The sequence below is a fragment of the Ceratosolen solmsi genome, unplaced genomic scaffold (assembly GCF_000503995.2).
Source record: "Ceratosolen solmsi marchali unplaced genomic scaffold, CerSol_1.0 scaffold8, whole genome shotgun sequence".
NCBI lineage: Eukaryota > Metazoa > Arthropoda > Insecta > Hymenoptera > Agaonidae > Ceratosolen > Ceratosolen solmsi.
The window spans coordinates 476,410-548,498 of NW_011948439.1; the positions used below are offsets into that span (position 1 = coordinate 476,410).

Consider the following 72,089-nt stretch of genomic DNA (forward strand, 5'->3'; position numbering starts at 1 on the left):
CAACATTTATTATCGAACGAATGATAGTCTTTCTGAGATAACTGGAGGGGCAAGTTTGATACTTTTGCTCCATTGATAAATGTTTGCAGACAAATGTTTAATAATGGATTTTTAGGCATAGCATATAAAGTAAAATAAAATAAAATAAAGTAAAGTAAAATAAAACGTTATCGACTCTTTTTTTGTCGATGTTGACATTCTTAAATTGAGAAGAAATATTGGAGAAAATATTAACAATATGAATGTCTTAATTCAACTTGATTACGTATCTTAACGTAATCAATCAGTTTAACAATACATTATTTACAATGTACAAATCAATAAATGAATAACGCGTTGTTCTACATCGTACTTCACTCATAGTACGTTGCGTTTTAAATGGAAAGCTCAATTGTTCACGATTCAATTGTTCACGTCTCATCATTCAAAGATGAAAAGAACCCGCGGGAATAAATAGCGAGTTTCATTAGCATAAATATAATATATACCCCTCCCTCTCTCCCTCCTCGTAATTGCTATTAGAGGCAGTCAATGACTTAGAGAAAGTAGAAAAAAAAGCATACTCCTTTTAAGTCGTTGATAGACGAGCTCCTTACCTTCCTGTGTTTTTGTTCCATTGCCCAGACGGAGATGACGATACGACCGCCAATCCTCAGGACACGCGCCAGCTCCTTTAGGGCATGTATCCGACGCTCCGTTGTCGAGAGGTGGTGAACCACTGCAATCGAGAGAACCGCGTCGAAACTCTCGTCCCGGAAGGGCAGCCCCAGATTGTCGCATACAAGTACCTGCACGGGCGCAGTACTTTAATTATTGAATAATAATATTTTAATTAATAGTAATGGTTACGGCATTGCACTCTAATGCCTTCCTTTGATTATTACTATTGAATTTTAGAAAATCTTCCTGTTTTTTTATTTATTTATTAATTTTTTTATTTTATTCGGATATGGGAAAGACCAAGAAATAACGAGTCTGTTATATGCGAATTATACGCGAATGTATGAGTAGAGTAAAATTTTTCTATAAAGCGAATATTTCATGGTTATGTAAAAAGTTTAGCCATATTTTATCTCACAAACATCGTAATTTTGATTATTATCACTTGTCCACTTGTAAGTAGACAGACAGATTAAATGTAAATGTAAGTGCGTTCGAAGCAAAAATTTTAATAGTTTGATGTTTCAAGAAAATTTTCATGTTTTGACAGAGATCCTGGATAAGTGTATTTCATTCTATTGTCTGTCCTTTTGTTTTTTGATTATCAATAAATATAGTTTGTATTAGTACGAGATTTGGTAGGTAGTGTTGCTGCATATTTTGAGATAATAAATAATTTAATAAATTAAATATAAAATTGTTTATATAAGCGCGCGCGCGCGTGTGTGTGTGTTTAAAGTAAAATATAATAATAAAATTATACCTCATTTTTTTTTTCACGTGCAATACTTGTAAATTTCTGACATCGGTCCACTCCGATCTTGAAAATGCTATGGTTGACATCGAGATATTTTCCATTTCCGCAGCCTTCCAACAAGCAATAAATGTTTCCATATCGTTTTGCTTTTTATTGTTTTTTTTTCTTATTTATTTATTTGTTGCTTTATTTAGAAGAATAATTTTATAAGAATACTTATATTTGCAAGTAACCAGTCTGTTGAACAACCAACTTTAATAATAATAATTTATTCACAGTTCTTTGCATTTCTTTGGATAATTTATTTTTCACAATGTATTATTCATTCTATTTCGAATATCACCAATGCAACGTCTTTATCGCTAAATTTAATTGCCCGTGTCCCTAAGATTTTAATGAATTTAAATATTTTATCGAGGATATTTAATTTTTAAATACTTTTTCGAACAAGTCGAACTATCGCTGTTTAATTAAAATTATTAATTTAAAATGATAAGTGGAATTTTGCGAAATATATATAATTTTATCCGAGAGCCATAGATAGAGGTCGAAAAAGGTAAAAAAAGGAAAAATTTTAAATCGTCCTGTTAATAATTGAGTAATTTGCTTTCTGAATTTAATAGTCTTGTGCCCGATTTGACGGATGATTCGTCGTAAGATGCCCGGCAGGCTTGTCAAAACATCCCGATATTCACAGATTGCGGCAGTCCTCGAGGCACATATGTGTGCCTCTTTCTATCTTTCTCCATACATACCGATGTCGCAAACAAGGGCACCGGGCTCGAGCTCCTCAAGGAACTCTTGTATGCGGGGCCAGTGTCTGCCCTGGACCGTCCTGTCGGCACACTGCTCATATACATCGTGCACGTAGGCCTGTTCAAGGGCCAGGGACCTGGCCGTCTTCTCGCCGTCGCTTTCAGACATCCCGACCAGCGCCGCTCTTTCTTTTTACCGCTACTGTGCATATCATAATGGAAGCTCCGTGTTATTGGTAATCGGGGCTGATTGACTCGACGGCTGTTTGGGCGATAAATCGTTCGGACGTTGTCCAGGAGTTGTTAAGGAGTAGTTTGGGTATGGAGTGGCTAGCGCTGTCACTGTATTAGCAAGAAGACGAGGTTGACAAACGGGAACAGAAGCTTGCGTTTGAAACGTGGAGATCGAGGGCAGGTTGAAGCAACCAGTGGCAGCGATATCATCACTGGAAAGCTTCGTTAGATCAGGGGAGGGGGAATTGTCCGAGTAATCCTCTGTATATGAAAATATACGTGACAGGCGGCGTGTTAAAAATTCTTTTTAAATTAATATTTTTAATTTTTTCACTTAACGACATCGTCGTTTAAGGATAGAGGTAACGGAGATAAGGTAAGCGAAGTATAGCTTCCTTATCTTTTTCCTGTATTTCCTACCAGTCATTGTTAGCTTTGTCACGAGTATTGCTCCAAAGAACGTAATGTAGATGCGCAGGACTTGCTTATATCTTGGGAAATGAAGGAACGGATAGCTTTTTGTAAGTACGATTGCGTGGCACTGTTGGATTTTTTTTTATATGACACTTAGGCGACCTTCAACTCGAGCTTTCCTCCAGAAATTAGCTTGGAGCAACCCCGATTTTTACCTACCTTTTATAATCAACAGCCTAAAAGATGGGAGCCATTTTATTACTGAGTGACGTTCGTAGTAACCGATTTTCTTAACACGTGGGTGACAAAGTTCCAATGTCAAAAAATTCAGCGGTGCTCTAATTTGGAATGAAGTGATTCCAGCGATCTCAGCTCGTGTCGGCAAGCAATGCAATCATTTGAGATTCACTGCTGTCGGTCTCAAATGCTTTTATAAACCTACTGTTAACAACAAGAAAAAATAAGAGAGAGAGAGAGAGAGAGAGAGAGAGAGAGAGAGAGAGAGAGCTGTACAAGTTAGTTATGTAGTTTAGCCGGGACGTCATGAGTGGTTTAGTTTCATACGGGGATGTCGTCGATCTTGCTATAATACCGGGATTAATAATATTAGGATATAAAGCATTGGCGGGTGAGGCTGCGCGCCTCATTTTTAGCGCGGAATTGGATTAGTTGAAGTCGCGAGCTGGGAAGCAATGGCGGCAGACGGGACAAAGAGGAAAAACGAGAATGTGTGCACGAGGTATATCGGTCGAACCATCGCGTCATCCTTAAACAGAAGAGACGATGCGTGGCTAATTATCGTAATCTTCGATTCTTCTACTTTATAGGATGTGCGAATTGTAGGTGACACGGAAAGCAAAAGTAATCTATAAAGACCGTGATTTTATTTATGAAATTTAATTATCGAGAAAAAGTGGATTCACTTTGTTACAGTAAAGTATACTTGCTATTAAGACTAAATTCATGTCCTTTACACGTTCCCTTCCTTCGACATTCTTAAAAATCTTCATTAGTTAATAATTCATATTGAATAATTCAATACTAGTCTAGATTACTTAATTAATAGTAGACGTGTGGAAGTATATATTTGTCGCTATATTTTTTGGCCCCTAATATTTTAAATAAAATAATTGATTAAATTTTTAAATATTTTGCAAGTTCATCACCCGTTGATCGGTTTTACGAACGGTCAATACTTGGGATTTTCATAAGAGAGTGTGTCGCACTACCCATTCATCTAAGGAATATTGACGTTAATGTCGAACAATAATCGAAGTTTATAAAATAACTTCTAGAAATGCAATGAGAATAAATGAAAAAGTTTTGTCATTTGACACGTAAGAAATTAGGAGTATTACTTTGTACAATTTGCACTTTGCCGTAGTGTCATCCTAATTCTTTTTTTTTATTTTTTTATAAAAGCATATATAATATTATTAACAATATTTTGGAGGTTTATTGAAAGAGGCAAACTCCCAGGGTATCGTAAGATTTTTTTAACGCTTCGATCGTTTGGATTTTTATAAATCACGGAGTATTTCATGTCACGCTAGAACATAAATGCTTAAGCGAAAACTTTCAAATTCTGTTGTAGAAGGAGTAATATGCTGCGTAGAATTTAAGTTTTTCCGTTCTGTTTGTGCGAATGAGTGAGTGAAGGTGTGTGAGCGAGCGCGCGCGCGCGTAAGTGTGCGTGCATGCGTATGCATATGAATGAGAGTGAGCGAACGAGCGTGAGTAAGCGTGAGTGAGAGAGAGAGAGAGAGAGAGAGAGAGAGAGAGAGAGAGAGAGAATGAGCCCTGTACTTTACCTCATTTATGGTGATCTTTCTATAGGTTCCAAATATTTCATCCTTTCACTGGCGTTCGAGGACCGACTGCAATGCGAATATAAAGAATTTATGATATTTACGTTTGAGTTAGAAAAAATATTTTGTTAGAAAGCTATTAGTTAGAAATAATTTGCGATTATTTTACATTAATTAATTTTAAGTAACGCTACCACTCTGTCAATTTTGATTAGTAATATATTTTTGATAAATATTTCTAAGCAATGGTACCAGTTTGTATTTTTATTTTATCATCAAGTCGGCAATATCATGATAAACTAATTAAGGTATTCAATTTATGAGAAAGTTCTATGAAAATGCTTCAGTCTTGTTTAATAAATTATACTTATTGCTCAAATAAACGTAGTTTTCACAGATAGGAAAGAGAATTTTGATTTTTTCAAATCGATTTTTCATTGCGATTATTTTGTGTATTTTGTGTATCGAAAATTCATTTCACTGCGATTATATTCTCTGCCGAAAATGATCATTCTTCCGTACCCTTAACCATTAAGCGAACGAGCAATGTATTTTTTATTATTGATATATCTCTGTAACACTTTCTCGATAGTAATTGCCGATGGATTAAACTATTAGCATAAATTTTTGTATAACAAATATTGGCTATAATTACATTGAGTATCATTATAGTTTCGATCCATGTCCTTATACTACATGTTTTTAACATTTGCCATTTCATTGACGGTAATAAAAGATCTTGATTATAAAACTTTTTTAATTATTCAGTTTTTATAACTTTTTTCTTTAATTCTTTTGAAATTTATTTATTTATTCACTTAATAATAATAATAATATTATTCTCTTAATTCATATTAAATTAATTGCTGACATACGTTTAATATTAGAATTATTCCTTGCGAAATACGAAATTTTGAATTGCGAGTAATAGACGCAAGCCTTTGCAGTGTAGTCGATAATAAATTTGCATGAAAGAAATTGTAAATATACGTGTTGACAATAGCATAAGCACGAAGCTTTGTAGTGTGATCGACTTTCAAATTTCAAGATATTGACGTTATCAACGAGCTAAAGATTTATTTTATAATTATAACTTACTAAAGTATTAGATTACAATCAAAGCTTGCCTTTACATGATTCTTTGTTTTTTAATTTTTTGGATAATATGATTAATCCTTATTATTTGAAAATCCGATAATTGTAATCGTATTATATATTTTATATTCAAATCGAGTTTTCCAATGTCTAATTTATCTAACCCAAAGCATTTTTTACCGACTAGTAACGCATATATTATAGATACGAAGTATTTTAATACATACGATATATTCACATTAAATAAAGAATTAAATAATTGAATAATTATATATATTAGCATGCATTATAAATTCGCGTTCACCATATTGATTGAACGATAAGTTCAATTAATTTGGTTTTATTCATATATAATACATTTAAATAGAAATTTTAATTAAAAAGTTAAAATCTGCTAGAGGATTTTGCAATGTTTGTGTAAGCAAGATTGAAAAATATTTAAAAGGCTGCAAATTGACAAATTGTGCCTAGACGGAGAAAGTATTTCAAAATTTTATCCGTGCACTCACAGGCAACCTTAAGCGCTATTTGTTTTCCCGTTTATTTATCATTTACAATATGTAGAATGTTTAATGCACCTTTTTACTTATACATAATAATAAAGTATTTCGAGTTTATTTAATTATAAATTTTAATACAGAGACAAGAAGAAAATGAGAGAGAATGAAAGATAGAATGAAAGAGAGAGAGAGAGAGAGAGAGAGAGAGAGAGAGAGAGAGAGAACGGAGGGAGGAGTTCTGCAAATCGATCAACTTTAATATCTCAAAAATATTGTCTAATCGATGTTGTAACATGGTGGAAATAAAAATAGTGGAGGAAGTATAGTTTGTGTGAAGGCTCGCTCGACAAAATAACGAATAGCTTATTTAATATGGAACTAAATGGCGCCGAAAGAATTGGCACCTGGGAACAGAACGTTCAGAATTCCAGATGATTTGAAATAGGTGGGAATGTACACATTGGAGGTCTAAAGTTGTGAAATAATAAATGATAAAGGCTCGTTGTGCCCGCGGAAAGGGGGGGGGTCGCTTTGTGCGACCAAAAATCATCGTCGGTATTACCGGTCGCAGTATGCAACGAAACGCAATGAAACGTTCCTCGATCGATTCGCAGAGGTCGCCACTCTATATCTCATCCTAGGATGCGGCTCTTCTCTTCGTTCTGTCAGCACTCGTTCTTCTCGACGTGAGGATTGACGGGCGGGGAGGCGACGTCCGCAGCATTCGGAGATTCGTAAATCTTAAGTCACGGATGAGCCTTCTCCCGGAGCTTCTTCATGGTCTCCGAGTTCGGAGATGGTTCCGCTCTGCCGGATTGTCCAAATCTTCCATGCGAAGAGAATCTCACTACTAAATCTCTTATTACTGGCTTTCTATTCTCATTCGGTGGACTCAAAATAATGGCAAAATAACAGTAAAGTTAAATTTAATACAAGATTGCTCGATTAAAAAATAATTTTACGCCATTTAGATTTTTTCGTAATTATAACTCGATGTCAGATGCTTCGTGCGCACTCGATGTGTCTTTGATATTTCAAGAGGTAAAACGTTAGACGATAGGTACTAAAGTTAAAAAAAAAAAGTTTTCCCATACTTACGTCATTGCATGGGAAATGCGTAGAATAGTGGCGATTTACACATCGGTGAAAGAATTATTGCGAATAGGCTGATTTTTAATATGAATGCACGAAGAGTGCAGAGAACGACAGTGAATGCCGCTCGAGTCTCTGGCTCTCGAGTGAACTTTACCAATGTCATATAAAATTAAAATGTAACAAATTAAGGATTAGTTGCAATGTCTGTCTCGTTTATTCTATCAAAATATGGGTCATTTATAAGATAATTGATGGGACATATGCGTGTCGATGCTATCACATTACAACGTACAGTAATTGACGATGTAATACTATTAGCGATGAATAATCATTGAAAAGAAACGTAATTTTTTTTTTTTTTTTAATGATAATATAGCCTTTAATTTAACTGTAAATTGGTTATCATCTAGTTTGCTTCTTTTATTCTGTGTATTATTTGATGAATGGGCACGATCGATTAGAAGTAAATTTTAAACCGTTAATTAATGCCAGTCGCTCAGACATTTGAGCAAATGACAAAAGCATCGATTGACGAATGATTGTGAAAATGTTGATAAACTCTCATGATAAAGTCTGACCTGTATTGCGATTGGCTGGTTAACGGGACACGGGAGATGGAAACGAATTCACGACTGGAACACTTTGCGATCGTATCTTGCTAGATTTTAACATTTGAACTTTAATTCATTCGCTCTATAGCTTTATGCGCCATCATCGTCCGGGATGAACGCGAGGCATTGGCTTCCGGTGACACGATGCCATTTGCATTTCCGAAAACTAACGCGAGTGTATTTTCGATAGAATGCACTTTGTGCGAGGTATTGGCTGGATTGAATCCCTAAAAGAGTGACGATTTAAAAAAAAGCACGATGTTCGTAATGGGCATGTTATTAGAAATCAAGGAATCAAAGGTATGCGATGGACTATTATAGAGTTTATTTTGGAAATGTGAAATCGATTGTCATTGCTGTAAGATTGATGATTACAGTGCTTAATGTCATTAATTTTAATATGAATGAGCCGTAGCTATTGAATTGAAATGAATTGAAATGACAAAGGCTGTTGTAGCTCGCAATAAGATAACTGTAAATTGTTATATGCGTTATAAATTCTTTAGAGTGAGTGCGACGCACAATAACAAGAGTATGCAAATAAGTTTACTCTCTACATTGTTTAATGGATTTTCAAATCGCTCACCTTAAATTCTGTTAGCGGCGATGATAAGATTAATACAGAATGGATACATAGCGAGTTCTGAATAAGCATAAATGCGTTGGCTCTTCGATTTATAATATTACATCTTTTTACTATGAATTAGCAAAAATGCTGATTAGAGTAAGAAAAAGAATTCGCACTATTTCAATTAATTTGTTGAATTATCCTTGGTATATTGTAAAGAAGTATTTAAAATTGAAATATATCTTAAAAAAAAAAAAAACTTATCTTGAAACATTATTCCGGGTATGAATATTTATTATACACGTATTTAACATAAATATATTAATTTTTTATGCTTTAATCTATATTGGATATTCATTGTAAAGTATTTTCAATTAAGATTGAGGGGAGAACGAGCTTTCCAGTAAAATCACTATCATTCTACCATTGTAGACATTTTTAATGGAGTACATACGACCGTATTATTTAAAAAAATAAAAACAACTATTTATTATAAAAATATAAATTCTAATTTAATAGTGAACGATTGCGAGGATATTATAATATTGAGTTATATTAAAAATTAAAATGAAAGATAGTTAATTCTTTCATAACTCTTTGAATTTCGGTGTATTTGATTTAATTTCATTAATAATTTAGCTCGAATGAAGCAGCATATTTAAATAAAAACATGTCGATTTTTTATATTTTTAAATTTTCAATATTTTTAGCGCAATATTAATGCTATTATGAGTAGATGTAGAGTTTGAAATTTTGAAATTACACACTCTATAAGGTTTTAGTTTAAAATGAAAAGAAATAATTTCATTATATTAATTAATTTAATGCCACGAATTTATTATAAGACTTTTTTTCATACATTTATTAAATTGCTAATTATATTTAGATTATTACATTTAATTATAGATGTAACTTATAAACTTAATTATTTATTTCATCTATTATTATTCTAGTAATTTAATATAAATAACTTTATATTGACAATAAGTTTCGTAAAAAATGATTATACTACTTATATACATAACTTTATAAATTCAATCTTCCACTTAAAAAAAAAAAAATAATAAAAGTTAGAATTATTTGTCCTTTTTTGAGTACTTTAACTTTTATTTTTTTTTGTTTCGATTACGATTAATGAAATTACATCACTAAAATGTAATTGAAAATATAATTTTGATTTTACATAATATACTATAAACAAAAGCTTGAATTATTTATTTTACTTATCCATGCAGTTTTACAAAGTCGTAATTCCTACATCATCTGCATATTATCTCGATTCCCACGACAAAACTATGAAGTAATTGAAGTCATGAAATATCTGTGGCACGACATTCGTACGAACAATGATTGCATCACTAATCTGATTCAGCACTCTACAATTCTGTTTTTCTTTTTTATCGACGTCTTTAAACAAATCAATCATTATTAATTTATTATATATATATATATATATATATATATATACATATGTTGTTATGCTCATTTATAATTATTTTATTAGAATGCATTATGTAGCAGTTTCTAGAATACCTATTATATATACAAAATACCGAATCTTCTTTAAATTATATGGACAGTTTTTGAAAAAAATTGTACCCTTATTTTAACTATTGTGAAATTATTAAATCTATTAATGACAATTATGAAAAAAGAAAGTAAATTATGTTCTTGTGATAATAATAATGATTTTGCATACGCTTCTTACTGATTTTTTGTAAAAAAAAAAACAAAAAAAAAACGCTAAAAATCGTACTAAGAAGAGGATAAAGATTCAATATCTGAACGTACTACATTTAAAATAAGGTGTTATGGCTTGTAATTAGCAAAAATTTATCCTTTCATTCAATAATATATTTAATTTTCCATATTTATTAATCTAGTATATTAATCTTGATACAGCTGCATTATAACTTACGAAATTATTTATACTTTATTATAAGATGATAATTAATGCATCAATTATAGCAGTATTAGAGAAAATAATAATTGAATAAGATTTATCATTTATCATTTCACGATTATTAAATAAAACAAGATTATTATTGAATGACCGAAACGCTTAAACTCAGGTGTAAAATTATATAGCCACGATAGAACATTGGAGATAAAAGTAGTAGTGATAAAATTTCAATATCAGTGCTCTCATCGATAAAAAAGAAGAATGACATGAAATTTACAACATCGGAAGTTCACAACGAGCTATAAATGGGAATAGACAAGACGAGTGAGTATGTAAGCGCAAAAAGTTAAAAGGAAAGAGAAAGGAAGAAGCGGCCATTACGCGGATGTAACTTTGAGACAAAAACTTCTTCTCTATTATTTTATGACGACGTCGAAATAACTCGGAAACCACAAAACTCCCGTAAACCAACTTAAAAGTGATATCGAAAGGCATTTCTTTGAGCGTGCGAGCACTCGTACACTCTATAGTAAAAGGCCGTTACTTTGTTTTTCAATTAAGCAAGCTTCTAGTGCTCTTAAAATTAATGATTTGTCTCGATGCATTTTTACATACTTAAGCCCTCCACTATGGCCTCACACAATTCTAATACAAAATTAGAATGCAGAATTCGTGTAACAATGAGTGAAAAGAAGGGAATTATGAAATTTCTGTGGAATGATATTTCAAACAAACTATTCCAGGAGTTGTTTTTTGCGAGACAATAAACGTAAGACTGGGAGAGATGAAAGAGAGAGAGAGAGAGAGAGAGAGAGAGAGAGAATTTAAACTTTATTATATTAGTCGAAGCTCGCGAAACACAAGTTTATAATGACACAATTTAAGAATCAAAGGGATGAATTACAATAATTTTATATTATTTGTTTACCGTATTAGTTTAGGTACTTGTATGTATATATTTAAAATTCGGATTCTTTATTATTCTTTATTATTTTATGCAGTGTTTATAAATTTCGACTTAGTGGGAAATCATTGATTTTTATATTTTGTTTATCATTTGCATAGATGCTTTTTCTCTCTTCATCGTAAGCGCAATAATAACATTTTTTATATTAAAAATTTTTAATACGAACATTTTAATACGGATTTTAATACGAAATTACACGATTTAATTTAATTTTAAATATATTATTATAATATAGCCTTATTATTAGTTTAAATATAACTATTCTCTATTTAACTACATTTAATAAATGTGTAATGATGTCAATAATACCAATGGCAATACAACATTTGAATAGGAAAATTTTATTATGTTATACATGAAAATGAACATAATCTTTCGCTGAATATTAATTTCACGAATACTTGTGAAAACTGGGCAAATGTCCGATGAAAGTAATGGAAACGTGCAGTAGTATTAAAAGTGACCAACCAATGTCAGTGAAAAAGAAGATCCGGCCAACTTGATTTTAACGGAGGCGATAATAACGCATGACACCAATGCTGAATGTTAATTATCCATAATACAGAGGAAAAGTCTTCTTCTTTTATATATAATTGTTGCCCGCAGCCTAGAAACGTGGATTAGACGAGCGCAGTTATTATTAGGTATTATTCTAATTGCTGGTAGTACAGATTGAATTTTGTGGCGACGTTTTGAGAGACATAAGAGGGGGGGGGGAAGAGAAGAGAATGGCATTGAGATAAGAGCTCATAATGCTTAAATTCACAATGATAATAAGAAAATGAAAATCGATATGATGAGCGCGATATAACTCTAGTATTTTTTTTGTTTGTTTTTTATTATTTTTTGGAGTTTAAAAAAGGCATTTCAAAATCATTGAAAGTTGAAAGAATAAGGCGCTCTTTATGTTATTCGCAATCACTTGTAAATTAATGAAAAGTAAAGAATAACTTTCTTTTTATAGTTGTTCGAGTAATAATTCGGATTAATGTGGTTACCAATGGATTGTGTACTTGCAAATCAAGAAAATTGTTTTTTATAGATGAAATTAGTACGACCAACAATTAGATGATAGTTTTGATCGCTGATAATTTTATTTACTCATGCCGGAATATTAAAATATTTTTTGTAATCGTAATTATAATAAACGGAGAAAATATACGTAGTTAAGATTATTTCTTGATCTTCGTATTAAAATAATTTTCTTTATATTTATTTTCTTCGTATTTTCACGACTAATATTCGTATTTCCATAAGAAACATTGATTAACGGTTTAATGAATATGCATTAAAAATATTTTTATTACTTCTCATTTTCGTATTCACCAATCAAAGTATTATGATTTTGTTTTATAAAAGAATATAAATACTATTTTGTTAAAAAAAAAAAAAAAAAAATACGAATGCTAACTCTCGAATATTTAGAAAATACAGTAAAATATATTCAATCGTAATTAATTTTCTAGCTATTATTTCTAATTTTATGATTTCTCTCAAAACACTACGTGACAATTTTTCATAATTCATCTGCCGTGCGAATATAAGTTGAGGCAATCGAATGGAATATCAATGAAACTTTGTTCAATTTGTTATACATCGTTTTATATTAATTTAAATTACATACTTTAAGTTACTATTTATGTTACTTAAAAAGGGTTGACATCGGTCAGCAGGTATGAATATACTATGATATTCTGAAAGATGAAGGACCACACCACGTGCTTCGTTAAATTTGACATCCTCCTAGTATCTTGTTTTATTCAATAAATGATTTATAGTTAAATGTTTTATAATTAATAATTACTTTATTCCTATATACTGCGGGAATAGTAATAGCATTTGATAGAGAAGTGGTTATTTCTAAAAGTGTGCATTTATCACTAGGAAGATAAATATTTGAAATTCAAATAGGAATTTGGAAAGAATGGTTTTTGTCTAAAAATTATGACTTCAAGTAGCAAGTAAGTAAAAGTAAAAAGGCAGTGCGAAGAAAATATTCATATGCATTCGTAAATGCATACAATTTTTATTTTATTATACATTTTAGAGATATTTCTGCCTCCAAGCTATCGATCATATTCCGATATAATTTGACAAAAAATATGATTTTTATTTACTAAATTTTTCTAGTCTTATTTAAAATAAAAATCAATTTAAATTAGTAATATTATTATTATTTCGTTGAAGTAAGATTTTCAATAAATTTCTAAAAGCTTTTATGAAATTGCTGAACAGAATCTATAAACAAATTTTTAAGAGAAAATACAGATGTTTAGCGCTATCGATAATTTAAAAGTTACATCGACATTATCGTAGAATAAAAAGATCGTTTTATTTCAAGAATACTTAAAATCTTAATTTATCCCAATATTATATATTGCAATTTTTTACAAGTTGATATATAAATTTTATATTTACGTAATATGGCTACTATGTTATTAAGTGCATTTAAGTGATCCATAAAATTATAATGACTTTTTAAATTTAACTATAGATTGAAAAAGTTATGTTATGCGATATATGAAATATTAGGCTAGAAATAATTCACTATATTGCCACATAAGTATATTAATATGAAATATAAATTTAAGAATATTCGATCATCAATAAAACATTTATAAATATTATATAAAAGAAACATTGATCGGAATTATAATTTAAATTCTCTTGTCGCGTCAATTATCTTCGTAAATTGCACGATTCTCGGGCATTTTTTGTTTGTAATTGCTGTTGTTGATGTATAGATTGTATAAAAAGGTGCGCATTAAGTTGTAAAAACATTCTACAATGTCTGATTTTTTCTGTTTACTAGCACTTGAGCTCACAAGATTTTTTTAACATTGCCTGAATTTCCAATGATACGGCAATAGTTGGTCGTAATGTTTTTGTTCTTTTTAGAATTTTTCACATCGCGATGATTTCTCGTAAGACATTTTTTAAGGTGACGAACGATTAGCTTGGTTCTCGCACGAATAGCTCAAGGTCCAGTTGGTTGCAATTTAATAAAGCGGACTTCTCCACTCAAAGAAGTAAAGATATACTTGCAGGAGAGAGAGTGAGCGAGTGCGCACGCGCGTCTTTACGAGAGGAGGGGAGGAACGAATAGAGTTAATTGGATGATGCGCGTACCTGCAGTGCCATCGAGGGATTCCAGGTTTCTCTCTTTCTCCTGGGCGCGAGGCTAAATGAAACATGGCCGAGCGAATATTATTTGCAAGTGCATGAAAAAGCAGAGTGCCATGAGCAACCGTCGGTCTAATTAGCGGAAAATAACTCCAGTGGTTGTTGAGATGTGCTGAAGAGAAAGAGTCAAGAAGTCGAAGATTCGCTGCTAGGACACTTTTCGACCTCTCTAATCAAGGTAGAGAGAGAGCGAGAGAGAGAGAGAGAGAGAAAGAGAGAGAATGAGCGCAAATCGGTCTGATTCTTTTGCGATTTCACTGTCATCTTTCACTCCATTCAAGTCTCTTTCCTAAACTTATGTTTCCTTATCTTATATTTCCTTTCACTATTCAAATGTACTACTATGTTACATTATATGGCCATTCGGACGATTCGATAAAAATAATTAACTATCGATTTTCAATGCTTCGTTTACGTAAATCAATGCTATTGTGTCCGTAACATTTCAGCAATAATGAAATGAGCAATTAAATTATCTAGCACTTTTGGAACAATGTCGCATCTTTCAATTCAATAGATAATTCTTTATAAATAATTATCTATGTACTTTCATTTTCAACATATTTTCTTCATTGGAGATGAATTTTTATACAAATTTTATTAGCGATATGTGTAAGAATCGCAATTAGTTGAAATATTAAATTACATCATCTCGTATTAAAAAGTATTCAATGACATGCTGGATGCTGCAGTACGTATCACTCGTATTTTTAATAATGATAATTCTCATTCAGCATGCTAAAATTTATAATTTGTAATTCTCCTATTTATGGCATATTTTTCAATTTTAAGGATGACTTGCATTAAAAAAAAACACCACAAGATAAACTATTATAATGAAATTTTTTGATATCTTTAGTGATTTTTTTCCTGTCTAAAAGATAAATTTTTCTTTTTCTCCATTTGCTTGAAAATTAATATTAATTAAATATTCTTTTTTATATTCAATTAATTATATCGGCTTAATCGTGGATTTTACAATTATGATTAAATGTCAATATATTATTTATGAAATTACAAAATGAAAAGTTATTAAAGTAACTAAAAATATATATCAAATTTTTCGATTATCGATATATATATATATATATATATATATATATATATATATATATATATATATATAGATAAATACATAATTCTATTTTCATATCTTTTTAATTTGATATCCCATGTACATAGAGTAATAACAAATATATATTTGTTAGTATTTTTGTTAAATTTTACTTATATTTTATTCGTTAAATAAGTCTGCATAATATTTAAAATCTATTCAAATCATTTTACTCCAATAAATTGGGAAGCATCACTTTAAATAAAAGCAAAATTATTTTTATCTTAATTTATATGTAGATAATGTGTATTGGAATGAGTTAATATAGTAAAGTTGTATATAGTAAAGCAGAAAATGTAATGGTCCGTTGAAAAAATTGACATCGAAATTCGTCCTTCTAGTTAATATTAATTCAGGCAGACTAGAAAAAGAGGCGGATGACAGATCTAAAACGAATATTGCTTATATAACTCATGATATAACTCAGGCTTGGGATAGGGTGGAGGGGCAATACAAGGAGACCAAGCAAAAAGGGTGAATTTTCTTATCTCGATGTCCTTATAGATATCGCCAGGAGGGGGTGGGGGTGAGGGTGGGAGGGAGAGAGAGAGAGAGAGAGAGAGAGAGGAATCACACGTTTATTCGGATATTTTAAAAATAGAACGGCGAAAAGAACTTCGTCTACGCCACGTATAATTGAAATTCAGCTATTAATATTGCCATAAAACAGCCCTTATTATCATATTAATATGTTTACATTTCATTGAATATTTATGGTTAAAATAATGCTAAATAAATGTCAAACAATTTACTTTTAAATAAAATCGATATTGTATCCATTCTGTTTTTTTTTTTTTTTTTTTTAAATATTATTCGAAAAAATGGACATTCTTTTGAATACGATGTTGAATAATTAATTTATGTTAGTGAAGATGTAATTATGTTAATTTTCATATTTTGAAAAAAAAAAATTACAGTAGCACTGTTCGATTCAATTCAATTCTTTATTGAAGCATATAATTTTATATAATTTTAACAATTTCTAATAGATAGATATTTAAATTTCTTTCACTTAAAAGTAGTTTCTGCTCATTTAGTTTTACACATTAAGATATAATTTAAATAGGAAATAGATGACATTTATTTAACATTGTGTCGATAAAGTCTTAGATTTAATCAAAGATTATATATTTCTAACAATTGAAATGGTAGGCCTATTATTGATTGATCAAATATTGTAAAATTCAATCGATCAAATTTGTAAAGTTATTATATATTTTATTATATATTAATATATTGGATTTTCTCTATTAGTATGAATATGAACTATGTAATGAGTAGACTTTTTTCTTTATGTACTTGGTTAAGTGAATTGGTTTGTCAGATTGAAGAAATTTTTTACGATTTAAAATATTTACCTGTTGATTAAATATATCTTATATTATGGATATGCATATTTTTTATTTTGGTGGAGGAAGTGATTCTGCATGAAAATGGATAAAGATAGGCATTTACGTATTTACGGATAGAGACATTTAATGTAGGAAAATTGAAAGGGGCCTTCTTTTCGTTTAATAGATATAATAATTGTCAGTTTTATCTCTGTATTTATTTTTAAAATCTCTTACCGTTTTTACATTCTTAATATCATTCAGTTTGTTTCGATACTAAAAATATGTGATGCTTAATATAGAACTCTTGATAATAAAATAAATAAAATAAAATGTTTTTCTCTTAAGTATTCTCATAAAGTGTATGAAATACAAATGCATATTACTATTATCATGTAATTCGACGAAAAAATATTTTATGTCAAATTACATTTTGTATGATTAAAGAAACTGATTGTGTGACTGGTTTGAAAAGACCATTTACACTAACCCATTTACATTCCACTCGCACACACAAATACAGTAATATTGTGCTTATCGAATAAATTTGTTCAATTTGGTTAGTTATTTTGTAATGTAACTTATAGATTAAAAAAAAAAATAATTTATCCATTCAATCATCACGTGTGTATACATAGTAATAAAGATCATTGTTGAAATTAAAGTCACTGATACTTAACAAAATATAAAGTGTATTATTAATAAAATTAATTAATAATATTTTAATAGTTAGCTTCTACATTTTTCTCGTCATTCGTGTTTTTCTCTCTTTTTTTATTATTGGATTTTATTCCATCTACTTTATTCCAATGGCATTATTCGATTTTGTTAATATTTCCGGAGGAATAAGCTAAGAAAGTATACTAATTTGTCGGCGAATGTTAATTAGCTCTCTTATTTAAGGGCATTGAATAATGAAGTTTGATTTTTGGTAATTGGAGAAATCAAAGCGTGCGCCAATGGGAGAAAATGTAGAGTAAACGCTTGCACTACTGTGGTTAAACGAAGTCAAAATATTGAATTTCACATCTATTTTTGACTTCGCGTATACAAGCAGCGAGGGAGAGCGGGACGTGTAGTAGGTGCTTGCCAGTGGTCGTTGAGGTTAGGAAGCGAAGTGAAATAGAAAAATGTCGGTCGCCGGACGAGTGGATGAGGTCGACGTGACCCGAGCCGAGCCGAGGAGGACGCCGTAGGCGAGGTGGAGTTTTGGGGTGGAGGCAGTAGAGGAGGTCTGCGCGCCAGTAGACGCGTTTAAGGCCGCAGTTAACGATCGTCTCAGTAGTAACGGGGAGCATTGGTAGGACGAGTTACTATCGTGTCCCACAGCCCTTTCTACCTCGCCCCTCTTCTTACTTTATCATTGTCTTTAATCTACATTATCGTGAACACATTATCGCTGCAGCCTTTAGCCATTGGTCCAATGTACCTCTGCAACTACATAGAATTTTTTGGAGTTTCGAATATTTTCTCTTTCTATTTATTTATTATTGTGGACCAATTAAAAATGATCCATTTCTCTTAGATCTGGGTTTTTTTTTTTTTTTTTTTTTTTTTTTTTTTTTTTTTTTTTTTTTTTTTTTTTAAGTAAGAGCCTTTGCTCGCTAGGGCGGCTCTAATGAGTAGGATTAGAAGTCGAGGAGATGGTATTGCGCATTGCTTTAATAAAATGTTGTATTCTCATTCTGTAAGAATGCATAATTATTCGATTATATTCTTACTGTCACATGGCTTCCAATCATATTTATTTGTGATAAGAAGAATAAGATTAAATGAAAGTCTTTCAAGCTTTTGAACTTTTAATTATTCTACTTTTTTTTAAATTTTTTTCAATTATATTTTTAGAGAAATCGGCGATTTGTTAATTAGAGATATCTGATTTGTTAAGTAAAAAATTTTGCCAATCATTGTAGTAAGAAAACATATGCTTTTGTATCAAATGTATAATACTTTTAAAGTTTTTATTTTAAATAACATATCAATACTTTTATGCAGTGTTAAAATAATATTTTACTTTCATAATTAAACAAAGTTTTGATTTACTTTGTTTTATAATATTTATATTATGAACTATTTGGTAATGAATATGTACATTTTTAACTATTGAGAAACAAAATTATGCGTTCGTGTATTTTTTCAATGAATTTTCCATTATGTTTGTAAATGAAATATAATTTACTAATTTACTATAAGATTTTTAAATATTTCATTTTAATAAATTATTAATAAATACCTCGCTATTTATTTGATCTATTTGATAAAATTTTTTGTTTATAAATTGAACAAAGTGTTAATATGTTTGCTATTTTTTTTTATGAAAATCTCTTAAATTTATTGATGTAAGTTTTCAAAATACGCGAAACCGCTTATATTGTTCAAAAGTTATAAAATCAAATATTGGATTATCAGATTTCCATATGATTTATCTTCGCTTTAAAGAAATAATAATAATATTTTAAAAGTAAAAATGCAGTTTCCAAGCATATTCAAAGACTTAAAAGGAAAAACTTATTTTATTTATCAAACAAGCTGTATTATTTTCAAAGTATTTTATAAAAAGGATATTTAAAAATATTTCTACATGCTATTTTGTGAATTATTTTAAAAATCGATCGGTTATCATTAAATAAATTCAATAGTGATATTTTATAGAACATTAAAGTTTTAATTGGAATAAATTTAATATTTCCAGGCATTAATGCATCTATAAAGTATAGTAGATACATCGCTTAAACATATTATTAGTAATGTAATACAAAATTTACTTCAAACTGTTTTGAAGCATTAAAAATTAATTTGATATTAATTGATATATAAAACAATTTCATTAAGATGCTATTTGTAAATAATTATAATTGGATTAAATAAATCAATAAGAAATTTGCCAATAATTCCCAAATTATATGTATTCTCTACCAATTAAGAATTTTTCACATTTTTTTTCAATTTCATGAAGACAACAGATAAATATATTTAGTGACTAAATAATTTTCAATTTTTAGTTGCTAATTTTGTTTGTAATTTTAGCTGTTCTAACTTTAATGTACATTCGCATCATTAAATAAACAATGTAAAAGAAATACTTTTTTATTTATTATTACAAACATTTTTTGTAAATATTGACATTAATTTATAAGAAGTGTACGAATAAGAATATAATAAGATATAATAAGATAAGATAAGATAAAATTGTTAAACTAATTTAAGTTAATTGGCTGAGTGGTTTACATAAAATTTAAGCTAAGTACTAATTCATGTCTTAAAGAATTTGAAATTTATTCAGTTTCTTAGATTATACAATTATATAATTACCTCACTAGTTGTTACTTCAGCTATTGTTAAGTGCCAAATTTGTTAAAAAAATGAAATTATTTATTTTGTATGCGTTCGATTCGTTGTAATAATTTTGATTATTAATTTTATCAGTAACGTATAGATGATTGTTTAAGTGTACTTGAATATATATATATCGAATTTACGTTATCGGATTTTCATTGAAAAGGAATTCATAATTTTTTCAAATTACATATATGATCGATTAAATTAAGTAAATTCATAAATTACGAATTTTTCCATCTATAACAGTCATTACGTTCATTTAAATTGAATTTTAATTGAAAATTTCTCTCCTACACCCGATTACAACTTGTTTATCGTTCGTAAATAGTTTTTGTAATTTCATTGAAAACTTGGTTTAATGAAAAATGAGGTAAAGTTTACGAAGAAATATTCTACACTTTCTAATTGTTTGTAATTTTAATGAAGCACCAATGTGATTGTCGTTTTATGTAATTTTTCGAAATAAGTCGCTACCTCAAAAGCTTTTAAAACTCATTGTTTCGAGAAGAATATTTCGAAGGTTTTATGTTTTTGCCTTAGGGATAATATATTGAATCAGTACAAGAATGATTAGCCTCACAAAACGATCTAAATTTTCCAATAAAAGCAGTATCTCTGTTTGGTTGTCAATGGCCAGATCTATTGTCTCAATAATTAATATAGTATAGCCACGTATGTGGTAGTGGTCCCCTACATATCCTCCAATCTACTAAGAGAAAACGTAGCTTTGCCCTGATGGGGTCGATAAGGAAGCACATCTTCGAGTGCGAAGAAGTCGCCAAATATCCGAGACCCTCGTCCATTTGGATTTATCATTAGTTTTGTTTTGTTTTTTTTTTTTTTACCTCTGGCCTATAACGTCTGCTATGCGGATACATCGACTTTTTGACATCGAACAACCACGTACTGCAACACGCGCCGCCACTCGTGTCTCCGTTGAAAGCAAGCGAGTGGCAAATGCCCCTAGTATGTCCCACTTGGCGCAAAGTGGACTTTTTTGTCTGGACTATTTATCAAGCGTTGCCGATTCTCTACTATATTACCATGTTATTTAAAAAGAAAAGGATGAGTAAATACAAAAAGTATTCAGCGCCCGTTTTCGTTTGAGGAGGCGAGATTTTTGAATTTTAGACTAATTTATTTTCATTTCTAGTATGAAGTTTTAATATATATATATATATATATATTTTTTTTTTTTTATCATCGCAGATAAAGTCAGTTGAAACGTTCATCTTTTTCACTTTACGTCTTTGTTTGGGATTCCCACGAGGAGGATCGTTTATCAACGTAAGCTTATCTACTTTTATAAACAGGATCTTAGCATTTTTCCACGAGATTCCGTCTGGTTCTGGAGGCGGGAAAAATTAACTTCTAAGTAACGAGCTCGAGATTTTCTGGAGGCGAAATGAAAGACAATTTTAATAGAAAGTAATTCAATTTGATATCAATTAATTGGGAGTCGTTGTTAATCCGATATCAGAATGATCATTATCAATAAAACTATTACCCTTATTACCCTTATCTTCTCTGGCATTGATTGGAGGGCATAAACAATGCGTTTGATTAAGGGGTGTAACGTGGAGATCGAATTTTTCGATTTTGAATAGAAAATCAAATATTCCTATACAGAGTATCGGAAATGCCTGCCAAGAAACTAGCGCAATAAAGCAATTTTCAATTTGTTTGCCGACTTATACATTACCGTAAGCAATATTCGGCAATAAGTGCACGTTAAGCATTTCTTTTACAAAATTTTGCGTTCCGCTTGTTCCAGATACCCAGCTTAATAAATCATGCCACTAAAATGTTTACGATTAAGGGAGCGTCATTTCACCAAAGTTAAATGCTCGTCGCAAGCTCGAAGTATGATTTAAAATTCATTCGATTCAATCGTTAATTATTTAAGAGAAAGAGCAAAATTCTGAAATATTTGAAATTTATTTTCTCAATTATATGGTCGTAATAACTCTATAGACAAATTGCTCCTTCGCATCCTTAAATAAATCCTCGTTCCATATGTTCTCTCTTTTTTTTCTTTTTTTTTTTAAACTCTCATATTGTCCGTAACTACGGCACCGTCTATCTCAACAAAAATGCTCATGGAAATGGCTCGCTTCCAAAATACATTCTCGGTGGCTCAGCCAACAGGCGGCTGAACACGGACGCTGAAGATACATCAGCATTCTCTAAGCTAATGGAGCTTCTCTTGGTTTTTAATTTTTCCTATATATTGGCCCCCCCCCTCTCTCTCTCTCTCTTACGCACCAACGCGCGCGCGCGCACGCACACGCACAAATCTCATCTCATCTCATCTCATCTCTTCTCGTTTCATTATTAATCACCACGTAGGTCACAGCGATCCTTCGTCTTCGAGAAATTGACGAAACTTCATTTTCGGACTCTTTATGTAATGTGAGCGAGTAAGAGCAAAACAGATCGTGAAATTGCGATTGTTCTTAACGCCTTGACCGGAGATCTCGTTTAACCGATGCTTCGAGACATTTGGTTTTGATATATTATTAAAAGGATATTCTTCACTAGCTAGACTCATTCCTTCTACTTGGACACACTTTACGCAGCTTTACCAATCGTTATGGAGAAACAAAAACAGCACGTTATTTCTTTTTTAATGGAATTTTCTCCTGAATCTAAAAGCTCAAGTTTTCTTACGAAGGACTTAATTTAGTTAATTTATCATTCTCATATAGATGTATTGATTTGTCCCTTTTTTCTTCCCTTTTTTCATCTTCTTAATTTTAAAAGAATTTTAATGTAAGCAGAGTGTTGATATTTAAAGCATCGATTGGATTATATAAAGCTGTCGGGAAATGGATGCAATTGTCGTCTGTCTCGTGTGGATTTCTCTTTTCACCTTTCGGTTAAAACTGTTTACTTATTATCAAAGTTGTTTTCTCCATAGTCTACTTTAGCCAACAGCTTAGTTAAATAGTTTTTAACTTTTCAGTCATCAATATTTCTTAAGATATTTTACTTATTTGACTTATAATATTCGGACTTTTACAAGTACGCGCGGCAAGTTAATTTTTGTCGATTGTATTTTGTTTAGGTAGACTGTATATAATATATATATATATATATATATATATATGTATATAAATTCCCATCTTCCATTCGTTTAAATCCATTTGTCTTATCTTAATTTTATTAATTATCTCAGCTTCTTGATCATAATTAAGTATGGAATTATGGCATTTATGGCTTTAAATTAAATAGAAATGTATATTTGGCTTTAAGGTTTATCGAGACTAATCCTATACAACATACCATCTACATAGGAATATAAAAACAAAGGCTTATTAACGAAAATTATATAAATATTAGAAAGATACGTATTGATTGATTGGGATAAGTTTTACATGTAATAATTCTAAATGCACATGTAATAATTGTAAAATTTAATCGAGTTACCGTGCATTCGTTATTCAATCATCAAATTTCTATAAGTGCCGTGTATTTCCTGTTTAATGCAAAATCGAGTTACGGTTCTTGTCACTCAACAGGCTACAACATAACCACCATATACAGAGTTCCGATTACTTTTTTTCTACTTTTTTTCTATTTTTTTTCTATGAAACTAATTAACAATTTCGCTATACAAATTCATGAAGTTGTTTTAAACAAATGAATATTTATACGAATTGGTCAAATATTTGTATTTGATTTTAATGTGATAAATGATCTAATGTTATGTCATTAATTATATGAAATCTTATAATTAATTTTCAATGATTACGCAGATACTAATATTAAGATGTTAATTTTTTTTAATTTTTAATTTTATTGCATTTGTATTAAACTTAGCAGACAATTACAATAATAATATAGTTATATGAAATCATAAATGACCAATTTTATCTATATTGCTGATTGAAAAAGACTTGATTTTAAAATTTAATTAAAAATAAATGTCAAATTTATGCTCTCATTTATTATGAAATTAGATTTAAGATTGTATTTTTAATTTATTACACGTCTGTATTGAAAAAATTACATAATTATTTAAGACAACGGTTAAAACAATTTTCTTATCTAAGTTTTTAGATATTAAATGCAATATGATATTGAAAAATATTAAAATTAATTACTGCAGCTTATTAAGGAAATACGATTAAGAATAATAATAACGGAATCGTTTAATTTGTCATAATAATTATTAAAAATTTTATATGTAAATATTAGTCGATTTTAGTTATTTCGATTTAAGAACGTAAATACGGGATTAATTTTAGAAAAAAATCAAAGATGCTCGATTTAATAGATTACGCTTAATGAAATTTTAATTAATTAATTAAATAAATACTTTTGACACGTTACTTATTAATATTCGTTTTAGATAATCTTATAGCAAATGCAAATAATCAATGGTAAATTACAATATTAATTTGAGATATTAACTAATTGTAGAAAGATGTTTTACTTTTTTCTTACTCATAATTCTTCTTTATAAACACGCGTAAGTATAAATTTAATAAATAAGTTATTGCAGAATTATATACGTTTCAATGCTATTATATTAATTTATATTATTTTATAAATTTAATTGAGCTAAAACTTTTGCTAGTGGAGGTGTTTTCGTCATTTGTAAATGTAACGAATCACTTATAAATGTTTCTTTCTACTTTAATGATAAATTATCCATTGTCTAAAAAATAATAATAGTTTAGTTCATAAAGCATCAATTGTTATTTCATATGTGTAAATTACTTTCTAATTGATTTAATGTTATTATCAGAATAGGGAACATTAAAAGAAACGGTTTATTTGTTTCAGTTACTTATAATGAGCTTCGAGAACTTTTGAAAATTGCATTTCATGCGTCAGAAGAAAAGTAAAACATAAAATTTAATAATTTGTTATTCGAGTTATTGGTGAAGAGCTCATAACTTGTTTAAATTTCCATTATGAGCAAGAACTTTTGTAAAGTTTCGCTTAGATCGCGTAAGCATTTACATTTTTTCTATGGTAAATTAATAGTCATTAGAGAAAGTATATATAATTAAATATACTCAGATAAATTAATTACAATGTTTTGCAAAAATTTATTACCTACTAGAATTAATTGTTAATTTTAAACTGTTTTACTAAAGTTGCTACGGCATAATAATCGACGTTTGTTTAATAAGAGTATGATTTAATAAATTGCTAAATACGTATTCACAAAATATATCTATATATATATATATATATATATATATATATATATTATTTAATATCATTGGTGATGATCGGCCAATAAAAGTTCGCACAAACGCAGAACTATTGATTATAAATAATTGAGGGCCAGGCAGAGAGGAAATATCAGGCAGCGGAAAATAAAGTACGATTAGTCTACAACAATACGTAGAGAAGTGTTGGCAAGTAAGGTAGTTGATAATTCGGGTCGCGTTGAAGCAACGTACATTTTATGAATTTTCAGTAGAAAAGTAAGAAAGTGGCGAGAGAGCGGCACTCACTCATCCATAGAATCTCCGAGGGTGAAATTGAAAATTCATTTTATGAATGCGCGAGCGAAGGATCGCAAAGATCTCAAAGAAATATTAGAGATAGACATCCGGTCTAAAGTAGCATAAAAAATCTAACGCCTAATATCCGCTCGGCCGGTCATATCTCCCCTCTCACTCATCGCTCGTGCTATCTCTTACTCGCTTACTCCCTCACTCGCTGCTTGCTATTGTTGCGGTTTCGGTTAAATCGATCTCGTACACTGGATCGACTGGTAGGAGCAATTGCCTGCCGAGGACGCTGACGTCCGCTGACGGCGCTGACGGACGTCAAGGGAGTCGGAGGTGTCCGGTTGAGTCGACGGCGCAGGCGCCGAGCTTCGGCTCGCCGGCAGCGTGCCAGCGCCGAGCGGATTGAACTCTCTCCCTCGGGTAGCTCCAGAACATGAATGAAAGCCGCCGCCTATCGATTTATCCGCGTCGCCCTACTTTGCGCGAGTGCTCGGTCGTACTCCGCCGCCGTACTCCAACCCGATCAATGGCGGATCGCGCCAGGGTATTAGGGTACCCGCTGTTCGGAGGATGGACTCTCGGGGCACGCCTCACGTGTGCCATTGCCCTTCGAACTTACTCGCAGCCGCTGCTTGCTGGTAACTGCCCGGACGAGGATATCGTCGTCGTCGTGTCGCGAGGGGCCACAGGAGCCACCGCCACCGCCGCTGCCACCGACATCGACGCTCACAAGGACGTTGCCACCGTCGCTGTCGCTACCATCGCCGCGATCACTACAGCTGCCGCCTCCCGCCTGCATCCCGTCCGGGGCTAACCGCCGCCCGCTACTACACTCACTCGCGCGTCCAGGTCGAGCGCGAGAACGCGACTCGTCGAGGAACGCGGGCTCGCGCATACCCCCTCCCCCCCTCACAACCCGCCGCGCAATTCCACCCCCCCATTGCCGTTTAGCCGTCGAAACGGGGCCTGCGCGATCGGTGCACCGAGCCCCTGCGCCATTGGGCGAGGCTCCGGAGACCGCGATGCGCGGGCGCAGCCCGGATCCTCTCGAAGACGACGTCCGCGCGCGCGGCTCCTTCCTCTAGATCGTCACTACTTTTATTAATACGACATTGCTCATCGGTAGCTCAACGTACCTTACCTTCTTCTGTCCTCGTGTCCTTTGCCGCGGCTGATAAGGAAGCTGACGCTCAACAACCATTCATTCATTGGTATAATAGTTTCCCGGCGTCCTCGGCTTCTCTCCGTTGGCCTATTATTCTGTTCTCACGCTCGGACACTTTTCCAATATGATATCCCGAAATGACAACAGAATGACAGACTAACAGTACTGCTTTTCCGATTATTTTATTGCATAATTATGCTACACGAATACACTATATATTTTTCCTGTATTTTGCTGGATTTTGATGGATTTTGCTGTGTCTTAAGGGAAACTATGTTATTTATCCAAGAGCAAATTTGTTTAAGTTTGAAGTTAAAATATCCTCATGCATTTAGTGACTTTATAAATTTTAAAAAAGAAATTGAAGATGAAACGTTATGCCTAAGCATCGTCCTAGTCCTTATAGTAATACAATTTGATCATTATTATAAAAAATTATTACAATTTTTTTTTTGTTTTTGTTTTTTTTCTTCATCGCACTTGTACCCGCGACTTTTTATAAATATCACGTGAATCAAACACAAACAAGGATTGGATAAATTGTTTTTAAATTTCCCCTTCTAAATTCAGAATATCAATTTTCATTTTTAAATTCTTCTGTATTCATTATTAGGCAGACATTTAATCTAAAAATAGTATGTAGATTGAAAATTGTTCTTACTTTTCTTGTTTTTTCTTTTCCTTAAACTAATTACTTACATTACTTGAAACATAATTCAAGATTTACATATTTTATCATTTTTTTCAGAATACTAACTGCACTGTTCGTACTAAATCTTATATATATATATATATATATATATATATATATAAATTTGTGTATTTACTTTTTAATAGCAATAAACGTAACTTTGTATTGTTAATAATTCACAGTGGTTCGAGAAAAATCTATATTAATCTTGACAATAACACTATATCAAAATGTTATAAATTTTTATGGATTTTATATATTTTACGTGTATGCATATATACGAGCTTTTTTAATATTGTTCACGTTGTATTAGATTTAGAGTGAGAGCGAAAATAATTAATTTCTTTATTGTTAAAGTAGCTATTTAAGCACTAGAGATTTAAGAATCGCACGATAGTCAGTAACGACTTTACGAATCACAAATCTGGAAACGATTGCAATCCTCATACTAGTTAAGCTAAAAACTTTTTTATTACTGCTATTTTTGTTTTAACGACGACCTAGATTTTTGATTATGATTTGCATAAATATTTTGTGAATTATTTCATAAAAACTCAGCGCTATATACATTGAAAATAAGTATGAAAACTCGATATCTTGATTTTATTCTTTAATTAAACAAATACTTCTAAATATATTCAATAAACTTCCATGCTGTAAATTTTTTTCTAGATTTTAAAATATTATTAACTAATTACAATTACGTATTAAAAGCGATATTTTTTTTAATTTGAGGTTAGGAATTTTTTTAATTCGAGTAGCTATTATGCTCTTTTTTATAAATATATTTTTACAAAATAAATTTTATCTGAAAAGTTCTTTATGAAAATATAAATTACACTGCTACGATACTTTAATAGTAACATGTAAATTCCAAATAAGGATATATATTGTAGATTCACTTCATAAATTTATTAGTTTTGCTAATATGTTTGTATGAAACATATAATAAATTCACTGAAATAGTTGCGAAATATATAATAAAAAATCATTTAATAAGAATCTGCATAATTACTTCTACATCAAGCTTTTATTTACAGTATAAATAAAATAATAAACATTTCAAATCATGTGAAATTTTAACATATTAATTACATTACTTTAATATTGAAAATATATGCTTATATGAATAATTTATTAATTAATAAATACAAATAAAGTCATTGATGGCATTGCTTTTAGCAAGTAGTATTGCTTATAACATATAAATATATAATATATATAAATAAATATAATATAGTTGAAATTTGATATTTTGTAAATTATCTTATTGAAATAAATTTTAGAAACAGTCAATGTAAGTATACACCCAATCTAATTTTAGTTCGATTAATTAAATGCTGACTAGGTAGTTGTTAAATATATTCAAATTTTTGATAATATTCACGAGCATTTTATACAAATTTGTCAGCTTCAATAATACAAAAAATACATTGGTTTTTATCTAGTTTTAAGTTTATAATTATTTGATACTACATTATAAACTAATGCCTTGAATTGAATAAAATTTTTCTGTTTGGTGTAAATATATTTGCAATGAGAAATAATTATACTTTATAATAATCTTTTTACTACTTTATAATAAGTTTTGTATCTTTAATAAACTCTTTATAAAAAGGAATTTTACCATTCTAATGCGTGTATCATTAATATAAAGAATAAATGTTTTAAAGCTTATGTAATTATGACGATATAATGATTTGAAAGGCAAATTAATAATAAAATAATTTAAGAAAGAACATCTTATTTTCATTAAGTATATATGTTTGTTTCGTATTAGACTCAGAGGCATTTTATTTTATCATCGCGTAATTCTCTTAACTTAATTTTTACAACTTTATGGACTTTATGCTTATATTTAAATAGCATATTCTTGAGTGGAGGGGGTGGGGTGGGAAGAAAACTATAATTACTAATATTTTTACATGCATTTTCTCATTACATTTTAATAAAACTTTATTAAGATTTATTATCGTCCACTATAACGATCTTTAGTAAATTTATCAGTTGCTTTTTTTTTTTTTTTTTTTAATTCAAGATATCTTCATTTGTTTTATTCCTTTTACAATAAATTTCAGTACATTATAGACGATATTATTTATATAATAATGACAAATCTTTATGGGTTATCAGTTGTGACCGCATTTTATATCCTTACCTTAGTTAATAAATTCTTAACCTTATGATTTTTATATTAGCGTATTTTAATTGCAACTATTGACTTCATTAGTTTAACTATTTAAAATTCTATTTGCCATTGTTTCATGTAAATCTACAAGTTTATCGCTTATTTGTATTACTTTCAAGTATATTGTAGCTATAGATAATAGAATACATTAAAACATTAAATAAGTATTTTTTTAATTTTACCTTCCGCACAATGAAACTTTGATTGACTTTGAAGTGGAATTTCCTTGATAAATTTTACTATATTAAATTCACTGTATGCATTAACGTTGCAAGTTACAGGGATTTCTTGTTTGCAAGATTATATCCAATTAGACAGTAGGTGCCATCATATTTCTGATTGCGCGAATAGGCAAACTATTCTCATATTGTAAATGAGAAAGTTTTTTCACTGTTAGAGCTGATTACCGAATACTATTTATTCATCAGAAAGGCAAATGGACAACGAGACAGTTGATATATCTTAAGTTTCCTATTGGAATACAAAAAAATTACGTGATAATATATAGGTTTTTGGTTTTTCGAGAACGAAAGGATTGTCTGGTGTAGCTGGTCGACGCCGACATGAAATTTCACAAAAGATAGTATTTATTGACAATATTAGCTCGAGTACATTAGTTCATCACAATCTCTCCTGATTAAAAAATTTTGTTACTAACTTTGTTACGTGGAAAACATTCTCTGGTACATTTTTTTTTCTTTTTAATGATTCATTTCGCCTCTAATTTGCGAGATGGCTATTGCTTTCGCCGTAGATAATGAAAAAATTGCCTAGGAAAAATGTGTTTACCACAGAAATGTTTGTTTTTCGGTATCGCGGCTAAATATTTTGACGAACGAATTGCGTAATTTTATGTTTACTTTTTGGTAAAACGATTTGATGCCTTATTATGAGCTTTCAAATACGGTAATTTATAATAATATAATGAGATATCGAGCTATAATAAGATAGGTGGAAAAGGATAATTAATTATATGAATTTTATGATTTTAAATAAAATATTTATTACTTATACTAATTATCGTATGAAAAATTTATAATTTCGATAAACATAATGTCTCTATGAACGAATGGCTTTTATATTCACTTAATGTATTGAAAAGTATGTTTTCTTTTTTAAAAAAATTGTTCTCTGTGTACTTATAAAACTATTTAATCAATCAATGTCAGTAATCAATAATTTGCGATTCTTTCCGGGTGTACATAATACAAGTATTGTGAATTTATTGTCATTTCATTTTGATCAGAAATGTTCATTATTACAATTTTTTTCTTTGAAATTGATCTCGCGCTCAATATATCATTATATTATGCTTAGCGATATTATGAAACTAAAAGATATATTGCTCAATTAAACACATTGAGTTCCACCGCTGTTTTATATAGTTTAAACAATTCACTTTGAATAATCGCATGACTAAATTGAAAACGATGAAAATATAAACCAAGTTATATAAATAGAAAAATATAAAAGTTTAAAACAGTTATCGATAACAGTTTTACTATGACAATCGGTTAAACGGAAAAAAATCCATATCAAATGAATTATCAAATGAATTTATTTAATACATGTTAATTTATCTGTTTAATTTGTGTTTCGGAAAACAAATTTTTTTCTATACTTATTTTGCAAATTCGTCAATAGTAGTTTGAAAGAAAATTAAAAAATGAAAGTTCAATATAAAACACTTATTATTTTTATATTAATGTAAAATTATACTGTGCCACTCATCATTTAAACATTTATATTTTGCGTTAAAATATTCGCAAAAATATTGAATAATAAGAGACTAACAATCATCTCTAATTTATAAATACCATTATTATTATTAATTTATTAATTTATTTTTTCATTAAACATCGTAATCGCCTATTTTGTATTTAATTTTGTTGATTTTTTTAAAGTTTCCTGCACTGTAAATAAAGATTATAAACGTGATTTTATGTAATAAAACGGTGACACTGATACATCAATCGATCGATCGGAAAATTTTTCAAGCGCTTCAAATAATATGTATGTATATATTGATATATATATATATATAAAAAAAAAAATTTTATATATCAAAAACAATATTTTTGAAATAAATCAAAGCGCCTGAGTTGGCATTTTTTGCGAGCAACTAAATTCTTAGTTAATTAATCTCTCGAAGCTCTATTAAAATACATAGTATAAAACATATAATGTATGTCGTTTCGTAGCATCGAAACATCAAAGAAATGCGAGGCAGCTCAGAGATGAGAAAAACTATGTTTACCTCGATTAGCGGAAGTAAGTTAGGAAGGTATGCGAGTATGCAAAATACTGGTTTGAGGCGAGGCCAGACCTTTGTAAAATGTGCAAAACTCTTGATCTGCGGTTTTACAAATATTTGTAATAAACTTTTAAATGCATTTTCTCATTTGTATACATACTTTTATAAATTAGGCAACATAAAGTTAGAGATAATAAGGAAATTTAGGGGGACGTAGTTTGACGTATTTTATGTATATAAGTTTGACGTAGGCGTATTTTGACTGACAATTATAATTGTATGTGTAATAAGGCCTTTGGTAGCCTAAGATTAAGCATAAAACTTAAAAACCCGTTGGGTTTATGATTACAAGTGCTCACCAACATGTCACGACTCAGCAGACGTACAACAGCCATTTTGTATTTATTCGCAAATACTAAAAGTAGTCTAAGAATTAATCAAATAATGACAATTGTACGTCATTTTAGTATAATGCTTTTAACAAGACAAATGATACAAATGATCATTGATATTGCAAATACGAAGACTTAACTCAGGTCCTAAATTGTAGTTGCTATGGAGTTGTATTTCGATATTCTTACTCTTATTCTTCAGCTACAAGACTCACAAATCATACGAAATATAATTATAGACGTATATAATTGTCTATATAAAATAATTGATTGTAGGGATGAATCAAGTCGATTATATCGTTATATGTTTCGAACGATACAAGGGATGGATATTATCCAACATTATAAATAAAAAACAACATAAATAAATAAAGGATGGAGGCACAAAGTCGATGGTTTTTACACATTAATGTAATTTTTCAAATAATCGAAGCGAAAGTATATTAGAATTTCAAGTTTCGGCTTTATTAAGTGTTGTATTAAGTTTTTAAGCTATGTGCCGTCAAGTACCATCGATCTTTGTTCCGATGTCAAAGCATAAGTACACGTTGTGGAATTAATCGATCTGTCTGTTATTTTTTCACTAATTAGATAATTTGTGAAGTCTTTTTCTGAAGTTCGACCTTAATTTCCAATGTTATTAAGCTAAAATATATTATTAAAGTGCTAAATGTTAGAGTTTAGTCATTATTTTGCTTCTTTCAAAGCTTTTTTATAATACTTAACCACTCTTAGCATTTCAAATCGAACTATCGTATTATCAAAGTAAGTTAACGTATACTTTTTAAAGTATTCGTTATTTCCTTGGAATCGAAAGTATTCACAATTCAATTAAAAAAAAAATTAAAAAAAAGAGAAAAAAAAAGTTGAATAATTTTTATAGTAAATTTAGTACGTTAGACAAGCAGTGCTTCAGAATTACAAACGTCACGTGATTTATTAGATAATGTCAAAAATTTATTTATTTCAGTTAAGTAAGCTTAAAACGCGGCACCAATACTGAAATTAAAGCCATCGACATGAAGTAGCTGATAGGATGATAACGATAAGACTAGATTCAATCCCACACTGTTTGACAAGAAGAATTTGCAAATAAAAAGAAAAAGAAACGAAAAAAAACTTTTGTCGTTATCGTATGGTTGTAATAATCGTCCCTTCTACACAGTTTATCGGGGCGATAGCGATATTTTGCTCATACACGAGGAGACTCGATCGCATTACCGATATCTCAATTTTTCTTGCGACGATCGACATTCGATTATATACCGCGTGTCGGACTACAAAGAATCAATTGGACGTCAGACCTCGTATTTTCGACGACGTTTAACGCCTAGCAGCTGCGTTGACACGTATCATTACGAATTAAGGTAAAGATCGTGAGTATAGACCCTCGGGGATCGTTGGGGATCGTTATTCGGTCAGTCGACTGGAGAGTCGTACGGAATCATTTAGGGAAATCGTAATTTTGTTACAACAAGTCGGTCTTGCGCACCTCTAATCGAATAAGTTACGCGAAATAGTAATCCACCGCTTTTTAAAAGTCTCGCGTCCGTCTACTTCATAATCCCACGGACGGATGACGGTCCGTCAAATTACCATTAAAATTGTACTAAAATTGTCGTAATTGTTGACTTTGCATAATCACACTGGCCGTAAAATAATTATATAATTTCTTTAATTCTTAATAACTCAATACTTGAACGAACACTTACTCGGTCTTAATTTATTTTTTAATAACCAATTAATTTTTTTATAAAGCCTAACGAATTCAAGCCCAACACCCATCAACTTTTTTCTTCGATTGATTCACGCAGCTTGAAAAATCATTATTTCAAGCAATAATTAGAATTTTCATTCTCGATAATCATGAGTTTTCTTACATGAGTTTGCTCGACAATTAGACGATAGTCTCGTGTAAAAGATTAATTTATTATTATTATTATTATTATTATTATTATGTTTATTGTTGTTATCGTTATTATTATTGTTATTATTATGGACGGTCTTAGAGTTAAGAGGAAAAGGGACGTGCACAATCGCTTGTTAATCAATCAATTGTTTATAAATAGCCACTATATTGCAATATAATAAAAGTCTCGTAAAATAATAGAGAACTTTAATATCGAAGCAAGTATTATAGTGGAAAAGAAAGTTTGCCTTGAAAAGGAAATCAATGTAATTTTAAGCGGCGATCAAAGCACCGGGGAGATAAATTTATAGAATTTGAATTTTTATCCCCAAGGAAACGTAAAACGTGTTACTTTATCACGTACGACACCCGTTCACTTACTGTACATAAATTTCTTTCACGGTTGATGCAATCCAACCAACATTCGTTCAACAATCACGTCGGTCTATATAGTTGTAGTTTTCAAGTTTTCAGGTCAGCTTGGGAATCTTCCATTCGCCGTTTTCACGTAACGTGCTTGACATTTAAGAGGCTCGGGCTTTTGCCTCTTTAAAACGGCAGGGGCGACACATGAGGCGGTTTATACGAAATTCAACGTTGACATAATAACAAGAGAAGGCTCGATTAATTGAGACGATAAATGGAGAAGGCGGTCGAGGGGCCGAACCAACGAGCACGCTCGTTAAGAAGAACGATTGCGCGCGCCAGAGAGACACACTAGCCTTATAATCGAGGATGAGAGACAGAGAGATAGAGATAGAGAGAGAGAGAGAGAGAGAGAGAGAGGGAGAGAGAGAGAGAGAGAGAGAGAGAGAGAGAGAGAGAGAGAGAGAGAGAGAGAGAGAGAGAGATAGGTAGTCGCGGGCGAAGGCATGATCGACTGGGAACCTCGGCCGAGCATAAATATGCATTTGGCACGTCGAGCGAAGCGATTCCAAAATTTGTATTCCACGGGGTGCTCGGCTAGCTGCTCCTAATCTTCGCCGATAGACGAGGCAGGCGAGAGAGAAGAAATGGTGAACGAAGCACTCCTCCTCAACGGATAGAGGACGGGGAATGGCGCGCAACCTCGGTGATTTCCTTTCCCCTCGCTGCTCGTTGCAATTCGGTTGCGCTCCGGCTGCACTCTGGCGATGCTCGATATTTTCCCCTTCCCACCGGTGTTCGCCACCTGCTTCGGTGGCCGCTCGTGCGCGGGTGGGAACGGGGAGAGACGAGGGTAGAGAGCGAGAGAGAGAGAGAGAGAGAGAGAGAGAGAGAGAGGGCGTGAGTGAGATAGAGGGGGGGGGCATCCGAGGCTCGTAGCGCACAGCTCTCGCGAGACATGTCGAACTTTTTGTTTTCTCGTTGCCGTTTTCACTTTCTAAGCTTAGGCGCAAAATAATCTCGACTACCGACGCCGCATCGAGAGGCAGCACGAAGGCGCCGCGCCCGCCACTCGCAGATGCGCGCTTTCCTTTTGTGCATTATCGAGTACCGAAGCGTTCGATATCGGCGAGCGTCGTTGCGTTACGACACACTCTCTACAGAACGCTCGATCGTTCGAATTTTGAATTTGAAGTGCCACGGCTTTTGCGACTGAGTGCAAATTTAACAAATTTTACGCTGACCTCGGCTCCACTTTAACGCCATACTCGCCGTGTAAGAGCTTACCTTTGATCTTACAATTTTCATACCTTTGTGTCCCCTCGTCCCGCTCTATTCAGTATTGTATTGCGTTATTCTATCGTGGTTTGAAAAATGCCGACCTTGACAATCGTTCGTTATTTCGTACACGGGTATGTATAATCAAGCAAAACAATTAAAGAATAATGACGCGAGCGCATCTTTAAAAGTCTGCTCTAAAGGGATAAATGTTTGGTGTGTGTTTTTTCATTTTATTTTCGAATGTAATAGAGCTTGCGGAAGAAGACAAGTGTTATCGGTAGAGGTGCGAATTCGCGTGGGAGGAGGGGGATGTGGCAGCGATGGGAAATTATTATAAGGGTATCATCGGAGGATCGTGTGAAACCGAGAGGAAAAGCTTTATCGCGTGTTAATAGGCTTAATATGCGCGGCTGTTTTAATAGGCATAAAAGCGTGTAGAACGTCGATCTCACTCTCGTTTGAGAACAGGTTTCACGCGCATTTAAACTCTCTTCGCTCTCGGTTTCTTTTTTCCTTAGTAGCGGCGCAGACAGAGCATGTCGAGACGCGCAGGGACACGTGCTAAGTATCTTTGGGCGAGTCCGTCACGGTTTAGGGGCCCGCAGGCGTCTAAGAATGGGCCACGTAGCATTGAATTTCGCGAATTCAGGGAAGTTGGAGATCCTCGAGGGTTCGAGCTCGCGTTTCACTGCACCGCCCGGCGGTTAGTCAACGACTCCTCGCGACCAAACTTTCAATGGGATTTGGTTGTGTAGCCCCGCCCGCTACGCCATTTCCCTTCCCTTCCCACACGGAGTCGGCGTAAACAAAGAAATGCACATGAACTGGGTACCGTGGTTCGGCGGCCCGTTCGTCTTACGCTTAGCTGCTAATAAGACCTCGTAAGATCCGTGGGGGAGGTACGACGGTAATGGCTGTAGTGGCGGTGACGATGACTGGAGGGACGGGGGTGCGGGCGCACGAAGGGAGCGAGTCTGTGGGAAAAGAGGCCCACGCGCGCGGCCGTAGAGAAGGCGACTGGGCCAGAACAAAGCCGCGACATAAAGAGGCGCTGAGAGGAGAGGGACTCAGGGCCCACACCCATGTAGCCTCGCCGATCGCCTTCTCTTCCCGCAGTGGGCGGCGTAATTATCCTGCGCGCACGACTGGGAGTCGAAAGGAAGCCGAGCGATCGTACAATGGAAGGCCGAGAGCGCGCCCGCGCTTCTGTGTGTGCGTGCGCATGGTAAAAATGAAATGGGGCATTGGGTGAAAGTGCTTGTCGGGCGGCGGGTGCTGGGAGGCAAACGGAGGTATCGAGCGCCACAAGATCAGTCATCGGTCTGCGACAGACCGTAATCCTCGGGATCGCCGGGAGCTCGTTATAGTTAGATCGCGCGCGCACTCGCTCTCGCGATTATGGCCACGGCGCCGCGTTACGGCTCGATTCGACAAGCTCGATGACACCGCGCCTCTCCGTCGCTCGTTCGTCCTGAGAAGTCCATTATCGCGCACGACGTAGTTATGCCGCCGGCAAACAGTCCCTAAAGTTAACGACGTGCGCTTGCTCTGTGCATATTATTAGGCGACTTGCTTGGCTCCGGTCGTGCCTTACTCGCAACTGTGTCCAAAGGCGGAGAGGGAGCGCGCGCGCGCGCGTGATAAAGAGAGCGAGAGAGAGAGAGAGAGAGAGAGAGAGAGAACGAGATCGAGCGTGTGTTTGCGCGTGTGCGAGAGTGAGAGAGAGAGAGAGAGCGCGCGCAAAGGGTATTCCCGTCTAAGAGGCGTTTTGTTGCCGCAGACTAGGAGGTGGTAGCCGACGGCTAACAGTATGAGCACCACGACGAAGAATTGCTGGTGCAGCCTCCTGCTGTTTATCGGGGCGGCAACACTCGTTGTCGCCCTAGAAAACGGCCTAGCCAGGACCCCGCCGATGGGATGGCTCGCTTGGGAACGGTTCCGATGTAACACCGATTGCAAAAACGACCCGGAGAACTGTATCAGGTAAAGAGTTAATTTGCTTTATTCGAACCGTCGATGCTTAACTAAACGGGTTCAAGTTACTTTGCAATATTTTCATTACACTTGATCGCTCTGCTTTAAAAAAAAAAAAAAAAAAAAACCCACGTCGTTATGTATGCACTCTATTTTATTAGTATAAGTAAATTGCACTTTACTCATTTAGAATTAATTCAAATTTGAAATTGTTTAATGGCAATTCTTTTATTAACATTTTTAATCGTTTATAAAGTACCAAGAGTATTAGTAATTTTTTCATTTAGCATTTATGATAATTAATATATTTAAACCTGTATCTGATAAGAAGTATATTGGAAGTATAGTAATTACATTTTGTAAATATAAAAATGTCATTATTATATTATATAGAGCCTTGTATTTAGAATTCTCATCATATTTACTTCCTTGAGTTGATAACACTTGGTAATTAAACTATGCATAGTTCTTATGTAAATATTAAATATTATTGAATATACCATATTAAAAAATTCTATTATCATGTATATTTTGAAATGTCTAATTATTGAGATTTGTCATTCAACTTAACAACATTATCAAAACAAAGAAATTAACTTAAAATTGTATTTTGTAATCATAGCATTTCAAAACAAGGAAATTTTGTCTAACTGATAATCATTAGTTTTTAATGAATTTATAAGATTATAAAAATGCAACGAAGATAAGTTTTTTTAAGTTTTAAAAAAAATTCTACTTATTATAACCATTTCATTATGATTGATTAAAATTACTTACTTATTAGATGTAAATCATAAAATTTCACTGTAATTTATTATTCTTTAAAATGATTAAAATGCACTTATTTTCATTACTTTATAAAAGATTCTTAATTCAGTTATTTTTTAATTAAGAGTAGTCAATTAAAAATTTATTTCTGAAGATGGAAAAATTAATTTATAGATAAATTAATATTTTTATTTGTGATAATTAAATGCAAGATTTGTATTAAATGAAATGTGAAATATAATTTCTTACCTGTTTTCATCGATAGCTAATATTAATATAAATGTCATAACATAATTTTATAACTAGCATTGTGAAAATTGTGTATGCACTTCTATATATAATCTTTTTTTCAATATAAAGATACAATAAATTAATTTATTTCTATTTTTTCCATTTATTATAATTTCAATTTTTTCAAAATTAAATTGTATAAAAATTATTTTATGTAAATTTTATGTATTAATTAATATAAATGTCTATCGAGGGACTTTTCTTATGTATAAAACCTGTCTAACTGGTTATATGAGTATTGAATAAAATAAAGTAATCTTAAGAAATGTGAAAAAGTACTAAAATGACTCTTATTAAACTTTTATTAAATTATTTTTAAGATAGTTAATGATAAATTTAATTATTTTTTTGTATGTATTCATTAAGAATACATGTCCTTGAAATCTGTAAAGAGAAATAAAACTAAAAATTTCGTATGTATATATTTTTTATAATAATTATATAAATACAGTTTGTAGGCTGAAATAATAAATTAAAGTCTTACCCGTGCTAACTGCTTTTTTAATTATTGAATTAAAAATATTTTCTATTTCCCCGCATGTCATACATTAAAATTTACAATCAATCAATTATCCACAAAGCACTATATACCATTTTAAAGTAATATAAATATTAAAAATTTAACTAAAATGAGCTGTTTTTTAAACTTTTAGTGATCATCTCTTCAGAACAATGACGGATATTATAATCTCAGAAGGGTACGCAGATGTTGGATACGAATACATTAACATCGATGATTGCTGGCTGGAAAAAAAACGAAATTTTCATGGACAACTTGTACCTGATAAACAACGTTTTCCTTATGGAATGAAGAGCTTGGCTGATTATGTAAGATACACAAAAATCTCTTACTAGATTTCTAATGTGCAATGATTAGCGAAAGTAATAAGTTAGATGTTTGATCATACTAATATTTATGTTGTTTTAAAAAGAAATTGTTTCATCATCATCATCATTCGCTTTTGCAGATTCATTCCAAAGGATTAAAGTTTGGTATTTACGAGGACTATGGCAACTATACTTGCGCAGGATATCCTGGTATATTGGGATATATGGAAAATGATGCATCCCTGTTTGCTGCATGGGATGTAGACTATGTAAAACTTGATGGCTGTTATTCTAATCATAGAGAGATGGATGAAGGTGGTTATAGGATTTTTATAATTGATATTAGCCTGTTATTTATACGTACTAAGATAAATGAAATCTGGTTTTCAGGTTATCCTCAATTTGGTTTCCATTTGAATCAAACTGGAAGACCAATGATTTATTCCTGTAGTTGGCCAGTTTATCAAATTTATTCTGGCATAAAGGTAAATAACAATCTTATTCACAACCGATGATACTGTAAATATATCTCCAAAATATTGTTTACATATATTAAAAATGGAAAGTTAGAAAGTGCTAATAGTTAAACCTGATATTAAGTCAGAACCCATTATTATTTGCAGCATTACAGCTTCCTTTATAATAACCTGTAATTTAAGGACAAATAATATAAGAGTTGCACTATTATATAATTAGCAATAATTATTACTTTATTATAATGATTTTTTACCAAACTTTTAAATAAAAATATCCAATTATAATAAAGTATTGTATATACGAATCTGAAAATGTAATATTAACTATCTATCAATAGTTTATCTTACTTTTATTAAGTTCTAGTATTTATAATAATTTATTTCCAGCCAAATTATTCGTCAATTATTAATCACTGTAATTTATGGAGAAATTGGGATGATATTCAAGATTCTTGGAGTAGCGTTGAAAGTATTATAGAATATTATGGTAAAAATCAAGATTCAATTGTGCCAAATGCAGGACCTGGGCATTGGAACGATCCTGATATGTTAATCATTGGCAATTTTGGTTTAAGCTACGAGCAAAGTAAAACCCAAATGGCAATGTGGGCTGTATTTGCAGCCCCTCTTCTGATGTCTGTTGATTTAAGAAAAATAAGACCAGAGTACAAAGCTATTTTGCAAAATAAAAAGATTATCGACGTTAACCAAGATCCTCTTGGAATTCAAGGAAGAAGAATTTATAAAGTATGTTAAATTTTGTAATGTTTTTTCATATTATTTACTTTTAAATTTAGTAAAATCTTTATTACTCTTAATTTACAATAAATGGAAAACTTTCAGATTTTAAATACCAATATAATGATAATGTTATCAATGATGCTTGATTTTTTTTAATTAAATGTATGAAGTTCATCGTTATACAATATTTAAAAGTTTCCTAAATAATAAATTTAACTGTCAATTCGTTCTATGCAGGAATTGGGCATTGAAATATGGGCAAGACCTATTACACCTTTATATCAAAATTACTACTCGTATGCGATTGTATTTCTTAATAGGAGAACAGATGGTACACCCTCGGATATATCTGTTACATTAAAAGATATTGCTCTGAAATACCCTGGGGGTTACAGAGTAGAGGTACGGTATATCAATTTGTTAGTATACATTACACTTCAATGTTGAAATTCATACTTTCATAATTAATAATTTTTAGGATTTGTACGAAGACGTTGATTATGGTATCCTTTCGCCTCAAACTAAGATTAAGGTGAAAGTAAATCCGACTGGGGTAGTCATTCTGCGATGTAATTTACAGGTTGAAGATGTCTACGACTCCAATCAGTATACACCCTACTCACCTTTAGATCAACTGTACAAAGTCAGACGCAACTCGTTTAAGTAATTTTTTGTAAACTAATTTTAAGAAAATTTTTATCTCTCTTTTTTAATGAATTGTTTATAAAAAGCGTGACCATAATTTGTTAAGGCTGTAAAAAATAAACTATTTGAAATAAGATTGATTTATTTTAACGGATTATTATTTCAATTGGAAACCCTTGTCTTATATTAGCCAAACTTAAAGTTTTGAATTTGTTAAAGGTACTGTTGAATTACAACTAGACCATTTAATAAACGAGTAGTATACACGGTAATTCAAATACATGGCACAGAGGGAGCCAAAGTTCTATAATATCCGAGGAAGTATAACTGACAATTATGTGACAATTTAAAGAAAATTTTATCTTAATTTTTATATTAAAAACGATTATTTTGAGTTAATTATATATAGAAAATGAAGACTGCATTTATGGTAGCTGAAAAGCCTTCATTGGCTGCATCTTTAGCAAATATTTTAAGTAATGGAAAATGTAGTTCCAGAAAAGGTAGGTTAGAGGTATGGGGGTTGTCTGCTAAATTTAGAATAATTTTAAACATTTACCTGCATAAGGTATTATAATTATTAATTTTCGTATACAAATATCACCTCAAAATTTATTTACATTACTAATCTGATTGTTATGTATCATATTCAAAAATACTTACTTTGCAGCGTCGTAATTTCATAAATAAAAAGACAACAAACACGCGGAATTTATTTCATGTTATATAAAATTATGATATTTTTAACGATGTAATCATTATTATTTTTTATTAGGTTCAAATGGATCTTGCTCCGTTCATGAATGGGTTGGGCAGTTTAGAAATGAAACTGTAAATTTTAAAATGACGTCTGTTTGTGGACATGTTATGAGTTTGGATTTCATTGGAAAATATAATAACTGGGATAAAGTTGATCCTGTAAATGAATTATGAATTATTTAACTATAAATAAAAATAAAAAATAATAAAAAATAATAAAAAAGGAAAAAACACTTTAAATATAAACATTATTTATTTTTATAGGCAGAGCTATTTTCTTGTTCAACTGAAAAAAAAGAAGCGGTTCCAAAACTCAAAATACCAAGTTTTCTTTTGAAAGAAGGCGGATATTGTGATTATTTGGTTTTATGGTTAGATTGTGATAAAGAAGGAGAAAATATTTGTTTTGAAGTAATCAATGCCGTTCAACAGGGAGTATCAAGAAAATTGAGCCCAAATGTTAGATTTTTTTCTTCTATATAAAAAATTGTATTAATCTGAATTTCATATTATTTACTAAGTTTTTTATCGTAGGATATATGGAGAGCTAAATTTTCTGCAATCACTGATAAAGATATTAAAGCTGCTTTGGCCAACCTTATCAAACCAAATGAAAATGAAGCAAAAAGTGTCGATGCTCGTCAAGAGCTTGATTTACGAATTGGATGTGCTTTTACAAGATTTCAAACTAAATTTTTTCAAGTAAATTCCATTTAATATTTGCTATTTTTTTGCATTAGCATTAATGATTTTACAAAAATATATTCTCTTAATACGAGGTCGAGAATAACAGTTTCATTCCACCTTAAGTTTATATTATTTTAACAATAGCTTTAATAATAATTTTTAGGGAAAATATGGTGATTTAGATGCATCGTTAATTTCATATGGCCCTTGTCAAACTCCTACATTAGGTTTTTGTGTACAAAGACACGATGAGATCCAAACTTTTAAACCAGATCCATATTGGGTTTTGCAGGTATTTTTATATAGATCAATCAATTTACGTAACGATTAAAATTATTTATATACTCGGATCATTCGGTTACATTATTAATTTGTATAGGTCACGGTAAAGTCATCCGATGGTCAAGACGTAATTTTAAGCTGGAGTCGCGTAAGATCATTTGATAAAGAAGTAGCTAATATTTTTCTTAGTCATGTTAAAGAGCATGATTATGCTGTGTGAGTGCATTATAACATTGTATGTATTAAAAAATTTAAAAGATACGAATTATATATATATATATATAAATTTACTGCTTTAGAGTGGCCAGTATTCAGAGCACTGAAAAATCAAAAGCAAGACCTATAGCATTAAACACTGTAGAATTAATGAGAGTTGCTAGCTCTGGATTAGGTATGGGACCACATCATGCTATGCAGATTGCTGAACGTCTTTATACTCAGGGTTATATAAGTTATCCTAGAACAGAAACAACATCTTACCCCGAAAATTTTGAATTACTGTAAATATAATACAAGCTTCGCTTTTCTATTATAACAATTTGTTATTTTAAAAGTTTTTTAATAATTTACTTATTAATAATTGTAGGTCAACTTTGAAACAACAACAAAACAGTTCAGATTGGGGAGATGAAGTACGTAAAATTTTAAGTAGCGGAATTATTAAGCCTAAAAAAGGACACGATGCTGGTGATCATCCTCCTATAACTCCAATGAAGTTGGCTAGTAGAAATGAATTAGATGGAGATTCTTGGAGGCTTTATGATTATATCACAAGACATTTTATCGCAACTGTAAGTTATTTTTGTTAGTGAAATTATAATTCTTTCAAATTCTGATAGCATGTAATACACATAATACATAATATTGATATAAAATTTTAGCTTGCCCGAGATTGCAAGTATCTCAGCACTACGGTCAAATTTGAAATTGGCTTTGAGATATTTACAGTCACGGGACATTCTCTGGTTGATCCTGGCTATACAAGTTTATTGACTTGGCAGGCATTGAATAATGAGTCACTGCCTCGATTTACCGTAGGTGAAAAAATTAAGATTTTGGATGTAAGTTATTTACAAGAATTGTAACCTATGTATAATTATAATTGATGCAAATTTTAATAATGCAATTAAAAAATAATGTCTTATTTTATAGAATAAATTTAATGGCATTTTTTTTATAATCAATTACGATACTTTTAAATACATGTTAAATACACTTAACGTCAAAAACATTTTTATATTAATTAAATAATTATTTTACTATTAACAATCGAATTAGAATTTAATACGTTGTTATTATTTAAAAATAGAATTATATGCATTCATTTTTGACATTCTCACTTGCTGTATTACCTTATAAAACAAATATTTTATTCTGATAGCTTGTGAAATATGCATATAAATGTTAGCTCGTTAGGTTAATTGATATTTATAATATATTTACATATACGATATTATAAATTTGTTACACAACCTCCTGACTATCTAACAGAATCAGAATTAATTACTTTGATGGAGAAACATGGTATAGGAACGGATGCTTCTATACCCGTACACATAAATAATATCTGTATAAGAAATTATGTTAATGTGGCGACAGGAAGGAAACTTATTCCAACATCATTGGGCATCGTTTTGGTTCACGGTTACCAAAAGGTAAATCTTTTTTGTTAATATAGTTTTGATAAGTTACTATTTTATAGCTTTTATATGTTTTCATTAAAATAACAGATTGATCCAGAATTGGTTCTACCGACGATGCGTTCTGCAGTGGAGGAGCAGTTGAATCTCATAGCTGTGGGACGGGTTGACTTTCATGCTGTTCTCCAACATACCGTTGAGATTTTCAAGCAAAAGTTTCACTATTTTGTACAGACTATAGATGCGATGGATCAACTGTTTGAAGTTTCGTTTTCTCCGTTGTCAGCATCTGGAAAGTCGCACTCGAGGTTTGCATAATTTGAAATATGTTGTGTATAGATTAAAGAATAAGAATAAAATAATTTAATTTTTAGAAAGTAATTACGAAAATTTATCCAAGAACTTCTTCTTAAAAGATTTATTTAAATATTTCAATTAAATATTTATTATAACGTTATGACCAAGTTATTTTAGCGTATAAAAAGAAGAATAACTAAAGCAATACAAAACATAATATTAAAATCATTTAAAATGATTTAACACGTTCACTCAAGTTTTAAATCAAATCAAATTTATTTCAAAGTCAATTAGTTATGCGTATCAATTAGATATGAAATTAGGGCAGTAAAATAGAAATACTTAAAAATCTATTAGATTTCACTTTAATATATTTTATTTATAATTATTTTATATAATACATAGCTTATATATATGTACATAATTTTTTTTTTTTTTTTTTTTTTTAATAACGTACTATTTCTTATTAACATTAACGTTAAAATATAAACATTAGATTATAATTAGTTGTAATAGTAATAGGTTCAATATAGATAATCATTAGTTGATTTACATGATTTATCTACAAAAACATTTCTTGCGTAATTACATTATTTTCTAACTAAATCGAGAGTTTTTTGTTCCATAGATGTGGCAAGTGTCGGCGCTATATGAAATACATTCAAACTAAGCCATCTCGCTTACATTGTTCTCATTGTAACGAAACGTATAATCTACCTCAGAATGGAAATATTAGAATATATAAGGAGCTTAAGTGTCCACTAGATGATTTTGAACTGCTTTCGTGGTCTACGGGTACACGCGGAAAGAGTTATACTTTCTGTCCGTACTGCTTTAATAATCCACCATTCAGGTAATATTTTTTTAATTATAAAGAAAAAATTCACACGTTAATTTTCATCTTATATTGTAGCTTTACCATTAATCCGTTTGTTCTGCTGCAATTTACTTTGTACTATTGATTATAGTTTAATCAAAATTGTGGCATCGATTAATTTAATGATTTATTATAAGTGAAATATGGATGTACAATATTTCTTGTCTTGATAATTTCAATAAATTTGTATTTAGATAGATATTTCACGATAAGTAGAGCAATGTTTATTTTACTAATGATTTGTCATATAGATTTATATAAAATTAAATATTTTCAATATATACGAATTAGCTGATTGAAAGTGTTTTAACTTTTTATTTATTAATTTCAAAGAAATTTATAAGTATCAGATACATCGATGAAATGGTTAAAACGAGCAAATACATATTGGTCAATGTAATGAAATATTGGATTTTTATTTCACAGGGATATGAAGAAAGGTTTGAGTGGATGTAATGCTTGTACACATCCTACCTGCCCTCATGGTCTGAATTCGAATGGTTTGTCAAGTTGTTTGGAATGTGAGAGCGGCATTCTAGTCTTAGATCCCTCGGCCGCGCCAAAATGGAAGATCGTTTGTAATCGATGTGATGTGATCATTCATCTCTTCGAAAATGCGCATAAAGTTATGGTTGAAGCGGACGACGTTTGTAATTGTGGGGCTCAGTTGGTTACCGTTGAATACAAGCAGGTGATTATTTATGAAAAAATATTTTTCATGTAATTATATTGTTTATTGGATGCTTGACACTTAGCACACGATAGCCTTATTTACATTTACAAGTAGAATTGTAAGATGAGTGCTTTTGTACATATGGAATATTTATTCCATTCAAATAGAAAATATAATAATTGCGTTTAATTATGATTCTTTAACAGCTATTAGGTTTCATTTCTAAGACATCCTGTTAAAATTATTGCAATGTTTCGCATATTCTCCTTCTGTTGATTAAAGTCAATAATGTTTTTGATTTGTTCTGAATCTACATTATATTTAATGCTAGATACTCTGTTAAATTAAAATAATAATATCGGTAGAGTGAATCCTTGAGTGTCAAATTAAATTAGTCTTTTATTTTATGCAAATATTCATACAAACATTGTTGTTGTTTTTTTTTTTTTTTTTTTTTTTAAATCGAATCTCATAAAAAGGAAACACCGATTGTTATCGACATTTTCCCAACATACATTTAACAAAAATGCTCCTCGTATTAGACATTATTTATTCTTAATAAAAATAAATGTAACTTTATATAAAGGACTTGAAATTTTGTTAAAGAAATAATATCCGTAATATGTTCACCTTGATAACGAAAAGTGAAACAATTATGTATTTACAGGATAAGAGTAAGCTACCGAATGAGGAAACTGAGATGACGGGTTGTGTCTTTTGCACGCCGGTGTTTACGAGTCTCGTTGAAAAGCATCGGGCAGTCGCATCGAAGCCGGTGGCAACGCGGGGCCGTGGCCACGGAAAAGGCCGCAACCGGGGTAAGCCTCGTCCGCCGAAAGACAAAATGGCGCAGCTGGCTGCTTACTTCGTCTGAGGATCTATGCCCCGTTTTCCCATCTGCCGATCATTATGGCTAAGGATCGACCGACAATTTATTTATTTTTAGTTATTCTCCATCCTCTTGAAAATATTCAATTATTACGACTTGCAAAATTCATGAATTCCTAGCAGTATTTTTTTATTGTACTTGTTTTTTTCTCTTCTTGTTTATTCGGGTTTGACTTTGATTTTTCACGAGTATTGCATCCTTCGAAGCAACGAGCTTATTTATTTGTCAATACATTAATATTAATGTTGGAGTAACTGATATTTTCTACAACTAGTATTCTAATTATTTCATTTATTAGGAGAAATTTTTGTATGAATGTATATTAGAAAATATGCTTATTCAGCAGTTAATCTTTTCGTATCATTATCAAAATTACAAGTTTATTATTATTTTTTTTTTATTATTTTTTTTTTTTTTTATAACAATTTCCTTTCCATTTTACGTTGTATTGTGATCGTGCTTTTAGTCTGTTGATGAGGTAAGGGGAAGCCAATATTTATAACTTCGTAAATGAAATATTAGCCTGGAAATTTGAGATTCTCTAAAAAGAAGAACGAATACTTTGTTAATACAATTGATTTTCAAAAGTTGTAAAATAGCCTGATGAAATAATAAACAAAGTAATTTTTTTTATTTAATTGATTTATATATTAGTTAAATGGTAGTTTCAATGAAACTTTTTTATGCGCTGTGCTACATACAATTTTATGTAAATGTACTTATACAAGTATTATATCTTGTTCGGAAGTTGACTTCTGATGTTTGATATGTTATTAATACAATAACAAACTGATGCAAATCAAAATCGCTTGTCAACTTTTTAAACAGTTCAATGAATGTAGATTTCCATTTAAATCCGCAATTTATATAAAAATAATTATATGCGAATGCAATATATTATAAAAGAAAACTTAAACAAAGGAGATTATAACATAGATAAAGAAAAATATCTTATATGTTGTATACTATTAGTACCTATTTAAAAGGCATAACTATTAATGATTTTTTTTTTTAAATTAAAATCTTTTCTAACGGTTTATAACAATAGAATTTAAAAAACAAGATGCATGTATTTGTACATGTTAATTTTCAAATAAAAAATGTGGAATACAATAATAATGGACTACTTTAACTCATTTGAAGAAAAAAAAAACACGCGTACAATAAAGTATGCGGAGTTTATGCAAAGAATATTCATAAATGCTCTTTAAGTTGTAATAGATCACAATTTTTTAATGCCATGTGTATCTTTCGCTGATCTATTACATTTGTTCAAAGACATCGTCTGCGATGTTTACATGTTTTCAAAATGGTGTATTATGCGCTCATACCCATCTAAGATTGATCTCTTGGAGAAGAAATAAGTGTGCGCATCTAGGCCATCGCCTGCGCTGGGAAAAATATTGCTTATTATGTAAATAAGCTCAACAATTCCTCCTTTCACCTTCTTTCCCTGTCTTGCGCTTTATCTCATTCATACTCTCTAAATTTACGAGCATCAAAAAGCTGCTGATCGCGATCTATGAGAATATTGAAAGCAAGAATGAAATTAAAGGAAAAATGATGCGATCTCTATATGTGAAGTTTATTACGCATATCTTTGCAGCTATTTTTCTAAAATAATTCTTATTTTTAATAAATATAATGCTGCTCAAGAATTGGAGAGCAACAATTATTTTATTTTTTTTTATAATTATTAGCATTTCTACTTATTTTATTAATCAATAAATTAGTAGATAATTAATACGATTAGATTATTCTTATTATATTTATTTTTTTGTAATATGTATTCTTGCCAATACCATAATAAGTTTTTCGTATTCATACATTATAAAAGTAAGCAGAACTGTTAATTGAAATAATTTAAAAAAAAAATTCTCTTTAAATATTATACCAATAACGTGCAAAAAATGTAAAACAACAGTATTGTATATATTTAAGTTTTATTTTAATGCCATATCATTATTATTATTATTATTATTATTATTATTATTATTATTATTATTATTATTATTATTATTATTATTATTATTACTATTACTATTATTATTATTATTATTATTATTATTATTATTATTATTATTATTATTATTATTATTTTCTACGTATGTAATTGCTTGCAATTTTCAAATTATATTAAATTATGATAAAACTACATTGCATGAAAATCTTACAAAGACGCATTAAATGTAAGTAAAAATCCACGGTGTGGGTAGGGATTAGGGGGAGAGGGAGAGGGAATGTGTACAAAAATTAAAGTAAAAATAAAAAGAAACTTTATGAAAATGAATGCATTTGAAATATAATTTCGTGAATTAATAGATCGTAAAAAAATGTTCTCGTTGGATAAGCATTATAAAGAAAAATGGAAAATGTAATCCAGCTTGATAAAAAAAAAGAAGGAGATACTGAAAAAACGTCCTGTGCATCTTACTAAAAAACATAATAGTATGTGCTTCTGTAAACCCAAATATTCTTATTTTTTTGCGCAAGCGCTTATCCAATTTCAGTAACAGCTGTGCAACTACATTTTTTTCTTTCGTTATAGGAAAAACTGTCGATGATAATATCTTTTCTCCAAGCTAACGCGCCTTTGTCTCCATATCCACCATAACGTTTTTACTTGCAATCCTACACCGTTTGACTTACTAGCATACCGATCAGATTATTTTCATAGAGATTTTTTACCATTCTGAAATTTGATTAAATCCGATCATTCAATTTGTAATTTGCTTGATTATTAGAAAAGTTATAAAGAAAGTCAGAGAAGTCGAGTGCAATGTCTCGTATTAATATAAATCAGAGGTGACGTTTTACAGATCGTACAGTTGGCGGAGCTCACTAGATGGAAGATCAAATTAATCGCATTATTACTGAGTTAAAAAGGAAAAAAAAATTAAACATTTATAAACATTAACTTTTACATTCTTTTGAGCTTATTGTAAAAGTATTTTTTAAGCCTTTGCGCTTAGCGACTCATCTACAATGTAATTTTTTAAAATGATTGTTTTAACGATATTTACAAAATAATGGAAGTGACGTATGATACGAGGAAAATTATTTTATTTCTATTAGTGAATTGTTATTAAAATACTAATAACAAGAAATGAGTAATTAAAATATTAACGAATTTTCTTACAATAGGACATGGTACTACTAGTTGAGGATTATGTTAGATTAATATTAGAGATTAAAATTAGAGGAATTAAATGATCAATTTTTGAAAAGTTTTTTTCTTAATTTGTAAACAGCTTTTTATTTAAGAGGTATTTTTATGAAAATTACAAATATAATCATTGTCTATGACGAGTTTTATGCATTGCAAATGAATTTTCTCATCACATTCCTGAAAATAGTTCACAAAAATTTAGTTCATTTTATATTATTATTTCTATTATTACAGTAAACTGGCATAATTTTGAATAAAAAAAAAAAAAATTCTAAAAGATACCGTTACCATAAATTCTCACTGAACATGATTTTTTTTTTTCATAGAGTCTCATGTAATCAAGAAAGTCACATGTCGCGTGAGATTCCGTTGAATTCAATTTTGATTTAAAATATCCAATAGTTGTTCACAGTTTCAATAGGTTTCATCACATTCTCACTCTGAACCATATTCGGCATAAAAAGCATCGGTGAAAAAAGATTCAGAATATTCAAAAAGCGCTAATTTATAATAAAACATAATATGGCCCATTGTGCAGGTATTTTCATATTAGATTTCAACAAGGGCTTGTCTTTATTTTATAATTCTTGAAAAATTAATCTTTTAGAGCAAATTATAATAGTAATACACATATAATGATAATAGTAATTTTAGTACACGTTATGAACTAATAATAGTTTTTTTTTCTTTTTTTTTTTTTTTTAATGTGAACATCGGCTGTTAGAAATTTCCTATTAATCTGTCAGTTTTTTTCATTTTCTTTACAGTATCGACCAATATTGGTTTTCTCCCTACGCTTTGACAATAAAAGCTTTAATAATGGATATGCAACATTCTTGGTCTGCTAGGATATCGCAACTCATTTTCACGATTTCCAACCATTTTGAATACATTGTATTTTTTTTTTTCAATCAAGTGGGAGGAAGGGCTTCGGATTTGTGCGGCACTACTATAATTGTCCGCTACTGCTCTTGTCATCCCCTTTCGATGTTTAATTCTGTCTACAAAAGTGACAGACTTTGACAAGTTGGTTATTGCGTAACATTATATAAACAGGGTTCCTTGGATTTTTTCCTTGAATTATTTTATTCTCTCTATATATAGCTTCTCCCCATTTCCTACAATGTTGAAAGTTCAGAGTTGGCGAGCATACATTTCTAGTAAATGTAATTTGGATACGTCATTTTTTTTAATTTTCTACTTTTCGAAATGTAAGAGATTGTATGTGATATAATATAAGTTAATGCATAAGGAAATTATTTATGTAATTAAATTAACAATTGGCTTACGCATTCTTTCTTATTTCGATTTAATTATTTAATTATTTTTGCTATTCAATATTTCTAATCTTTTTGCAAATAGACAATTATATCTTCTTTGTTAGTAGCACGCTGTATAAGATCCTATCGTTACCGAATCTCCGACATCTTGCGAAGAATTTATTGATAAATTTAATTGGCTTGGGTAATCATGTCCTGAAGGATCATGGCTATGGCTACTTTACTTTGATCATTATTTTCATAGTAAAGATTATCATTGCGATTATCAGATCCAGTTATATTTCTAGATATTTGATTGACATTTTGTTTTAATATAAAATCATAGGCTTTAATTACGCCTCGTAATTATTATAATGTTTTCTAGAATTTTTCTACCAACAATCAACTCGAATTTGAGATTTTTATTACTTGGAAGATATTGCAATAACGTAGGAAAAATAATAACAACGACAAAAATGGTTGTTTAATGACAATAATAATTTATTTATAATATTTTATAAAATAAGCATATATGAAAATATGTAATATGTAAATTTAACAAGTTATACGATAATAATTTAACTAAAACTTTTATCATACATAAAATTACGAAAAATCATTTACGTTTTTTGTAAAATTCTAGGACTTTAGATAATACCGCTTGATCATTGCGAATTAATGAATATTTTCAAGAAATTTTTAACAAATCAAAAAATATGATGAAAAAAAAAGTTTTATCTAATTGCATCCTCGTTATTCTTCAAGATGAAATATATAGTGAAATTGATATTTGGCAGCTTTTACATTACTTTAATAGAACAAATTCGCTGCTATAAAAGAAAATTAGTTTTAAATTTGCTAAATAATTTTATTCTAATGTAATATAATTGTAATATAATAATTCGGTAATGTAAGGTAAGATAAAACATTGAATATTTTGTCGAGCGCATTATTCACACAAAGAAAATTCAGCAAAGCTTACTTGATTAACTCGATCGTACATGATATGCTGTTCATCTGTATTTCTACAAATCTAATCTAAAGGGAGAAAAGTGGAGAATATCCGTAGGATCAAGGAGTGTACATCCCTTGACCCTAGATTTCTTAAAAGGAGAAGAAATTTTCAGAGCTAAGTCTCTCATCGATGTGTATAAAAGGTTTGGCCTTGTGTATGAAAATATTTGGAAAACATTGCGGAGAAGATGTTCTACTACTGCGAAAAAGGTCATTACAAGAGCAAATTTTTATCAAATCATACATACATTTATCTTTCATATTAATCTTTTAGATGTTGTATTGCTTTTGTAATTAGTCATGATAAAAGAGATTATTGATTTATAATTTCAATTAATGTGTCAGTATTTCACTACATTTTCATTTTTTAATACACGTGTACACGATTATCTACAACTTTACGTTAATGAAATGATGAACTGCCATAAGAAAATAGAGGCCAATATTTCTTTACAATTTTAACGGTATTAATAAAACACCAAGTAAATGCTCTAGTCGATCCTCTCTTTTTTCTCTTGATTTTATCTCTTTCTCTCTGTCTCCCTTCCTATTTTTAGATTTACCCGAAGTAATTTTTTTGTAACGGTCCAAGAACAATTTAGATTAACTATTGAGTTATTGTTTTACATTCTTTCACCCTATAAATTAAGGTAGCCTTACACGATGGCACTGATAAATTATAAAAGAAATAATTTGTATTTTTCGAATTTCTTTCTAATATAATAATGATTGTACATTATTTAATTATTTAAAGCTACGTAAAATATTCTAACAAATGATAAATTTCGTTAAGTTCTTAAATAAAATCTGTTAAAGGAAATATTTCATTTGTTTGTTTGTTTGTTCGTTCGTTCGTTTGTTTTTTTTATTTTTTTTAAGGAATTTGATACATATTTGGAATGACATCTTTATATTTTAAGCTTATTTTTTTTATGTTTTCTCAAATTATGCGTTTACAAAACTTGGTGAAATAACATGGGAAACAATAACAGTTTACGAGTATCCCCCTTTAAATATGTTTTAAACAAAAACTTTGATTTCATATATATTGTACGAAAAGTTGTTTCTTCTTATATGATAAAAACTTTAAAATTTAAAATAATATGAAGTTGGACTGCTTTAAAATTAAATTGGAATAGAAAGTAATGCGTTATAGAGGATTTAAATATTATAAAAGTTTTGCATCTATCATTTGCGTCATAATTAGAAATATATATTTATTTATTTAAATTTTTTACTCTATTAGCTTTTAACATTTTTCTACCAAGCAAGCTGTATTAACTGATATAATTTCCTTTATTTTAAAAAATATTTATATGTTTCAATTAACTCTTTTGATCAGGATAATTTTACAGAAAACTTTATAAATCAGATGAATAGTGTTATACACTATAATTTTTGGTATTATTTTTAATAGATCTGTAAATTTTTCAAACTCTTTAGTTTTAGAAATTTAATTCGCTTTAATAGCATTTCACAGAAATTTACATGAATAGATTTCATCTTATAACTAGTAAAACTATATAATTTATGTTGCCGTCATGTATAACAAATGCTACAAAGAATTCTTTTTTATTTTATTGCGCTAACAGAAATTGTACATTCAGAATTTATACTTTAATACTGTGTGAAAATACGCAACGCTTAATTTTTTTTTATAATTTTTTATCAAATCAATACTCGTTACAATAAAGCTTTTTGATAAAATTAATGTATATATATATATATATATATATATTATATTATATTATAATATATATATATATATTATATTATCCATACATAATATGATAATGTATAGTTAAATGAATAATACAAATACATATGTGATATAAGAAGATAACTGTAATGGGTCTTTGTAACAACTAATGTATAATTTAATCACGAAATTTAAAATTTTTGGAAGTTTTTGAATTTAAAAATTGTCTGAAAATATCTAATCCGTTAAGTCTGTAATGTTTTAACCAATTGAAGGAATATCGTTAATCTCTCTCTCTTAAATATATATATATATATATATATATATTGTGTGCGCGCATCCCCACTCCCACTCCACACACAAAATACAGCCATACATACAAAATTTTTCCCTTTTATATCCTCCAAATGTTTCTTATCTTATTTGATGGACTTTACGGAGTTGTGGCAAAAAGTTTTATCTACTAATAGACGTACGAGATATTTTCGATGATGATAGTTTTCAAGAAGGAACTTATATTCTATCGCCTGAAACTCAAGAAAATGCCAAGCCAAGTTTTGTTTTTTTCTCGGTACAATTTAAAGAGAACTTTTTTATTTACTTTTGTCTTCTATACGTTCAAAGGGTCTCATGTTTCTCTGATTAATCAACTTTGGTCTTTGAACATAAGCATTTAGAAAATCACTTTTAAATTCTTACTCCTTAATATTTCAATTTAATATACGAATTTTTATTGCTCTTTAATTTATGCGTCAACAATTAATTCATAGACGTATTCTTAGCCCAATCTATGACATTTATTATTTTATTAAAGCATATATAAATGTATATTTGGGATACAATTTACGCCAAAAAACGCGCATATTATGAATAAAATTTCGGTTAAAAACATAATTCAAATACGAGGAATTTATATAGAAGTCAATATTAATTTTGAAATAAATGCTCTTCTGCTCAATATATTTCCTTTATGTATTCGAAAGATTTTTAGTAAGTTTGTTTAATTTTGTTATTTAAAGAAATTACAATTAAAAATTCTATCTTAATCTGCATATGTGTGTGTGTGTATATATATATATATGATTATTTTGATTTGAAAGGTTTTCGTTATAACGACAAATAATAAATTAATATTTAAGAAACAATAAAATTAATTCAGTAAGTAAAAGGAGATCGATAACTTATTTTCAGAAGAAAATTAAAGATATTTTTGAAATTGTAAAATATAAAAAATCTTATATCTCGGTCAGTCCAATTTTCGATAGTGTTGCGTTTAACAAGACAAAGAGAAATATTGGAGTAATAAGATATCTAGAGGAAACGTAGGGCGCTGGCCACCTCAGAAGAATTGCTTAAATTGCCAAAGCGTTTGTCTTCGGTCGGAAGTGGTCTTTGGGGTTTTCGCTTCTAATCCCTCGCCCTCGGCTTCATTTTTTCTTTTTATTATTTAGTATGTAACAGTACACCATGATCAAAGTGTATTATGAAAGTTATGGAAGCTTCTTATCCACATAGTTTTTTTATACGTATTTGTAGTTATAACGCATCTTATTTAATAATACTTTTACACGTTTCATTAAATAACATTATTCTATAAAAATACATAAAAATTACTTAAATTCTCAGGTGATTTTTTTTTTTTTTTTTTTTTTTAGAAATTTTTAAACTGTATTGGATATAAATGAGAAAATTAATTTGTTATTAACATGCATTAATTGAAAAGGAAATTTAATTTAAATGGGAAAATTTACAATCTTTTATGACGATATTTTTTCTAATTTACAAAATACATTAATTGTTTTGTTTTTCCAAGTGATATTTCAAATGAATGGGTACGGACCATTTCTTTTTGTTATTTTAAATTAAATAGTCGACAGTATAGAATAAAATAACGACCATTTACATAAATTATTTAATAACATAAAACAGTATTAGTTATTCAGCTAATTTGCCTAAATTTATTTGAATATATTTATTTCTACGGATAGGATTTAATTTGCATATAATGTTTTTTTTTATTTTATATATATATATATATTACGCGATATATTTTATCGAAAAATTACAAATCTCTCGAAAGAATATAGAAATGCTCATTTAACTTCACATTCTTCTCTAAATAATATAAAAAGTCATAATAAATTTAATTATTTGTAGCTATGATGACATTTCAGATGAAACTGAATATACAAATGAATATAAATAATTTAAACAATTGGTATTATTATTTGATATTTTTGAAATTTTACAAAAAAATATTTGAGTGCCTTAGGAGAATAGAAATAAGTTATTAAAAAAGGCGAATATCTCAAATTCAAAATATTGTCTTAAAGAAGTTATGCGTTTCTCTTTTAGGTATCTAGCCAGATTTCCATATAAAATATTATACAAATTTATTTATACATAAATCGATAAATTTCAAACCCTTCATGTTTATAATTCATAAAGATTGATAAAATGAAAGATAGCAAATTTCGATAATATCAAGGTGATTTTTTTATTTTAAAAAGTTTTCCAATTTACAGTAATATAATTAATTCCATAATTGTAATTTATTATAATGGAAAGTAATTTATGATAAATTTTGTATTATATTGTATTATATTGTATTGTTTATTAATAAATATTAAGATCTTTTTGTAATGAAACACAATTTCAGTCTTACGAAATCATTATTATTTTACGTACCAAATATTAATTTTATATATAATTTTTACTAAAACATTAAAATTAAATACCCATATTATTAGAAATTTCGCTTTTTATTTTAATTTATTTTTAGTCTATCTTTTTCAAATTTTTTATTTTAATATTTACAAAATTCATTGTAAGTTGAGGATATAATAGTGAGTAACAGCTATATAATACAACTCTTATGTTGACTGATTATTGTCATTAAATAATTGCTTATAATTTTATTCTTCATACGTAATTATAAATGGTTATAATAAAATTAATGCAATAAAATAGGTTTTAATTAATGAAAATTTAAATTTAAATTCGTTCGCACTCTTGTGAATAAGCCGGAAACAAAATTAATACAAATTAAGGAAGTCGTGTCCGAGAACTTCTGAGAATCGTGACGTTATTGTTTGCTGCAAGCAAGCGCAGAAAGCAATAAACAATATGAGAAAGATGAAGAGTGATAGAGACAGACAGAGAGAGAGAGAGAGAGAGAGAGAGAGAGAGAGAAAGAGAGAGAAATAAGAGAGGAGTAGTGGATGAGAATTAATACGAAAAAGATATAAAATCAGAAGAAGGAAGAAGATTCAGATAGAAAAAAGGTCAGGAATTATAACTAAAAGTGGTGAGTTTGTGTTCGTAAAAGGTAGACATTTTAAAATGGAACTCTCCTTAATAGCTCCTTAAAATAGTGAAATTTTTATAAAAAATTTTTCAATATTAGATTTCTAAAATATAATTTAGTAATTTAAATATGATTAACTAAATGTTTTTTACTAATCTAATACTACTTTTCCTAACGATTACAAAATAAGTATTTGAATGTAGTTGGGTTATTTGATCTCTTCGATATATATGCAAATATACGTTATGAGCATACTTTTCAATTAAACGGGAAGCAATGTTATTTAGAAAATCGAGGACATTGAGAAAATATAATATATTAGAAAAAGTTTCTTTAAGGCCTTTAATTATTTAACCTCGAATTATTTGAACGATGATGTATCTACCCGTTCAGTCTTTCTCATCATTCTAGTTTTGTGTATGCATTTGGATATTTTTATATCCCTCGTCGTACTTCATGGTGTTTAGTTGGACTTTAGTTGAAACTTATTAACTTGTCTTGATTTTCCACCATTACATGGATGGGCATAAATCCGAGCTCCTGATGATATCTACAAATATTATCAGATAGCCGACGTTGTTATTCAAATATCGTCATTAGACAATGAATTCTTCTCTTTAATAAGTTGAAGATTGTGGATAAAAAAATCTTCATTTTTTATGTAAAAAGAATTCGCGCATTGCGTAGCCGGAGAAGAATGTGTGAAAAGAGTAAATTTCATCTGACGAAAATCGAAAACATGAGATATATTTCGAATTTTTGTCATTTGGAACAGATTGTAAACTTGGAGTGTGATTAAAAAATTTAAGTTTTCAATTGAATATTGGTTAGTTTATATAAATAAGTAAGCGTTATTCGATTATTAGTTTGCTGCAGTCGCATTGTCGAATAATTATGGCAATAATTAGGATTATCTTGAATTGGGTATTAAAATCCAATATATAATTTATATATTTGTAGTTTGTAGTATATTGTCTCTGTAGTATAAAAATATAAAATTTCGAGGAATTTATATTTATGACATTGAGAATCTCGTTGTAGTAAGTTTTTTCAAGATTTATAAGTCAATTTAAACTAAACTCTGTTTCTCCTTCTCCCCCTATCGATTAATTTTGTAGCATTTCCTTAACTTAAATCGACAAGTCGAGGTAAACGTAACTTTCAGAAAATCAACAAAATGATTAATTGTAAAATAATTTTCAATACTCCTGTTTTAATAAGAAAAATTTAAAAATTTTAATAGTATCAAGATATCCGTTACTGTCAATAATATCGACACGAGCATTTTAAATTTTGCACATTCCTTAATATTGCAATTGCAAAATATAAATTTTGTATAAGTTTTCAAGTATTAATGTTCCCTTTCCTTGATCTTTGGTTGCTCAATATTCAATACGGCGCAATGACACTTGTAATTAATATAATGCAAGACATGATGTACCGCTGTCAGTATTTAACCAATCAGCATTCGATGTATTGGCATTGTGATAAGCATAAGGTGAAGAAAAAATTAAGTAAGCCAAGCAAGAACTCGCGAGCGTTCTCTTAAAAATTAAAAAACGAATCTTCGATAAATATTGTCCCGTGTTTTGGTGCGACATAAATTTTCTACAGCCAATGAAATTCCATAACTCTTGAAGGATTTCCATCTCATTCTCAGTAACGCGTTCGCCCATCGTTCTACTGCTTTTATTCACGAGCATCTCCTTGTTCCATGCTTTTACATTATTAGGCGGGAAAGTATATCCAGCGTCTGGCAAGGATAATTTGTCAGCTTGTATTTTTAATTGTCGTTTTTGGCAATGCTCAATGTAATTACGATTGCGTGCTCTTCTGTGTGCGTGCATGTGTGACTGCTAATTTCATGACATCGAGAGTGATTATTTAGCCCGAGGACGGCGAACGCGAAGGAAAGACGAGGCTTTAGCCATCGAATCTCTTTGGTATTGATATTTTAGGGTGGTGAAACAAAACGAGTTAACTGAATGACGAAAAAAACTGCCGTGGTCGTTGAAGCGAGAGGCAGCGACGAGGATGTAAGGAAGCTGTGTTTTTGTAAAACAAAACTATCCCAGCTAAGAAGTGTGCTTTCTATAAGTATTCTGTACGAGGACGAGAATGCATTAAAGTATCCAATTACGTTTTTGAGGTACTCTTGCGGTTGCACTCTCGGCTACTCAAACGGTGTTAATGAGGGTATGAGGATTTATCGTTGCCAACGGAAATCGAAATGGATACGTGAAATAATGGCCATTAATACGCGAGGAAGCGAGTTAATTATTTACACTAAGCCTGTTTGTTTTTATCTCTTTAAGCGTTGTTCGGGCTTTAATATTATTGTCGTATATAATTAATTTTTAGAAAATTTATGTTATATGCGCTTTTAAATAACAAATTGTACGATAAAATTGTTCATTAATTAATCGCCGTAATAAGCGTAATTATTCAGATTTCATGAATTTCCTTACTCAGATATGTGTATTATTTCAGTATATATTAATATAAATCTTCAAAGCTATTTTCATTTAGGTTCTTAATGCTTTTAATTAAGCTATAAAATAGAAATTATTTATAAATAAAAAGAATTCTAATGCTTATGAAAAATTGTTCTGACTGTGTTTTACATGTTTTGTTCTATATTTCTCTTTTGTTTCATTTACTTTTTTTGGCAATTAATGTTTCTTATTTTTTAATAATCTTTGGTAAAATTAAATTAAATTTACCAAAGAAATATACGTGATGCGTAAATAGAAAGAGGCTGGCTTATATTCATCTAACTAAAATTGTGAATTTTTATTTTGTATAGCCTGTAAAAGCACGAGTGTGAATATCTTGGATTTAAGATTTTAAATAGTTTTAGCGCTTATAAAAAGCATTAGAAATGATGTTTTTGTTATGATATTAAAAAAAGAAAATCGTTTACAGTTAATTCATAATAATGGTGGAACGTCGGATTTAGTCAGAGCAGTACTTTTGTATCGTTGATCTTGTTACCGCGACAGTAAGCCTTCAAAATTTGGTGGAAATATATTGGTCGAGAGAAGTTAAGATTTCTCTATGTAACTTCTATGACATAAGTTGGTCGAGTCAAATATGTGAGTCAAGAGAGTGTAGGGGCACGTAAAATTCAATTTTCGCGTTCGTATTATGTTCGTGGGGAACGCAAATCTCCATAGCAGGATTAAGAAATTAATAAAAGTTCAGGATGAATTTGAACCACTTTGCGAAGAAAGTTTTGAGCTAAGTTGCTCCGGTTGTGCGGAAAGTCAGGAGTCTGGATGTTGCGCTAATATCTAGAAATTGCTCAGTCGCATTTTACCAAATCCAGTTAGAAGTATGTGGCAAATCGACTACCGCCATCTCGGCTTACCATCCGCATGTGCACGCGAGTTGTGTTTCGGATGTCGCGAAGGCGCGTCAGCTCGGATCGATGAGGTTGGGGTGGAGTGAAATTACCAAACAATGTGAACATTGACTCCCCCCCCCCCCAGGATGTCCACGACTACCTTACTTTTTACCAATTGTGAATCTTTAAGGTTGAACGGACCTCGTTTCTCTTTGGTGCTGAGCGTACCTTATGAGTTGCGAAGATTTTAGACGTTTGCCGGGACATCGAGGCAAGGATCGACCTCGAGTAGGACCGCACTAGAAACGCCAGATTACGCGTCGTGCGCTTGCATGCATCAGTTATACGTTATCTCACTCATTTCATCTGCCTAGGCGTATTTATTACATAAAGCTTTTGAATTCTTCTGACGTATTCAAAATTCGAGATGGTTTAACATCCTAAAATGTTTATGATGACATTCCGTTGCCACGGTCTATTTCATGGAGTAATAAAATCTCATCACAAAAGAGTCTCTTAGCAAGCTATAAGTTTTGCGAAATTCGGCATTTTTTGAAAACTATGGACGAAGAAAACTGTCGAAAAATTGAAAAAATGCTGATATTACGTATTTTTCTCGATATTGAGTAAGTCTCGTGTCGTTATAAGACTATAATTTCGATTAAAAGAAATTTTTATGTTATATTTTTAATGAAATTGTGTCAATTTCTTAACAAAGCCTGTACATTTAATTCTTTTTAATTATATATTTAATGCAAATGAGTAAATTGTTTTTTAAATAGAGAAAATATATAAAATAGATTAAGATTAGATTAAAAATTGTAGTTGAAGTGTTGGCGAATCATTGAAAAACCTTATTGAATATTATATCCTTTTACTTATTTTATTATTTCATTAAACCTAGTATGAAATATTTATATTATTTTACAATCTGGTAATATTACAGATTATTTATGCAAAAAATTAAATATTACTCTATTTTTTTTTCTATAAAATTTATATTTTTCAAAACTATATATATATATATATATATATATATATATATATATACATATACATAGCAAATAAGTTCAACATCCTTCATATTTTCTGACTTTCTACGTACTTATTATTAGTAATACAGAAGACAATAAATGTGTTTAAAATATATTTTTTTCTTTTTACATCAGCTACTGCGTAACCATAGGAAGTAATAAAGCAAAGAAAAACACTGCCAGGAAATTAATAACGCGCAAGCTGTAAAGCAAAGTCCACTGGGTTCGATCGTGGAATACGTAGGTGATTCAAAAGGAGTTTGGCGTTGTCGGTATTTTGCTCATAGTTTCAATTCTTCGACGCATTTTTTTTTTACCTTTGACGATTGCAAGAAGATAGAAACGTATTCGAGGTGGTTGTTACGCATACGGAGGAAGAAAACTACGCGCTTGGGATATTGTCAGGAAAAGTACTTTGGAGGGGTACGATTTGTTGGGATACAAAATGACGTTGACTCGTTCAACTCTCTCTCTCTCTCTCTCTCTCTCTCTCTCTGTCTGTCTGTCTATCTCTCTCTATCTCTACTCGAGTATTAGCCAAATCCTAATGAGTTTTGATTTTCTATCTTTCACGTTAATTCGCGGCTTTTTCAATGGAAGACTCTGCGCTTTTTAAGAGTTCATCAATGTTGAATTTAATGAGCCGTAAAGTAAAATCAATTTAACAGTCACATGTATTTTTTTGTTATAATTATTATCGTTATCGTTAGACGCGAATTGGATTTGACCTTTATTTTTCCCTTTCACGAAAACCCTTGGCTTATTGAAATTGTGCTATATGGGAGTCTAAAAAAAACTCGTGTTATTTGTGATTGGGGCGAGATAAGAAAATTTGAAATCTGTGTTGTGGCAATACATATGTTTTTTGACAAAATCAAAATAGAATTTTTAATGAATTTCGCTTATTGCATTCCCCTGTTTTCAACAGACATTTAACATTTTAAATATTTTTTTCCTTTATTCTAAAAACCAAATAACATCGTATATAGTACTACTGTCTATGTTGAGATATGACGGACATGCGCTATTTATTTTAGGTTTGAAAAATAAATCTATTGCGTTTTGCATGGAGAATCTCTATCAAATCGTATTTATTCATCTACAGAAGTAGGCCATGAATAAATATGAATAGGTATTAAAATTATCGAAGAGGAATGTATTGGTAGTTTATACTATCAACTGGGTTGAACATATGTCATGAAATAAAAATTTTCAAATATAATCTAACAATATAATTTGAAACTAAGGAAATAAGTATGTTTGAAAATAAATAAAAAATAAAATTCGATGAATTCTTTTAGAATAGGGTAGAAATTACTTTTGTCCATATGTGAATTTACAGACAGTAGTATCGTTAAAGTATTTTAACGCGAAAGTATCATATCAATAGATCGAGGGAAACAAGTTGAAGTACTTAATAATGAAAAAAAGTGATACTGTGTTTCATTTCGAAGTTAACTCTGTCTAGATGTGTTTGTGCGTGTGCGTGTGTGTGTGTGTGTGCACGCGCGCGCGCGCGCGCGTATGTGGAAGAATATACGTATGTGTGGTTGAAAATCAATATTAAACTAAGAATTAATAACATTATAAAGTCAAACAAAAGTAAGTTCCATATATTTCAATATGTGCCAATAAAAGATTTGTATAATTGAACTGTACATATAATCACTATATTTTATTCTTATATAATTTATTGACATATTTTGTTTTTTGAAAATATGATCATTGAACGTAACTCTGAATTAGCTATTTACATATTTAAAATAAAAAAATCAACAATTCGACTAGTATATATTGTTTATATGTAAAATTTTTTTTTCATTAGCTTAATCGACGGATGCGAAAATTATTCGAAATCATATAGTAAAGATTACCAAATCCTATTAAAATATCCTATTAAAATAACATTATATATATGCCTTTATGTGAGATAGTTAAATAATCAAAAGCCTGACTTAGAACTGCCTGACCTACGGACATTTTGAACAAAGCAATATTCTTAACTTTACTATACACCAAAATTTATGCCTTCTTTGTATTATTTTTAATCATGAAATTTTATCTCTGTTGCGGATGCTCGTTGATTATATAAGAACTTTATTGTCAAAAATAATAATGAAATGCTTATGAATTAGTCACTTTAAACTTTAGCAAACTAAATCTTTTATTTAATATGTGTGTCAACGCTTTTCTATTATTTTCTACACAGTTAGTTATCAAATCAATGCAGCATTTAAAATAATACCGATGGTTATTGAAAAACCAAAAAAAAAAAAAAAAAACAAAAAAAAAATTAAAAGACATTTGACTATCAAGACGTAAAATATGAAAAACAATAAAAATTGAATGAATAATTAATCGTTATTTTTATCGTTTTTTTTTATTAAAAACTGTTTGTTTATTCGATCATACAGGAACGAAATAGTGAGAAAGTTAGGAGATGAGTGAGTAAAAGTCTTAATATGCTATATTTACGGCGCTCGTATGTTCCATCCAATAAACGAATTAATCAGAAGATATATTCATCCTTCATGTGTACGTAGGATAGTTGCGAGACAAATGTGTGTGGCGCATTATTAGCCAAGTGATAGATGTTTATTTTTCGTTGAGAGCGGACATTCAAATATCTTGCAATAAATTCGCTATAAAATTTGTATTATTAAAATGACGGATTAGTAGGTTCGAGTGTGATTAGACTGTGGCATCTCAAAGGATTCACTCTACCAAAATCTACAAACGAAGGCACAATCTCTTGGCAGATAAACCATGATAAATGATTCCTGAACGAAACGACGATGTTTGTTGTTGATGATGATGATGACGAGGACGATGAGGACGACGTGGACGACGAGGACGACGAGGACGACGAGGACGATGACAATGGATGACCTATCGATCTAGCATCTCTCGGACACTTTAGCATATCATTATTGTTGACGGGGACGCACTCTGTCCGGGAACTGTCGGATAAAATGAGAAAAGCCAGGGAAGCGAGATAAAAGCCCCATCGTTCACGCACCCTCATTCTCCCCTGAAACTACAGCTGGTCGAACAAGAGCAAAAGAGAACGGGCCAAGGGGCGAGGTAGGGAGGTAGAGTGGCGGGAAGGGAGGGGTGGGGGGAGGGGATGGCAATGAAAGTGGGCGCGCGTCTCCGCCGTGGCGACGATGGCGGAGGGAAAAGGGCAGGGAGATCCGCGCGGAGCGCGAGTGCCTGCTTCAGTCGGTGGAAGTGCCACGTTGCGGATAGACGGACGCGGTTCGACGGCGATTCCCTCCTCCGGTACCGGGGCCTGGCAGCGACGACTCCTCCTCCTTCTTCTTTTCCGCCAAGTCGCCAACTGTTGAGATTCGTTTCTCCGCGAATCGCGACTTTAGCCACGGGTGTCAACCTTGTCAACCTCGTCGGGTAATAAGATAACGCCGCCACTCTCAGTGGTCCGCGAGATTCGAACTGAAGCCCTCGAGGCCTTTATTCGCGATCGTTGGAGCTCATCTATTGGCTCGTCGACTACGAGTGGTTGCGCCGTAGCCAACGGGTATTGTTTGGCAACCGCTCGTTGTTTAAAAGTAGAAGGATTCAATACTAATTTGCTCGCAGAAGAACTTATAGAAGTACAATCTAATCGAGTTTAGTGGACGGCTTCGTTTGACCTGAATGCTAAAGAACCAAACTTTACTTAACAACCTAAAAAGTTTGAATTTCAGCCATCATAGTGAGAACCAAATGCTTTTTACTTGAGCTTATATATATATATATATATATATATATATATATATATATATATATATATATATAAGAGATCAACTTTTTTTTTTATTGCTTTATGGTTTATTACGATCGGTTGACAAATACTCTCTCGCTTTGTCCATAATTTGATAATTCGCTTACGAGCATCGGGTAACTACTGCGAAATTCTTAATTGTACCAACCGCAATTGTCTTCTTCATAATCACTACTCATCTTCATTATCAAATATTAGATCTCTGTCTATTCTTGCGGCTGCGGTCTGCAAAATTGTAATTGCAATTAGTGTCTGTATTATCTCATTTTTAGCAATGGTTTTGCGGGTCTCTGGGCAATATCGTCGGCTGCGCCACGTCTAATCGTAAATTTTTATATCGGCTAATTCACTCGATTGGGTGCGTAGTTGTAATCGGGAGGAAGGCTTAAAGTCCTGTGATAAGCGCCGCGTACTGTTACCGTAAGGGACGACGGCTTGGTTCGGGGATTTCATTGACCGGCCTCGTTTAGTTTTGCCTGGAGTAAGTCCGAGACTCCGCGGTTCCCGTGTTCTCCTCGACAAGTTCATCCCAACGGACCGCAGCAGAGATGAGAGGAGGCTTCGACGGCGATATCCTGGTCAAACGGGGTCAGTGAGGACGGGCCGGCGAGGAGAGGATGCCGGTGCCGTGCCGCTGAGGACGATGGGAATTAGCGGCGGCCGGTCAGCTCCGGAGGATGGCGCTCGCGCCGCTGCTGCTATTGCCGCTGCTGTTCACGGCCGGGACTCAATGTTGCGATCTAATCGCTACCCGGGCAGCCCTCGAGCTCGGCTGCCGCGCCAAGGGTATCGTCAGTTACACCCAGCTGCCCGATGTCGGCAACGCCACCAGCATGTGAGTTAGAGCATGGAGTTTTTTGTCGTTGTTTTTTCTCCTCCCCCCGATTCGGCCAACTGATGGACCATCTCTACCAAAGATGCCAGTTTATCGTCTATTTGTAACATGTTTCGTCGTAACGTGCCGGAAAATTATTCTCGGTAACATCTCGATTCGGTAATAACTCGTTCGAGTTGTTTACTTGGAAAGCTCCGGGAGATTGGGGAGGAGGGAGCGGCTCGGAGACGTTCGCCATCTCGGCTATTCGGATTTTGAAATATAAATTTTGTATGTTTAGTATTTCACGACACGTAGCGTTCGATCGGGCAAGTATGCTAAAAATAAATCGAAAGGAAGTACAAAAGTACAATGTCACGCGTCCAATAAAAATACGGGTGTCTACATTTTTCGTTTGCGAAGAGCTTTAAATTGCCAAGTACGAGTATGTATATTCACGGTTCTCAATTCCCGTATGACTTTAAAGTATGTTTCGTATATTGAACAGTGAGAAAAAGAAACAATAAAATGATAAAGGATAAGAAAAAATAGAGAACGAAGAAAGGATGTAGAGGGATACGGAAACGATTACGATTCTTGACGTTATATATATATACATATATATATATATATTTTTTTTTTATTACAAACTTGAACGAAACTTGAATTAAAGTCTTACGATTATTATAACATTATATATATATATATATATATATATATATATATATAGAACTATAACCGTGATGGCTTAGCAATAAGCATTCTCATATACATGAAAAAATTATAAGAGACAGAGTTAAAGATTTTTTCTTTTCTTAAAAAAATCTATTATATTGTTTTAAAAACATATTAAATTATTATCTAATGCTTAAAAATTTTATTTTGACACATTAATTTACAATTCTTCGATAAATTAGATATTTAGTCGAAATTATTAAGTCAACTTTGCAGGCTGAATTTTACAGTCAGTATAATTCAATTCTCCACGTAACTATAATTGAAGATTGCAATTAAATATTTCATTAGAATAGTAATTCTATATAATTTACGCTAATTTTAATTTTTTTTTTATATTCATTCATTACATTCACTCGGTTTGCGGATTATAAATATATATCTTTATTAATATCTACTTAAAAATTTGTTGAACCAATTGAAGCGATAGATATTCTCATCGAATATGCAGTTTTAATATTAGAATAGTTCGTACTACGTGAACAGATCTATTTTATTTTTGTACTATTACGAATATAAAATTCCATTAAAAAAAATGTTCGAAAATCAGAAATTTCTCATTTAAATATATTAAATCCATTATCCATAAGTCTTGAAGCGGAAACTGAATAAAACAAAGTAAAATAATATTTAAATAGAATATAATAATAAAACTGTTAGTATAAACCTGCATTCACGAAATGTTATTTCACTAAATGATTTAGATAAGGTTAAAAATATATTTATTATATAGTATATAAAATAATATTAAATAATATTAACACAATATTATTAATCTATTATAATATATATATATGTGTGTGTGTGTGTGTGTGTGTGTGTGTGCGCGCGCGTGTGCGTGTGCGTGTGCGTGTGCGTGTATACATATATTACGAAATAAAATGAATGCATGAAAAATATATAATGTATTGTGTACATATGTTATATGTATATGCACAGAAATTTCAAGTAAATGTACATGTTAAATATGAATTCAATAAGCAATCGTGAATTGAATGATAAATTATTTTCAATAAGTATATTAATGTATAAGTGATAACTAATACCATAAATTTTTATCCAATATGGAAAGTCTGAATAATTTGTCTATAAATACAGCATACATAATTAATTTTTCATACAACATTAATATCAACAATGTAATTATTTTTCATGGTTATATATATATATATATATATATATATATATATATATATATATATATATATGAATGATTGAAATCTATATCCTTTCTCTAAAAAAAAGAAGTGTTAATATTCAAAATTGATCTTGATATTTTAGTGTCTCGGCATATTAAATTTATTAAAGGTCATTCAATTCACTTAATTTATGATAATTAAAATTCTTTCAAAATTTTATTCCTAAAATTACATCTTATCTAATAATATATTTCAATATATTTTTAATGAATTCAAGCCAATCGAATTTTGTTTAAATTAAATTTTCATTGTCAAGTAAAGTTACAATATTCAGGTATTTTAATTAAATAATTCTCAAGGGGCTGTCGATCGAGTCATGCCCTTTAAAGAGCTAAAGAAACATTTTTGTCTCATGTATTATCTCGAGATGAAGTTTTTGGACAAAGTTTTGGCGTGGACGAATGGATGAAGAAAAGCGTTTATAAAGTTTTAGCCAGTGATAATGGCATTTGGACTGAAAATCTTGCTCGAGTGCATTCGGCACAAGTTAAGCTCAATACGCAAGTTTAAGAAAAACAAGGTTGCTTATCGTCGGACCCAGATAATACGATTATTGGGGATATCAATGTCCTTACGCAAGTGGGCCATTTACCGGTTTTTACTACTGCAGCGCGCTTCGTATATGGATAAGGACTTTCGCGTAGGACGGCCACAGGCTAAATCAGTTTCGGCTGTCCACGTAGGGACGCAGCGGTGTAATTTACTACTTTTGTTTTTTGCCTCGATTTGTCCTCCCGGCGATTATTATATGTCATTATTTTGTATTCGGTATACGATACGCTGAGAATCTTAAGAGTCCGCCACGTCGCTTTAACGGTTAAGTTCTTCGGCCGTCGATGGCAGATTTATTACGACTTGACATGTCTATCACGTTTCAAGTCCTCGATTGAATAACTTGGAGAAGAATTTAAGCGATTCGTTACACTCCATGGGCTGCCATATTATTTCTTAAAAAAAATTTGGTTCTCCTCTATTCTCTCGTATTGGCAATTTCCAATTGCTCTAATTGCGTAAGAAATAAGCGATTTTCGTTATTATTTTCGTTGACGTGTGGGGTGCGTAACTTTCATATTGCGATTATGATACTTAAATGGTACTAAGTATGGTTTGCTGTATCACCTATCAAACTCTTCGTTACATTATCGCCCGTCTATATTTAGTAATTCGAAGGCGTTGAAATTATGAAAGCTTTATCCTTTCAAAATAAATCAAAGTGAAATATGTAGTTATTTGCAAGACCGAGTACAATTAAATATCTTAATAACCAACATTATTTATCTTTTTTTTTAGTTTTTTTTTTTTTTTGTTTTTTTTTTTTTTTGTTTTCAAGAACAACGCTACGTCGTAATTCTTGAATTATATTTCCATTTTTGAATTTACATATACTAATATTCATCGTCTATTATTCCTCTATGGACGAGCGAAATCTGTCTTCGATATGAAAAGATTAATAAGATTTTATTTTATCTAAGAATTTTATTTTATGTAAAAGAGAAAATGGAATTGCAAAAGTCGATGAGGGCGAGTAATAAAAATTAATCGTATCATAAGTATTTCAATAACGAAAATTATTATTACTATTATAGGATTCATCGAATTTCATAATTATAGATAAATGTTAGATTAAAAGTAAATAGTAAATAGTAAATTATCTATACGTTACAATCACATACAATAATCACAGCGCTGTACAAGGAAAATTTATGAATCGAGTTTGAAGAATTTGAGTAAATATCTATTGAATTTATTAATATACGTAGGAGTTAACGATATCATCCGGTCATATAGGAATTGCGGAGCCACAAACGAATAAAACACAAAGAAAAAAGATTCCAAGAGTATGCGACTTTGTTAGCTTGCTCGACCACTGCCTTGTGCTCTATTGCACAGTAAATAACATTAGTAAGAACAAAAAAGGCCAATAAAAGCAATTGTGGGAGCCATCGGTACGTTGCTTTAAAAAAAAAAGTCGTAGAAAAAAGGTAAAGAGAAACGCTGCTAATAAAAAGTCCATTGTCAAATAAACGGGAAGAGGGATCCAGGACCGATTGAGTGTGAAAATTAATTTTCGCCCCAACGAGCGTGCACAGTCCGCTCACGTCCTCGAGACTTTTTACATCACGAGGCACAAGCAAAAAGAACGTAGATCTCGGGGCTCTCGGAGCGTCGTATTATAGCCAATCCACGCGACTCTTAAAAATTCGTCCAAGAGCACCGCGTCGCGATTGGAAACTTTTGCTTCGGCAAATCAAGGGATTGTGGATGGGGGCTGGAATCTTCGGATGTGAGAGAGGCACGATGTCTGGGTCTTTGTTCGCAAATCTACCTGTCCTCACTGCAGTGCGTGCCCTCTTTAATCGCTATCGGCTTCTTCCTCTCGCTCTCTCTCAGTCCGTATTTTCCCTATCGGCGCGCTTCGCGTAAAAGGAGCTCGCTGACTTGAACGGCCGCGAGTCCTCGATCGGGATAATCGGAAATGATCGACCTACATAACCTAAGCACAATAACGGCTGTCGAGGACGCGAGACGCGTGTCGCGCTCCCGATCATGTACGCTCCAACTATGTTTGAAGTATTTTGGAGCGAGACTCGCCCGTGTGATGTTATATTTTGCTGCTGCTGCTGCTGCTGCTGTTGCTGCTGTTGCTGCCGCGATCGAGTCGCTCCTGAATTTCCATTAATAGAGCCAACAGCTACTTCGGTACGAGCCAATGGCTCTTATAATTTAACAACTGCTTAACCAGAACTCGAAACGAAGACATGGAAATATATGGCTTAAGATATAGCGTGAGGCGCCGATGTTTTAGCGTAAATGTTTGACTTTTCGCTCTACTTGCTCGAGGGCTTTT

At 31.0% G+C, this 72,089-nt stretch overlaps 4 protein-coding genes across 5 annotated transcripts in view; 3 read left to right on the plus strand and 1 right to left on the minus strand.

Annotated features, from left to right (window-relative positions):
• Nucleotides 1-4,697, minus strand: part of fid (class I SAM-dependent methyltransferase fire dancer) — a 12,378-nt gene extending 7,681 nt beyond the window's left edge. Inside the window, exons 1-4 of the mRNA XM_011503709.1 lie at nt 4,632-4,697; nt 2,173-2,374; nt 1,424-1,527; nt 597-788 (exon numbers count right to left, since the gene is read on the minus strand). Coding sequence (XP_011502011.1) covers nt 597-788; nt 1,424-1,527; nt 2,173-2,341 — 465 coding nt within the window. The 5' untranslated portion in view covers nt 2,342-2,374; nt 4,632-4,697. The remainder of the gene's footprint in view (nt 1-596; nt 789-1,423; nt 1,528-2,172; nt 2,375-4,631) is intronic.
• Nucleotides 4,698-35,943: 31,246 nt separating this feature from the next.
• LOC105365441 (alpha-N-acetylgalactosaminidase) lies at nt 35,944-41,913 on the plus strand. Of its 2 annotated transcripts, XM_011503606.1 has the most exons (8): nt 35,944-36,048; nt 37,835-38,037; nt 39,741-39,915; nt 40,056-40,230; nt 40,306-40,400; nt 40,779-41,138; nt 41,370-41,534; nt 41,611-41,913. In XM_011503606.1, the coding sequence occupies exons 2-8, from the start codon at nt 37,865-37,867 to the stop codon at nt 41,797-41,799; spliced, it is 1,332 nt and encodes a 443-aa protein (XP_011501908.1). In that variant the 5' UTR covers nt 35,944-36,048; nt 37,835-37,864; the 3' UTR covers nt 41,800-41,913. The 2 variants fall into 2 exon arrangements, with proteins under 2 accessions (XP_011501908.1, XP_011501907.1); XM_011503605.1 differs by lacking the exon at nt 35,944-36,048 and having other exon boundaries at nt 37,774-38,037.
• Nucleotides 41,914-42,151: 238 nt separating this feature from the next.
• Nucleotides 42,152-47,971, plus strand: Top3beta (DNA topoisomerase 3-beta). The gene is made up of 14 exons (XM_011503608.1): nt 42,152-42,280; nt 42,553-42,695; nt 42,801-42,995; nt 43,071-43,238; nt 43,387-43,515; nt 43,603-43,721; nt 43,805-44,005; nt 44,092-44,296; nt 44,387-44,564; nt 44,949-45,160; nt 45,236-45,453; nt 46,071-46,295; nt 46,746-47,010; nt 47,660-47,971. Exons 1-14 carry the CDS (start codon nt 42,190-42,192, stop codon nt 47,864-47,866), a joined length of 2,556 nt encoding a protein of 851 aa, XP_011501910.1. The 5' UTR covers nt 42,152-42,189; the 3' UTR covers nt 47,867-47,971.
• Nucleotides 47,972-66,997: 19,026 nt separating this feature from the next.
• rk (G-protein coupled receptor rickets) overlaps nt 66,998-72,089 on the plus strand; it is a 62,917-nt gene continuing 57,825 nt past the window's right edge. The window contains 1 exon segment of the mRNA XM_011503607.1: nt 66,998-67,328. Within this exon segment, the coding sequence (XP_011501909.1) occupies nt 67,171-67,328 (158 nt within the window). The 5' untranslated portion in view covers nt 66,998-67,170.

Excerpts from the sequence above, each read along its gene's own strand:
- LOC105365441 (XM_011503606.1), top strand. The coding sequence starts at position 37,865 with ATGAGCACCACGACGAAGAATTGCTGGTGCAGCCTCCTGCTGTTTATC. Across the intron at positions 40,231-40,305 it reads TCATAGAGAGATGGATGAAG|GTTATCCTCAATTTGGTTTC; the intron begins GTGGTTATAGGA and ends TCTGGTTTTCAG. Across the intron at positions 41,535-41,610 it reads CTGGGGGTTACAGAGTAGAG|GATTTGTACGAAGACGTTGA; the intron begins GTACGGTATATC and ends AATAATTTTTAG.
- Top3beta (XM_011503608.1), top strand. The coding sequence starts at position 42,190 with ATGAAGACTGCATTTATGGTAGCTGAAAAGCCTTCATTGGCTGCATCT. Across the intron at positions 44,006-44,091 it reads CCCGAAAATTTTGAATTACT|GTCAACTTTGAAACAACAAC; the intron begins GTAAATATAATA and ends TAATAATTGTAG. Across the intron at positions 45,161-45,235 it reads TGGTTCACGGTTACCAAAAG|ATTGATCCAGAATTGGTTCT; the intron begins GTAAATCTTTTT and ends TTAAAATAACAG.